The 71,747-nt window shown below is 44.8% G+C and overlaps 4 protein-coding genes across 4 annotated transcripts; 3 read left to right on the top strand and 1 right to left on the bottom strand.

Annotated features, from left to right (window-relative positions):
* Window positions 1-38,633: 38,633 nt before the first annotated feature.
* Window positions 38,634-39,062, top strand: LOC139831676 (tyrosine decarboxylase-like). Its single transcript, XM_071820993.1, has one exon. It carries the CDS (start codon window positions 38,634-38,636, stop codon window positions 39,060-39,062), a length of 429 nt encoding a protein of 142 aa, XP_071677094.1.
* A 14,771-nt stretch (window positions 39,063-53,833) lies between these two features.
* Window positions 53,834-58,418, top strand: LOC139831664 (uncharacterized mitochondrial protein AtMg00810-like). Its single transcript, XM_071820981.1, has 3 exons — window positions 53,834-53,968; window positions 54,251-54,850; window positions 58,392-58,418. Exons 1-3 carry the CDS (start codon window positions 53,834-53,836, stop codon window positions 58,416-58,418), a joined length of 762 nt encoding a protein of 253 aa, XP_071677082.1.
* On the top strand, window positions 57,930-64,547 carry LOC127343764 (kinesin-like protein KIN-5A). The gene is made up of 23 exons (XM_051369948.2): window positions 57,930-58,215; window positions 58,819-59,025; window positions 59,119-59,248; window positions 59,413-59,574; window positions 59,666-60,154; window positions 60,254-60,351; window positions 60,552-60,708; window positions 60,830-60,899; window positions 60,979-61,055; window positions 61,158-61,211; window positions 61,346-61,426; window positions 61,505-61,616; window positions 61,864-61,950; window positions 62,033-62,208; window positions 62,306-62,467; window positions 62,545-62,652; window positions 62,733-62,891; window positions 62,980-63,063; window positions 63,219-63,424; window positions 63,559-63,660; window positions 63,758-63,867; window positions 63,951-64,102; window positions 64,207-64,547. Exons 2-23 carry the CDS (start codon window positions 58,877-58,879, stop codon window positions 64,438-64,440), a joined length of 3,159 nt encoding a protein of 1,052 aa, XP_051225908.1. The 5' UTR covers window positions 57,930-58,215; window positions 58,819-58,876; the 3' UTR covers window positions 64,441-64,547.
* Window positions 64,548-64,892: 345 nt separating this feature from the next.
* LOC127343742 (uncharacterized) lies at window positions 64,893-70,466 on the bottom strand. The gene is made up of 3 exons (XM_051369925.1): window positions 70,177-70,466; window positions 65,966-70,033; window positions 64,893-65,144 (listed from the first exon to the last, which is right to left on the bottom strand). The coding sequence occupies exon 2, from the start codon at window positions 69,999-70,001 to the stop codon at window positions 65,994-65,996; it is 4,008 nt and encodes a 1,335-aa protein (XP_051225885.1). The 5' UTR covers window positions 70,002-70,033; window positions 70,177-70,466; the 3' UTR covers window positions 64,893-65,144; window positions 65,966-65,993.
* Window positions 70,467-71,747: the final 1,281 nt, after the last annotated feature.

The raw sequence follows: 71,747 nt of genomic DNA, 5'->3' as shown, positions 1-71,747 counted from the left end.
TGTAGCATTATAGATAGATGATCTTGATCATGTTAGGCAGCTCACAAGATCCAACAATGATAGCACAATGAGGAGAAGACGACCATCTAGCTACTGCTATGGACCCATAGTACAGGGGTGAACTACTCACACATCAATCCAGAGGCGACCATGGCGGTGAAGAGTCCTCCGGGAGATGATTCCCCTCTCCGGCAGGGTGCCGGAGGCGATCTCCTGAATCCCCCGAGATGGGATTGGCGGCGGCGTCTCTGGAAGGTTTTCCGTATCGTGGCTCTCGGTACTGGAACTATTATCGACGAAGGCTTAAGTAGGCGGAAGGGTAGGTTAGGGGGCGCCACGAGGGGCCCACACAATAGGGCCGCGTGGGCAGGAGGTGGGCCGCGCCACCCTGGCGTGTCGCCGCCTCGTCGCCCCACTTTGTTTCCCTTTCGGTGTTCTGGAAGCTTCGTGGAAAAATAAGATCCTGGGCGTTGATTTCGTACAATTCCAAGAATATTTCCTTACTAGGATTTCTGAAACCAAAAACAGCAGAAAACAGCAACTGCTCTTCGGCATCTCGTTAATAGGTTAGTGCCGAAAAATGCATAATAATGACATATAATGTGTATAAAACATGTGAGTATCATCATAAAAGTAGCATGGAACATAAGAAATTATAGATACGTTTGAGACGTATCAATGTTATACCTTCATGAGCATCTGCTCATGCTTATGCTTTGTGTCATGCTAAGAGATGGATTGGATCCATTGGATCCACTCCAGGTATCAGCTATACCTTGCTCTAGCTTCTAGATGGTCATATTTGGTTGCTATTGAGCTTTTGGTTGATGGTTTTGATCACTTGTCCTTCTCCTCCTAGCTCCTGGATGATCTTGCTTATGTTCCCATGTCTCTGGCTGGTTTTGGTTGGTTGGTTTGGATAACTGGATGATTTCTAGGGTTTGATTTGGTGTTCTTGAGCAAGAACATAGATGAACTTGCTACTGTTCACTGCTGGTTGCTGGTTGATGTCCATCTAGTCGACTGGATTGCTCACTCCAGCTGGTTCTGCATGTGGTTCTCGCTTGTATTGACACACATGCCTGTGCACTTTGGGTGACTATGCCTTGGTGTCTGGCTGTTGAGCATGCACAACAGCTTGTGAGCTGTGTGTGTGCTTGGGATGGAAAGTTGAGCCCATCATTGCTCAAATTTCTGGTCTGCTGGTGCATATCTTGCTTCTGGCATGGTTTTGGACATGGGCAAGTGGCATTGACATTTGTATTTCATCCCCCGACTAGTTTCAATTTTTTTTGCAGGTTTCAAGCTCAATTTGATCCAGAGACAAAGAATTACAGACTAGTAGTTTAGGATTTTTGTATATGAATCAATACTTGTAATCTTATTTTATTTTATTTATTTCATTGTTCATTATTGTATATTGAATATTGTAAAGACAGTGTAATTTGTGTGTATGAACAATAAAGCTCAAGGTTTTACTTATGAGATTTTGTGTAAATTTAATATTCACTTTTGCATTATGTGTATATGTGTGATGTGGTTTTGAATTATGAATTCATAATTCATTTATATGTTGTTTACTTAATACTTCTTTTGTTTTGAAATCAATTTGAAATGCCAAATCAAATATTATCCCAAAACTCTAAGTTTTAAAAGAGGTCACGTCGAAATTCATAACACTCACATTGCTCTAATCTTAATAGCAACGAGAGAGAAACCTCGATCCCTCTTAGGTTTTTATGCAATAAGGCACGGAAATTTCCCGCTTTGCGATGAAATGCACATCCCATTTCTAAATCTACCCTTCGTTAGTCCTATGTTCTGGGATATTACAGTGGAGGTGGAGGTGCGGCAGCCTGGCCGCAGCCGGCGCTGCTCATGGTGGCAAAGGTGGAGGTTGAGCGGAAGCGGCGCTACGGTGGAGGTTCTGTGTGGTGACCCTGCATACCACTGCATGGTGTAGTATGCCTGTCGTTGACATAACATGTGCGAATCCACAAATATTACATCCCTCAGAGTAGTACAACAGAAACATAGTTGGTCTTTATCTCATTCACATAATATTACAAACCATATATATGCATCATCTCAGAGCTCCTCCTGGGTCCATAGAGTTTTACTCCTAGGTTCGAGGTGAACCCTACTTAACTTATACAACATATGTCTTAATAGGTTTAGCATTATTCATCTCGAGCAGTTAAATACTGTAGGGTTCGTACTGCTCGGTTTCAACTACTACTCTCGTGGTCTAACCTTGTTCTCCTTCTGGAACCTCCCCGGTTCCGTAGACGATCAGATAGTCAACCCCTCTACTCCTCCAGAGAGGTCTAGTTCTTCATAGCAGATCCCATCTGCTCCGTCTTGTCCTTCGTTAGCCTCCTCAAGGTGATTCAGGAAATCTAAGCAGGGGATTATAAGATGTATGAGTACGAGCGTACACAACAAGTTCATTGTAAGAAAGAGGTGTTTAATGCACTAGCTACGGCATTAGACCAGAAAGTCTAACACCAATGCAGGTTTTCATAATCATTTCTTCAAAAGGTTGCTTTTATTCAGAAGAACTATGTCTGTAAGCCTTCACCGGGTGTCTCGAACTTCATGGAGTTCCTTTACGGCAGCGTTTGCAGTTCCAAATCCCGGAACAGGGAGTGACAGGTCACGATTCATTACACTCTGCAGAGGTGTGTTGCTTTATCCATAAGAGATCTTAACCTTGGTGCCAATCGGGCAGCTTTCCCGTCCACACTTCCGTGGTGTGAGGCCCGGTATAAGGTCTTAGTCAAAATTGTATTCCTTCGTAATCTCGCACACCCACCCTTTGTTGCAATTCCGACCTTGGGTCCTCGCCGGTCATCGTACCCCTTTGGATACCTTCCGACCTCGACAACTATCAGGTTCTCGACCTGATACCTTCGCCGGTCGTTGCAACCCCGCATAGACCACATTACCGTGGGGAATTAGAATGGGATCCCCACCCTCAAGTTGCTCTCGCAAGACACAACTGCTACGGTAAGTGCATCCGTTGATGTACGAGAGGAAGAAGTACAATTGACTACTCCGTCCCACTCCAGATCTTATGGTTAACACGAGTCTTACGACACAAGAATCACTAGAGGACATTGTTTGTTAATCCTAGATGGATACAAACCCTTGCAATGGAACCTCCACCATACTCATACCATGGTTCCATTGCCCACCACATAGTCATATTCATATTTATGAAATTAGCATCTTTACTTTTCATGCAAGAGTGATAAGTATAATACTTTGCAAGTAATTTGGTAAAAATACTCAAAGTAACATGAGCAAGCGATAAACTTGCCTGGTGACTGCAATGTAGTGCAGTTGGATTGTTTGGACTGACCCTGGTCCTCTCTTTCTGAAAGATAGCATCATTGCCCGATAAGGGCAATGGTTAAAGATTCAAATATGCATGCTTTCGACTTTTAGGGTTTGGTTCCCCCTTCCCGATACTTATTGATTTAGCGTCGGAGGTGTCGAATAAGAAAAATTGGAGGATACTCCTTAAGAGTGAAATTATTCTCTTGGAATGTTTCCAAGTTTTGTTTAAGTCCAAAATAATTTATGGACATATTTAATCATTAAAAATATGAGTTTATTATTAGTGATCTTTTATTAATTCATTTTTCTTTGAACTTAATAATGGTTCAAGTTTATTTGTCTCAAAAGTTTTATCTCATATTTTATTAGGATAGAGAATAAAATTTTAAGTGATTTGCATATTTTTATTTATTTTTTTAGAGTTATATTGAATTTATGGGATTAGTTCGAAATTCAGGTTTTAAATAATTTGGGAAATACCCAAATTGCCCCTTGGGCCCACCTGTCAGGCCGATCGAGCTGGTTAGGTTGAACCATCCCATTGGGATCGGTCCAACCGACCCAGTTGCTCGCGTCGCCCCCTCTCGTCCTAACCTAATCCTCTCCTCGCTCCTGCGACCCGTGATCACCGCCGCCGTCGCCAGCATCTCCAGGCCGCCTTCGTTGGTCCCTGGCGTCGAGATGGTTCGCAATCAAACTGCCTCTCGACGCCGAGCAATCTCCTCCGCGTCGATATGGATTTGGCGTCGACCTCGCTCGTCCTCGACCCCTCCTCTGTGGCTAGGGTTACGGGATCCGCGGCGATCTCGTCGTGCCGACGATCCTGGACGCCATGGTGACTTCCAGAGCGTCATGGTGGTGCGCCGGAGCGGTGTGCTCGGTGTGGTCCATGGCTAGTTTGTGGCCTGGCGCCGCCACGCTCAGGTGTGTGCCGTCGTGCCGCCATGGCACGCTCGCAACTTCAAGCTCCAGGTACGCCACCCTATGCTTCTCTTCCTCCTCCTCTGCCACTTCGTCTAGCTCTAGCTGTTGGATCTGCTTCCCTTCTTGGAGAGGTTAGCCCTGCTTGTAGGATAACGTTGCATAGAAAACAAAAATTTTCCTACCGCGAACACGCAATCCAAGCCAAGATGCAATCTAGAAGACGGTAGCAACGAGGGGGTATCGAGTCTCACCCTTGAAGAGATTCCAAAGCCTACAAGATGAGGCTCTTGTTGCTGCGGTAGATGTACACTTGCCGCTTGCAAAAGCGCATAGAAGATCTTGATCACGATCGCTTTCGGCGCCACGAACGGGCAGCACCTCCGTACTCGGTCACACGTTCGGTTGTTGATGAAGACGACGTCCACCTCCCCATTCCAGCGGGCAGCGGAAGTAGTAGCTCCTCTTGAATCCGACAGCACGACGGCGTGGTGTCGGTGGTGGTGGAGAAGTCCGGCGGAGCTTCGCTAAGCGTGCGGGACGTGGTGGAGGAGAGAGGCCGCTAGGGTTTGGGGAGAGGGGGCGCCGACCACTAAGGGGTGCGGCCACCTTGGTGGTTCTTGGGTGGCAGGCCCCCTCCCCTTGGCCCCTCATTATATAGGTGGATCCCCAAGAGTTGGTCTCCAAGTCTTCGAATAAGACCCGAACCAAAAACCTTCCATATGGTGGGGAAACCTACCCAAGCTAGGACTCCCACTAGAGGTGGGATTTCCACCTCCCATATGGGGGGGGGGGTGGCCGGCCCCCTAAGGGGGAGTCTGATACGTCTCCGACGTATCGATAATTTCTTATGTTCCATGCCACATTATTGAAGTTATCTACATGTTTTATGCACACTTTATGTCATATTCGTGCATTTTCTGGAACTAACCTATTAACAAGATGCCGAAGTGCCAGTTCCTGTTTTCTGCTATTTTTGGTTTCAGAAATCCTAGTAACGAAATATTCTCGGAATCGGACGAAATCAACGCCAAAGATCTTAGAATCCCCGGAAGCATCCAGAACACACGAGAGGGACCAGAGGGGGGGCACAGGCCCACCACACCATACCCTGGCGCGGCCTAGGGGGGGCCCGCGCCCCCCTATGGTTTGGCCAGCCCTTCGACCCTCCTGCGCCGCCTCTTCGCCTATATAAAGCCTCCGTCGCGAAAACCCTGATACGTTCGACGAAAACCACAGAAACCTTCCAGAGCCGCCGCCATCGCGAAGCCAAGATCTGGGGGACAGGAGTCTCTGGTCCGGCACGCTGCCGGAGCGGGGAAGTGCCCCCGGAAGGCTTCTCCATCGACACCGCTGCCATCTCCACTGCCATCTTCATCACCGCTGCTGCTCCCATGAGGAGGGAGTAGTTCTCCATCGAGGCTCGGGGCTGTACCGGTAGCTATGTGGTTCATCTCTCTTCCATGTACCTCAATACAATAATCTCATGAGCTGCTTTACATGATTGAGATTCATATGAGTTTTGTATCACAATTTATCTATGTGCTACTCTAGCAATGTTATTAAAGTAGTTTTACTCCTCCTGCACGTGTGTAAAGGTGACAGTGTGTGCACCGTGTTAGTACTTGGTTTATGCTATGATCATGATCTCTTGTAGATTGCGAAGTTAACTATTGCTATGATAATATTGATGTGATCTATTCCTCCTACATATGCATGAAGGTGACAGTGTGCATGCTATGTTAGTACTTGGTTTAATCTGTTGATCTATCTTACACTATAAGGTTACTTAAATATGAACAAATTGTGGAGCTTGTTAACTCCGGCATTGAGGGTTCGTGTAATCCTACGCAATGCGTTCATCATCCAACAAAAGTGTAGAGTATGCATTTATCTATTCTGTTATGTGATCAATGTTGAGAGTGTCCACTAGTGAAAGTGTAATCCCTAGGCCTTGTTCCTAAATACTGCTATCGCTGCTTGTTTACTGTTTTACTGTGTTACTACTGCTGCAATTCTACCACCACCGACTACACGCCAGCGAGCTATTTTCTGGCACCGTTGCTACTGCTCATACTTATTCATACCACCTGTATTTCACTATCTCTTCGCCGAACTAGTGCACCTATTTGGTGTGTTGGGGACACAAGAGACTTCTTGCTTTGTGGTTGCAGGGTTGCATGAGAGGGATATCTTTGACCTCTTCCTCCCTGAGTTCGATAAACCTTGGGTGATCCACTTAAGGGAAAACTTGCTGCTGTTCTACAAACCTCTGCTCTTGGAGGCCCAACACTGTCTACAGGAAAGGAGGGGGAACGTAGACATCAAGCACTTTTCTGGCGCCGTTGCGGGAGGAAAGGTAAAAGGCACTCATACTTCGGTTCCAGGTAAAGTACTTTTCTGGCGCCATTGTGTTTGTGCTCGAAGCTATTTCCTTTAGATCCTGCAATTGCATCTTTTTGTTTCTTGTTTACACTAGTAAGGCATAATGGAAAACATCTGTGAGCTTTTTATTCTATTTCCTGAGTCAAGACATGAATGGTTTAATGCGAAAATTAAAAAAACCCATGAAACATGTTAGTATGAACACTTTGAATACCATTGTTGCTAATGATATGGAAAATTCTAAGCTTGGGGAAGCTGGCTTTGATGAGCATGATATTTTTAGTCCCCCAAGAATTGAGGAGGAAATTTACTTTGATGATTCTTTACCTCCTATTTATGATGATTATAATAATAGTGGTCTTTTGGTGCCACCTACTATGGAGAGTGAATTTGATTATGATTACAATATGCCTCCTATATTTGATGATGAGAATAATAATGATAGCTACTTTGTTGAATTTGCTCCCACTACAACTAATAAAATTGATTATGCTTATGTGGAGAGTAATAATTTTATGCATGAGACTCATGATAAGAATGCTTTATGTGATAGTTATATTGTTGAGTTTGCTCATGATGCTACTGAAAGTTATTATGAGAGAGGAAAATATGGTTGTAGAAATTTTCATGTTACTAAAACACCTCTCTATGTGCTGAAATTTTTCAAGCTACACTTGTTTTATCTTCCTATGCTTGTTACTTTGCTCTTCATGAACTTGTTTATTTACAAGATTCCTTTGCATAGGAAGCATGTTAGACTTAAATGTGTTTTGAATTTGCCTCTTGATGCTCTCTTTTGCTTCAAATACTATTTCTTGCGAGTGCATCATTAAAACTGCTGAGCCCATCTTAATGGCTATAAAGAAAAGAACTTCTTGGGAGATAACCCATGTGTTATTTTGCTACAGTAATTTGTTTTTATTTTGTATCTTGGAAGTTGTTTACTACTGTAGCAACCTCTCCTTATCTTAGTTTTGTGTTTTGTTGTGCCAAGTGAAGCCTCTAATTGAAGGTTGATACTAGATTTGGATTTCTGCGCAGAAACAGATTTCTATCTGTCACGAATCTGGGCTGTTTTCTCTGTAGAAAAATCATAAAAATATGCCAATTTACGTGCGTGTTCCTCAGATATGTACGCAACTTTCATTAGTTTTGAGTTTTCTGATCTGAGCAACGGAAGTATTTATTAGAAATTCGTCTTTACGGACTGTTCTATTTTGACAGATTCTGCCTTTTATTTCGCATTGCTTCTTTCGCTGTGTTGGGTGGATTTCTTTGTTCCATTACCTTCCAGTAGCTTTGAGCAATATCCAGAAGTGTTAAGAATGATTGTGTCACCTCTGAACATGTGAGTTTTTGATTATGTACTAACCCCTCTAATGAAGTTTATGAGAAGTTTGGTGTGAAGGAAGTTTTCAAGGGTCAAGAGAGGAGGATGATATACTACGATCAAGAAGAATGAAAAGTCTAAGCTTGGGGATGCCTCGGTGGTTCACCCCTGCATATATTAAGAAGACTCAAGTGTCTAAGCTTGGGGATGCCCAAGGCATCCCCTTCTTCATCGACAACATTATCAGGTTCCTCCCCTGAAACTATATTTTTATTCCATCACATCTTATGTGCTTTTCTTGGAGCGTCTGTTTGTTTGTTTCTATTTTTGTTTTTGTTTGAATAAATGCTTGTGTGGGAGAGAGACACGCTCCGCTGGTTCGTATGAACACATGTGTTCTTAGCTTTTTAATTTTCATGGCGAAGTTTCTCCTTCGTTAAATTGTTATATGGTTGGAATGGGAAAATGCTACATGTAGTAATTGGTATGATGTCTTGAATAACTTGATACTTGGCAATTGTTGTGCTCTTGTTTAAGCTCTTGCATCATATACTTTGCACCCATTAGTGAAGAAATACATAGAGCTTGTTAAAATTTGGTTTGCATGAGTGGTTTCTCTAGAGTCTAGATATTTTCTAGTAAGATGTTTGAACAACAAGGAAGACGATGTATAGTTTTATAATGCTTGTAATATGTCTTCTATGTGAGTTTTGCTGTACTAGTTCATGCTTGTGTTTGCTTCAAACAACCTTGCTAGCCTAAACCTTGTATCGAGAGGGAATACTTCTCATGCATCCAAATCCTTGAGCCAAACAACACTATGCCATTTGTGTCCACCATACCTACCTACTACATGGTATTTTCCGCCATTCCAAAGTAAATTGCTTGAGTGCTACCTTTAAAATTCCATCATTCACCTTTGCAATATATAGCTCATGGGACAAATAGCTTAAAAACTATTGTGGTATTGAATATGTAATTATGCACTTTATCTCTTATTAAGTTGCTTGTTGTGCGATAACCATGTTCACTGGGGACGCCATCAACTACTCTTTGTTGAATTTCATGTGAGTTGCTATGCATGTCCGTCTTGTCTGAAGTAAGAGAGATCTACCACCTTATGGTTAAGCATGCATATTGTTAGAGAAGAACATTGGGCCGCTAACTAAAGCCATGATCCATGGTGGAAGTTTCAGTTTTGGACATATATCCTCAATCTCAAATGAGAAAATTATTAATTGTTGTTACATGCTTATGCATAAAAGAGGAGTCCATTATCTGTTGTCTATGTTGTCCCGGTATGGATGTCTAAGTTGAAGAATAATCAATAGCGAGAAATCCAATGCGAGCTTTCTCCTTAGACCTTTGTACAGGCGGCATAGAGGTACCCCTTTGTGACACTTGGTAAAAACATGTGCATTGTGATGATCCGGTAGTCCAAGCTAATTAGGACAAGGTGCGGGCACTATTAGTACACTATGCATGAGGCTTGCAACTTATAAGATATAATTTACATGATACATATGCTTTATTACTACCGTTGACAAAATTGTTTCATGTTTTCAAAATCAAAGCTCTAGCACAAATATAGCAATCGATGCTTTTCCTCTATGGAGGACCATTCTTTTACTTTCAGTGTTGAGTCAGTTCACCTATTTCTCTCCACCTCAAGAAGCAAACACTTGTGTGAACTATGCATTGATTCTTACATACTTGCTTATTGCATTTGTTATATTGCTCTGCATTGACAACTATCCATGAGATATACATGTTACAAGTTGAAAGCAACCGCTGAAACTTAATCTTCCATTGTGTTGCTTCAATGTCTCTACTATGAATTTATTGCTTTATGAGTAACTCTTATGCAAGACTTATTGATGCTTGTCTCGAAAGTACTATTCATGAAAAGTCTTTGCCATATGATTCAGTTGTTTACCCATGTCATTACGATTGTTTTGATGGCTGCATTCACTACATATGCTTTACAAATAGTATGATCAAGTTTATGATGGCATGTCACTCCAGAAATTATCTGTGTTATCGTTTTACCTGCTCGGGACGAGCAGAACTAAGCTTGGGGATGCTGATACGTCTCCGACGTATCGATAATTTCTTATGTTCCATGCCACATTATTGAAGTTATCTACATGTTTTATGCACACTTTATGTCATATTCGTGCATTTTCTGGAACTAACCTATTAACAAGATGCCGAAGTGCCAGTTCCTATTTTCTGCTGTTTTTGGTTTCAGAAATCCTAGTAACGAAATATTCTCGGAATCGGACGAAATCAACGCCAAAGATCTTAGAATCCCCGGAAGCATCCAGAACACACGAGAGGGACCAGAGGGGGGGCACAGGCCCACCACACCATACCCTGGCGCGGCCTAGGGGGGGCCCGCGCCCCCCTATGGTTTGGCCAGCCCTTCGACCCTCCTGCGCCGCCTCTTCGCCTATATAAAGCCTCCGTCGCGAAAACCCTGATACGTTCGACGAAAACCACAGAAACCTTCCAGAGCCGCCGCCATCGCGAAGCCAAGATCTGGGGGACAGGAGTCTCTGTTCCGGCACGCTGCCGGAGCGGGGAAGTGCCCCTGGAAGGCTTCTCCATCGACACCGCTGCCATCTCCACCGCCATCTTCATCACCGCTGCTGCTCCCATGAGGAGGGAGTAGTTCTCCATCGAGGCTCGGGGCTGTACCGGTAGCTATGTGGTTCATCTCTCTTCCATGTACCTCAATACAATAATCTCATGAGCTGCTTTACATGATTGAGATTCATATGAGTTTTGTATCACAATTTATCTATGTGCTACTCTAGCAATGTTATTAAAGTAGTTTTACTCCTCCTGCACGTGTGTAAAGGTGACAGTGTGTGCACCGTGTTAGTACTTGGTTTATGCTATGATCATGATCTCTTGTAGATTGCGAAGTTAACTATTGCTATGATAATATTGATGTGATCTATTCCTCCTACATATGCATGAAGGTGACAGTGTGCATGCTATGTTAGTACTTGGTTTAATCTGTTGATCTATCTTACACTATAAGGTTACTTAAATATGAACAAATTGTGGAGCTTGTTAACTCCGGCATTGAGGGTTCGTGTAATCCTATGCAATGCGTTCATCATCCAACAAAAGTGTAGAGTATGCATTTATCTATTCTGTTATGTGATCAATGTTGAGAGTGTCCACTAGTGAAAGTGTAATCCCTAGGCCTTGTTCCTAAATACTGCTATCACTGCTTGTTTACTGTTTTACTGTGTTACTACTGCTGCAATTCTACCACCACCGACTACACGCCAGCGAGCTATTTTCTGGCACCGTTGCTACTGCTCATACTTATTCATACCACCTGTATTTCACTATCTCTTCGCCGAACTAGTGCACCTATTTGGTGTGTTGGGGACACAAGAGACTTCTTGCTTTGTGGTTGCAGGGTTGCATGAGAGGGATATCTTTGACCTCTTCCTCCCTGAGTTCGATAAACCTTGGGTGATCCACTTAAGGGAAAACTTGCTGCTGTTCTACAAACCTCTGTTCTTGGAGGCCCAACACTGTCTACAGGAAAGGAGGGGGAACGTAGACATCAGAGTCCACTTGGGACTCCTCCCCCACTAGGGTTGGCCGGCCATGGAGGTGGAGTCCCATGTGGACTCCACCTTCCTTGGTGGTTTCTTCCGGACTTTTCTAGAACCTTCTAGAACCTTCCATAGAACCTTCCGTGACATTTTAATTCACATAAAATGACATCCTATATATGAATCTTATTCTCCGGACCATTCCGGAACTCCTCGTGATGTCCGGGATCTCATCCGGGACTCCGAACAAATATTCGAACTCCATTCCATATTCAAGTTCTACCATTTCAACATCCAACTTTAAGTGTGTCACCCTACGGTTCGTGAACTATGCGGACATGGTTGAGTACTCACTCCGACCAATAACCAATAGCGGGATCTGGAGATCCATAATGGCTCCCACATATTCAACGATGACTTTAGTGATCGAATGAACCATTCACATACAATACCAATTCCCTTTGTCACGCGATATTTTACTTGTCCGAGGTTTGATCTTCGGTATCACTCTATACCTTGTTCAACCTCGTCTCCTGACAAGTACTCTTTACTCGTACCGTGGTATGTGGTCTCTTATGAACTTATTCATATGCTTGCAAGACATTAGACGACATTCCACCGAGAGGGCCCAGAGTACATCTATCCGTCATCGGGATGGACAAATCCCACTGTTGATCCATATGCCTCAACTCATACTTTCCGGATACTTAATCCCACCTTTATAGCCACCCATTTACGCAGTGGTGTTTGGTGTAATCAAAGTACCTTTCCGGTATAAGTGATTTACATGATCTCATGGTCATAAGGACTAGGTAACTATGTATCGAAAGCTTATAGCAAATAACTTAATGGCGAGATCTTATGCTACGCTTAATTGGGTGTGTCCATTGTATCATTCATATAATGATATAACCTTGTTATTAATAACATCCAATGTTCATGATTATGAAACTAATCATCCATTAATCAACAAGCTAGTTAAGAGGCATACTAGGGACTCTTTGTTGTTTACATATCACACATGTATCAATGTTTCGGTTAATACAATTATAGCATGGTATATAAACATTCATCATAAACATAAAGATATATAATAACCACTTTTATTATTGCCTCTTGGGCATATCTCCAACAGTCTCCCACTTGCACTAGAGTCAATAATCTAGATTACATTGTAAGGTACCTAACACCCATGGCACTTTGGTGTTGGTCATGCTTTGCCCTAGGGAGAGCTTTAGTCAACGGATCTGCTATATTCAGATCAGTGTGTACTTTGCAAATCTTTACTTCTCCATCTTCGATGTACTCGCGAATCGAATGAAAACGCAGCTTGATATGCTTCAGCCTCTTGTGTGACCTTGGTTCTTGTGCATTGGCGATGGCACCCATGTTGTCACAGTAGATGACTAATGGGTCCAATGCACTAGGAACCACACCGAGCTCTACAATGAACCTCTTCATCCATACCGCTTCTGATGAAGCCTCTGAAGCTACTATGTACTCCGATTCTGTTGAAGACTTCGCCAACGTGCACTGCTTTGAGCTTGCCCAGCTTACTGCAGCACCATTCAATATAAACACGTACCCAGACTGTGACTTAGAGTCATCAGGATCAGTGTTCCAACTTGCATCGGTGTAACTTGTTACAACGAGCTCTTGGTCACCTCCAGAACAAAGAAACATATCCTTGGTTCTTTTCAAGTACTTCAGGATATTCTTGACCGCTGTCCGTTGTTCCATTCCCTGGATCACTTTGATATCTGCTAGTCAAACTGATAGCATGTGCTATATCCGGTCTAGTACATAGCATGGCATACATGATAGAGCCCATCGCCGAGGCATAGGGGATCCGACTCATCCTTTCTCTTTCTTCTGCCGTAGCCGGTCCTTGAGTCTTACTCAAGACCTTGCACAGTAACATAGGTAAAAATCCTTTCTTACTTTCGTCCATTCTAAACTTCTTTAGAATCTTGTCCAGGTATGTACTTTGTGATAGCCCTATTAGGCGTCTTGATCTATCTCTATAAATCTTGATGCCTAATATATACGATGCTTCACCAAGGTCTTTCATTGAAAAACTATTATTCAAATAACCTTTTACACTGCTTAATAGTTCTATATCATTCCCAATCAATAATATGTCATCTACATATAATATCAGGAATGCTACAGAGCTCCCACTCACTTTCTTGTAAATACAGGCCTCTCCATGACACTGTATAAACCCGAAGTCTTTGATCACTTTATCAAAGCGTCGGTTCCAACTTCTCGATGCTTGCTTCAGTCCATAAATTGAATGCTGAAGTTTGCATACTTTGTCGACATTTTTAGGATCGACAAAACCTTTGGGTTGTACCATATACAACTCTTCCTCAATGTCTCCATTAAGGAACGCCGTTTTGACATCCATCTGCCAAATCTCATAATCGAAAAATGCAGCTATTGCTAACAAAATCCTCACAGATTTTAGCTTCGCTACAGGTGAGAAAGTCTCATCGTAGTCAACACCTTGAATTTGTCGGAAACCCTTTGCGACAAGTCGAGCTTTATAGACGATAATATTACCATCAGCATCTGTTTTTCTCTTGAAGATCCATTTATTCTCGACAGCCTTTCGGCTATCAGGTAAGTCTACCAAAGTCCATACTTTGTTATCATACATGGATCCCATTTCGGATTTCATGGCTTCTTGCCATTTGTTGGAATCTGGACTCATCATCGCTTCTTCATATGTCGCAGGGTCCTCATCATTGTTGTCCACAATCATGACATTTAGACAAGGATCATACCAATCAGGAGTGGCACGTTCCCTTGTCGATCTGCGAGGTTCGATAGCTATCTCGTTTGAAGTTTCATGATCATTATCATTAGCTTCCTCTCGTTGTCGGTGTAGGCGGCATAGGAACAACTTCCGGTCAAGCGCTACTCTGATCAACTAGTGAAGATTCATCAATCTCATCAAGTTCTACTTTTCTTCCAAATACTTCTTTAGTGAGAAATTCTTTCTCAAGAAAGGTTCCGTTCTTAGCAACAAAGATTTTCCCTTCGGATCTGTGATAGAAAGTGTACCCTATAGTTTCCTTAGGGTATCCTATGAAGACGCATTTCTCCGCTTTGGGTTCTAGCTTGTCCGGTTGTAACTTCTTTACATAGGCTTCGCAACCCCAAACTTTAAGGAACGACAGCTTAGGTTTCTTGTTAAACCATAATTCGTACGGTGTCGTTTCAACGGATTTTGATGGTGCTCTATTTAAAGTGAATGCGGCTGTCTCTAATGCATAACTCCAAAATGATAACGGCAAATCATGAAGAGACATCATAGAACGAACCATATCTAAGAGAGTTCGATTACGACGTTCGGACACACCGTTACGTTGTGGTGTTCCCGGCGGTGTCAATTGTGAAAGTATTCCGCATTTCTTTAAATGCATGCCAAACTCATAACTCAGATATTCACCTCCGCGATCAGATCGTAGAAATTTGATCTTCTTGTTACGTTGATTTTCTACTTCACTTTGGAATTCCTTAAACTTCTCGAAAGTTTCGGATTTATGTTTCATGAAATAGATATACCCATATCTACTCAGATCATCTGTGAAGGTTAGAACATAACGATAACCACCGCGCGATGCTACGCTCATTGGTCCGCACACATCGGTATGTATGATTTCCAATAAGTCAGTAGCTCGCTCCATCATACCAGAAAATGGAGTCTTAGTCATTTTTCCCATTAGACATGCTTCGCATCTATCAAGTGACTCAAAGTCAAGTGATTCAAGTAATCCATCGGTATGGAGTTTGTTCATGCGTTTCACTCCAATATGACCAAGACGACAGTGCCACATATAAGTAGAATTATCATTTAATTTAATTCGCTTAGCATCAATGTTATGTATATGTGTATCACTACTATCGAGATCTAACAGAAATAAGCCATTCTTTTCAGGTGCTCGACCATAAAAGATATTATTCATAAAAATAGAACAACCATTATTCTCAGACTTGAATGAATAACCGTCTTGCATTAAACAAGATCCAGATATAATGTTCATGCTCAACGCAGGTACAAAATAACAATTATTTAGGCTTAAAACTAATCCCGAAGGTAGATGTAGAGGAAGTGTGCCGACAGCGATCACATCGACTTTGGATCCATTTCCAACGCGCATCGTCACTTCATATTTCAGTAGTCTTCGTTTATTCTTTAGTTCCTGTTTCGAGTTACAAATATGAGCAACCGAACCAGTATCAAATACCCAGGTACTAGTACGAGAACCAGTAAGATAAACATCTATAACATGTATATCAGTATATACCTTCTTTCTTCTTCTTGACAAGGCCGCTTCTTCGTATCCGCCAAATACTTGGAGCAATTACGCTTCCGGTGTCCCTTCTCCTTGCGGTAATAGCACTCAGCATCGGGTTTAGGGCCAGTCTTAGGTTTCACAGAGGCGTAGCAGCTTTCTTGCTACCCTTCTTGAATTTGCCTTTAGACTTGCCCTGTTTCTTGAACCGGTGGTCTTGTTGACCATCAACACTTGGTGCTCTTTCTTGATCTCAATCTCAGCAGCTTTGAGCATGGAGAAGAGTTCGGGTAACTCTTTGTTCATGTTCTCGCATATTGTAGTTCGTCACAAAGTTCTTGTAACTAGGTGGCAAAGTGATTGAAGGATACGATTAATCCCCACTGTTAGGAATAACTATTTCCAAGTCACTGAGTTTCTTCGCATGCCCGGTCATAACGAGCATGTGCTCACTAACGGAGCTACCTTCTTCCATCATGCAACTGAAGAAGTGTTTCGATGCTTCATAGCATTCCACGGCCGCATGAGTTTCAAAAATAGTCTTCAACTCTTCTATCAACTCATGTGGATCGTGGTGCTCAAAACGTTTTTGAAGATCGACTTCCACCGCATAGGATGGCACACCGAACTTGAGAGTACCGAGTTTTCCGAGTCGCGTAAACATTCTTTACTTCATCGGTTTCTGTTTCTGCAGGAGGGTCACCTAGCGGTGCATCAAGCACATATTGCAGATTTCCGCCAGCGAGGAAAATCCTCACATGACGGAACCAGTCGGTGAAGTTGCTACCGTTGCTCTTAAGCTTTTCTTTCTCTAGGAACTAGTTAAAATTGATTGGGGACGCCATATCTACAACATATATTTGCAATAGTTCAGACTAAGTTTATGACAAATTGAGTTCAAATTTTAATTCAACTTAATTAAAAACTAGGTGAACTCCCACTCAAAACAATATCCCTCGCATTGTCTTAGTGATCACACGAACCAAATCCACCGCACCTAAGTCCGATCATCACGAGACAAGGTGTGATTTCAGTGGCGAACATTCAAAGTGTTCATCATATCAACCATATGATTCATGCTCTACCTTTCGGTATCTCGTGTTCCGAGACCATGTCTGTACATGCTAGGCTCGTCAAGGCCACCTTAGTATCCGCATGTGCAAAACTGTCTTGCACCCGTTGTATGCACTTGTTGATTCTATCACACCCGATCATCACGAGATGCTTCGAAACGACAAGTCTTGGCAACGGTGCTACTAAGGATGAACACTTTATTATCTTGAGATTTTAGTGAGGGATCATCTTATAATGCTACCGTCGCGATCTAAGCAAAATAAGATGCATAAAAGGATTAACATCACATGCAGTTCATATGTGATATGATATGGCCCTTTTGTCTTTGCGCCTTTGATCTTCATATCTAAAGCACGGACATGATCTCCATCATCTTCGGGCATGATCTCCATCATCGTCGGCGTAGCGTCAAGGTCAATGGCGCCATCTTCATGATTGTTCTCCCATGTAGCAACTATTACAACTTCTTTGAAATACTACTCAACATGAAATTTAAAGACAACCATAAGGCTCCTGCCGGTTGCAACAATACAATAATGATCATCTCATACATATTCATCATCACATTATGGCCATATCACATCACCAAACCCTGCAAAAACAAGTTAGACGTCTCTAATTTGGTTTGCATATTTTACGTGGTTTAGGGTTTTTCGATATAGATCTAATCTACCTACGAACATGAACCACAACGGTGATACTAGTGTTGTCGATAGAAGAGTAAATTGAATCTTCACTATAGTAGGAGAGACAGACACCCGCAAAGCCACTTATGCAATACAAGTTGCATGTCGAGCGTGGAGCAAATCTCATGAACGCGGTCATGTAAAGTTAGCCCGAGCCGCTGATACGTCCCCGACGTATCCATAATTTCTGTCGTTCCATGCTTGTTTTATGACAATACTTACATGTTTTGCTTGCACTTTATGGTGATTTCATGCATTTTCTGGAACTAACCTATTAACGAGATGCCACAGTGCCAGTTCCTGTTTTCTGCTGTTTTTGGTTCCAGAAAGGCTGTTCGGGCAATATTCTCGGAATTGGACGAAATCAACGCCAAACCTCCTATTTTTCCCGGAAGGCTCCAAAACACCGAAGAAGAGTCGGAGAGGGGCCAGAGGGCCACCAGACCATAAGGCGGCGCGGCCTGGCCTGGGCCCGTGCCACCCTATGGTGTGGAGCCCCAAGGCACCCCCCCTGCGCCGCCTCTTCGCCTATAAAATCCCTTTCGACCTAAAAACGCAGTACCAATTGACGAAACTCCAGAAAGACTCCAGGGGCGCCGCCACCGTCGCAAAACTCCAATTCGGGGGACAGAACTCTGTCCCGGCACCCTGCCGGGACGGGGAAGTGCCCCCGGAAGCCATCTCCATCAACGCCACCGCCTCCGCCATGCTCCGTGAGTAGTTCCCCCATGGACTACGGGTTCTAGCAGTAGCTATGTCGGTATTCTCTCCCCCATGTACTTCAATACAATGATCTCATGAGCTGCCTTACATGATTGAGATTCATCTGATGTAATCGGTGTTGTGTTTGTTGGGATCCGATGGATGATACATTATGATTAGTCTATCTATAAAGTTTGTGAAGTTATTGTTGCTGCAATCTTGTTATTCTTAATGCTTGTCACTAGGGCCCGAGTGGCATGATCTTAGATTTGAGCTCTATATTGTTGCTTAGATTGTATCTACAAGTTGTATGCACATGTCACTGTCCGGAACCAATGGCCCCGAAGTGACAGAAATCGGGACAACCGGAGGGGATGGTAGTGATGTGAGGATCACATGTTTTCACGGTGTGTTAATGCTTTGCTCCGGTACTCTATTAAAAGGAGTACCTTAATATCCAGTAGTTTCCCTTGAGGCCCGGCTGCCACCGGCTGGTAGGACAAAAGATGTTGTGCAAGTTTCTCATTGCGAGCACGTACGACTATATACGGAAAACATGCCTACATAATTAATAAGCCTGATGTTCTTTCTTAATGCTTTGATTCCTATCAATTGCCCAACTGTAATTTGTTCACCCAACACTTGTCACTTATTGGAGAGTTACCACTAGTGTAGATCGCTGGGAACCCCGGTCCATCTCTCATCATAATATACTTGTTCTACATGTCATTGGAAGTAGTATCAACTATTTTCTGGTGCCATCGCTCTCATATTGCTATTACTGCTGTCGTGTTATCACATTACTGCTCTCATATTACTGCTACTTTCACATCACCCCTGTTACTAGTGCTTTTCCAGGTGCAGCTGAATTGACAACTCAGTTGTTAAGGCTTATAAGTATTCTTTACCTCCCCTTGTGTCGAATCAATAAATTTGGGTTTTAATACCCTCGAAGACTGCTGCGATCCCCTATACTTGTGGGTTATCAAGACTGTTTTCTGGCGCCGTTGCCGGGGAGGCATAGCTCTACTCATAAGTTCACCTGGGGAGTACACTCTACCTCTCTCTCTGTTTTTATTTTGCTTTATTTTGTTTTGCTTAGTTTACTTTTGTCTAGTTTATTTGTGCTTAGTTTATTTCTGTCTAGTATTATTTTGCTTAGTTTACTTTTGCTTAGTTTCTTTTTGTCTTGTTTTATTTTCCTCATATACCCAAAAATCCATAGAAATTTGAAAAACCAAAAAATTAAAAACTGCTGTCATGGGAGAACCAACAACCTACTTGGAGCTTATGGAATGTTATAATTGTTATAGAGAATCAAGAACTGGTAAAGTAATGAGTGCTATGATAGAAAAATTGAATACAATTGCTAGAATCTTGCTTAGACGCCATGATATAAACTGTTGCTCTCAACAGGATACTAAACATCTTAAATTTCAATGTGGCTTTAGTGAGGAATATTTTATTAAGAGCTATAATCGGAATTGCTATATTCATTATGGGTTCGAAGAGGTAGAACAATTTTTCTTATTTATGGGAGCCTCCGAGATAGAATCCTTCATGGTTGAGAATTATGAAACTTGTGCTATTTGTAAGGACCTTAAAGATTATGTCTCTACTATCCTTAATTCTTGCATAGAATGCTACAGTATGAATCCTTATATCCTTGATTATAAAGAGAGACACATTAATGCACAAGAATGCACTCACAATTTGCAGGAACCGGTGGAAGAAGAAATTGATGAACCTGAAAGCTCATTGGATGAAAAAGAGGAGGAAATTGATGAACTTGAAAGCTCATTGGATGAAAAGGAAGAGGAGAGCGACGAACAAAAGGAGGAAGAATGGATTAGCTACCCATGCCAACCTTCTAATGAGAGTAACTCTTCATCTCTTACACTATTTGATTGTCCTCCATGCTTACCGAAAGAGGTTGAATGTTATGTTCCTGTGGATTCTCTTGAAATATTACCTATGAGTAAAACTTGTGAGAATAATTATGCTACTGTTATATATGATAATCCATGCTACTTTGATAAATCATATGATAATGCTTTATTTGTGCCTGATGTCGAAATGCATGGTACTGAAGAATTTTGCTTAGCAAATGTTTATGATAAAGCTCTAGATGATGGTCCTATGTTACTTGATAATATTAATTGTACTACTAATGAAAATGGGATTGGAGAGGATTTAACTTTATCTATGTGTCCCATATCTCTTGAGATTGATCAACTACCTTGTTATATTATTAATAAAAGTAAGTTTGAAAGTTTTAATTCCACTATTCTTGAACTTGATAAAAATTATGTGTTTGGAAATCATGGAAAGTATGCTGCATGTGATAGTTATATTGTTGAGTTTATTCATGAAGCTACTGAGAATTATTATGAGAGAGGAAAATATGGTTGTAGAAATTTGCATGGTACTAAAACACCTCTCTATGTGCTTAAAATTTTGAAGCTACACCTGTTTTATCTTCTTATGCTTGTCACTTTGTTCTTCATGAATTTATTTGTGTACAAGACTCCTTTCCATAGGAAGCATGTGAGACTTAAATGTGTTTTGGATTTGCCTTTTGATGCTCTCTTTTGCTTCAAATACTATTTCTTCCGAGTGCATCATTAAAACTGCTGAGCCCATCTTAATGGCTATAAAGAAAGCAACTTCTTGGGAGATAACCCATGTGTTATTTTGCTACAGTACTTTATTTTATATTTGTGTCTTGGAAGTTGTTTACTACTGTAGCAACCTCACCTTATCTTAGTTTTGTATTTTGTTGTGCCAAGTGAAGCCTCTAATCGAAGGTTGATGCTAGATTTGGATTTCTGCGCAGAAACAGATTTCTATCTGTCACGAATCTGGGTCTAATTCTCTGTAGGAAACTCAGAAAAATATGCCAATTTAAGTGCGTGTTCCTCAGATATGTACGTAACTTTCATTAGTTTTGAGTTTTCTGATTTGAGCAACGGAAGTATTTTACTAAAATTCGTCTTTACTGGCTGTTCTGTTTTGGCAGATTCTGTCTCTATTTTTTGCATTGTCTCTTGTGGACTTTAAGCGAGGTTTTCTAGACGTAGAGGGCTGTAGCTAATGTTTTATTGAGTTCTTGCAATGTGCCACTACAGGACCAAGGTGGATTCAAATTTTTTTGAGTACTAACCCCTTTAATGAAGTTTATGAGAAGTTTGATGTGAAGGAAGTTTTCAAGGGTCAAGAGAGGAGGATGATATATGATCAAGAAGAGTGAAAAGTCTAAGCTTGGGGATGCCCCCGTGGTTCATCCCTGCATATTTCGAGGAGACTCAAGCGTCTAAGCTTGGGGATGCCCAAGGCATCCCCTTCTTCATCAACTTATCAGGTTCCTCCCCTGAAACTATATTTTTATTCGGTCACATCATATGTGCATTACTTGGAGCGTCTGTGTGTTTATTTTCGTTTTGTTTTTGTTTGAATAAGATCGGATCCTAGCAATCCTTGTTTGGGAGAGAGACACGCTCCGCTTTTTCATATGAACACTTGTTCTTCGTTTTACCTTTAATGTTCAATGATAAAAGTTGGAAGCTACAATACTTATTTGGTTGGAAACAGAAAATGCCTCATATGTTTTGGATAATTTGACACTTGGCAATTGTTTTGAGCTCTCAAGTAGATCATGATTAAGTTTTTTCATGTAGTTTAAACCTATTAGTGGAGAACTACTGTAGAGCTTGTTAAAATTGGTTTGCATAATTGGTCTCTCTTAAGGTCTAGATATTTTCTGGTAAAAGTGTTTGAGCAACAAGGAAGACAGTGCAGAGTATTATAATGCTTGCAATATGTTCTTATGTAAGTTTTGCTGTACCGGTTCATACTTGTGTTTGCTTCAAACAACCTTGCTAGCCTAAGCCTTTGTACTGAGAGGGAATACTTCTCGTGCATCCAAAATCCTTGAGCCAAAAACTATGCCATTTGTGTCCACCATACCTACCTACTATGTGGTATTTCCTGCCATTCCAAAGTAAATTGCTTGAGTGCTACCTTTAAACAATTCAAATGCTTCTCAATTTGTGTTAATGTTTTATAGCTCATGAGGAAGTATGTGGTGTTTAGCTTTCAATCTTGTCATTTACTTTTGACGGACTCTCATATGGACTAGTGGCACATCCGCTTATCCAATAATTTTGCAAAAAGAGCTGGCAATGGGATTCCCAGTCCCGAATTAATTAACTTAAATAGACACTCCTCCATGGTATGTGATTGTTGGAAGGCACCCGAAGATTCGGTTAGCCATGGCTTGTGTAAGCAAAGGTTGGGGGGAGTGTCATCATCATAATAAAACTAAAATAAAAAGGCACTCCTTCATGGTATGAGATTGTTGGCAGGCACCCGAGGATTCGGTTAGCCATGGTTGTGAAAGAAAGGTTGGAAGGAGTGCCGCATAAACATAAAAATAATTCATGGGAGCCGCTCTTGAAAGTCCGGTTGGCAAGGGGGTTAGAGTGCCCACTACCATTCGTTGACAACAACAAACACCTCTCAAAATTTTACCTTTTATGCTCTCTATATGTTTTCAAAACCAAAGCTCTAGCACAAATATAGCAATCAATGCTTCCCTCTGCGAAGGGCCATTCTTTTACTTTATGTTGAGTCAGTTTACCTACTTCCTTCCATCTTAGAAGCAAACACTTGTGTTAGCTGTGCATTGATTCTTACATACTTGCATATTTGCATTCATCATATTACTTTGTGTTGACAATTATCCATGAGATATGCATGTTGAAAGTTGAAAGCAACCGCTGAAACTTATATCTTCCTTTGTGTTGCTTCGATGCCTTTACTTTGAATCTATTGCTTTATGAGTTAACTCTTGTGCAATCTTTTGATGCTTGTCTTGAAAGTACTATTCATGAAAAGTTTTGCTATATGTTATCTATTTGTTAGCAACTATAGATCATTGCCTTGAGTCACTTCATTCATTTCATATGCTTTGTAATAGTATGATCAAGGTTATGTAAGTAGCATGTCAATACAGAAATTATTCTTTTTATCGTTTACCTGCTCGGGACGAGCAGGAACTAAGCTTGGGGATGCTGATACGTCCCCGACGTATCCATAATTTCTGTCGTTCCATGCTTGTTTTATGACAATACTTACATGTTTTGCTTGCACTTTATGATGATTTCATGCATTTTCCGGAACTAACCTATTAACGAGATGCCACAGTGCCAGTTCCTGTTTTCTGCTGTTTTTGGTTCCAGAAAGGCTGTTCGGGCAATATTCTCGGAATTGGACGAAATCAACGCCAAACCTCCTATTTTCCCCGGAAGGCTCCAGAACACCGAAGAAGAGTCGGAGAGGGGCCAGAGGGCCACCAGACCATAAGGCGGCGCGGCCTGGCCTGGGCCCGCGCCACCCTATGGTGTGGAGCCCCCAGGCACCCCCCTGCGCCGCCTCTTCGCCTATAAAATCCCTTTCGACCTAAAAACGCAGTACCAATTGACGAAACTCCGTAAAGACTCCGGCGCCGCCACCGTCGCGAAACTCCAATTCGGGGGACAGAACTCTGTCCCGGCACCCTGATGGGACGGGGAAGTGCCCCCGGAAGCCATCTCCATCAACGCCACCGCCTCCGCCATGCTCCGTGAGTAGTTCCCCCATGGACTACGGGTTCTAGCAGTAGCTATGTCGGTATTCTCTCCCCCATGTACTTCAATACAATGATCTCATGAGCTGCCTTACATGATTGAGATTCATCTGATGTAATCGGTGTTGTGTTTGTTGGGATCCGATGGATGATACATTATGATTAGTCTATCTATAAAGTTTGTGAAGTTATTGTTGCTGCAATCTTGTTATTCTTAATGCTTGTCACTAGGGCCCGAGTGGCATGATCTTAGATTTGAGCTCTATATTGTTGCTTAGATTGTATCTACAAGTTGTATGCACATGTCACTGTCCGGAACCAATGGCCCCGAAGTGACAGAAATCGGGACAACCGGAGGGGATGGTAGTGATGTGAGGATCACATGTTTTCACGGTGTGTTAATGCTTTGCTCCGGTACTCTATTAAAAGGAGTACCTTAATATCCAGTAGTTTCCCTTGAGGCCCGGCTGCCACCGGCTGGTAGGACAAAAGATGTTGTGCAAGTTTCTCATTGCGAGCACGTACGACTATATACGGAAAACATGCCTACATAATTAATAAGCCTGATGTTCTTTCTTAATGCTTTGATTCCTATCAATTGCCCAACTATAATTTGTTCACCCAACACTTGTCACTTATTGGAGAGTTACCACTAGTGTAGATCGCTGGGAACCCCGGTCCATCTCTCATCATAATATACTTGTTCTACATGTCATTGGAAGTAGTATCAACTATTTTCTGGTGCCATCGCTCTCATATTGCTATTCTTTGCTGTGTTCTTTGTTACTACTGCTCTCATATTACTGCTACTTTCACATCACCCCTGTTACTAGTGCTTTTCCAGGTGCAGCTGAATTGACAACTCAGTTGTTAAGGCTTATAAGTATTCTTTACCTCCCCTTGTGTCGAATCAATAAATTTGGGTTTTACTACCCTCGAAGACTGCTGCGATCCCCTATACTTGTGGGTTATCAGCCGCTTCATCCCACTATGCCACAAAGATGCAAAGTACTCAAACTAAAGATAACATAAGCATCAACGCCCACAAACCATTGTGTTCTACTCGTGCAACCATCTATGCATAGACACGGCTCTGATACCACTGTAGGATAACGTTGCATAGAAAACAAAAAATTTCCTACCGCGAACACGCAATCCAAGCCAAGATGCAATCTAGAAGACGGTAGCAACGAGGGGTATCGAGTCTCACCCTTGAAGAGATTCCAAGGCCTACAAGATGAGGCTCTTGTTGCTGCGGTAGATGTACACTTGCCGCTTGCAAAAGCGCGTAGAAGATCTTGATCACGATCGCTTCCGGCGCCACGAACGGGCAGCACCTCCGTACTCGGTCACACGTTCGGTTGTTGATGAAGACGACGTCCACCTCCCCGTTCCTGCGGGCAGCGGAAGTAGTAGCTCCTCTTGAATCCGACAGCACGACGGCGTGGTGTCGGTGGTGGTGGAGAAGTCCGGCAGAGCTTCGCTAAGCGTGCGGGACGTGGTGGAGGAGAGAGGCCGCTAGGGTTTGGGGAGAGGGGGCGCCGGCCACTAAGGGGTGCGGCCACCTTGGTGGTTCTTGGGTGGCCGGCCCCCTCCCCTTGGCCCCTCATTATATAGGTGGATCCCCAAGAGTTGGTCTCCAAGTCTTCGAATAAGACCCGAACCAAAAACCTTCCATATGGTGGGGAAACCTACCCAAGCTAGGACTCCCACTAGAGGTGGGATTTCCACCGCCCATATGGGGGGGTGGCCGGCCCCCTAAGGGGGAGTCCACTTGGGACTCCTCCCCCACTAGGGTTGGCCGGCCATGGAGGTGGAGTCCCATGTGGACTCCACCTTCCTTGGTGGTTTCTTCCGGACTTTTCTAGAACCTTCTAGAACCTTCCATAGAACCTTCCGCGACATTTTAATTCACATAAAATGACATCCTATATATGAATCTTATTCTCCGGACCATTCCGGAACTCCTCGTGATGTCCGGGATCTCATCCGGGACTCCGAACAAATATTCGAACTCCATTCCATATTCAAGTTCTACCATTTCAACATCCAACTTTAAGTGTGTCACCCTACGGTTCGTGAACTATGCGGACATGGTTGAGTACTCACTCCGACCAATAACCAATAGCGGGATCTGGAGATCCATAATGGCTCCCACATATTCAACGATGACTTTAGTGATCGAATGAACCATTCACATACAATACCAATTCCCTTTGTCACGCGATATTTTACTTGCCCGAGGTTTGATCTTCGGTATCACTCTATACCTTGTTCAACCTCGTCTCCTGACAAGTACTCTTTACTCGTACCGTGGTATGTGGTCTCTTATGAACTTATTCACATGCTTGCAAGACATTAGATGACATTCCACCGAGAGGGCCCAGAGTATATCTATCCGTCATCGGGATGGACAAATCCCACTGTTGATCCATATGCCTCAACTCATACTTTCCGGATACTTAATCCCACCTTTATAGCCACCCATTTACGCAGTGGTGTTTGGTGTAATCAAAGTACCTTTCCGGTATAAGTGATTTACATGATCTCATGGTCATAAGGACTAGGTAACTATGTATCGAAAGCTTATAGCAAATAACTTAATGACGAGATCTTATGCTACGCTTAATTGGGTGTGTCCATTGTATCATTCATATAATGATATAACCTTATTATTAATAACATCCAATGTTCATGATTATGAAACTAATCATCCATTAATCAACAAGCTAGTTAAGAGGCATACTAGGGACTCTTTGTTGTTTACATATCACACATGTATCAATGTTTCGGTTAATACAATTATAGCATGGTATATAAACATTCATCATAAACATAAAGAAATATAATAACCACTTTTATTATTTCCTCTTGGGCATATCTCCAACACTGCTGTGCTGCTACTAGGGTTGTGCCGTGCAGATGTTGTGTCGTGCTCCTAGCTATCTCTGCCCTGGCTAGAGCTGCTACTGCTACTAGCCATGCTTTGCTACTGCTGCTGTGTGTGCTGTGCTAGCTGCTCTTTCTGTGTCATCTGTTGCTGCTCTACTGGTGGTCAATTTACTTCATGTGCTATTCCATGTTATTCCTTCCTTTCTATTGTCCATGCAAATGCTATTCAATTGCTTGCTTGCTGGTGATGGTGGTGGCTATGGCTTGTATATATGTGTATGCTACCTATTTGTGCATCTTTGGCCTACTGTTGTTTGCAGTTCTTGCATATGCAAGTGCGAGTGGTGTCTGTTTATGTTGTTGTGCAGCTTCTGCTCATGCTTATGAGCATGTTGTGATGATCATTGCTTGCCATAGTGCTCCATCTGTTGCTATACTACCGTCAGATCATGTGTATACATAAATATTTTCCCTAGCTTGATTACCTTGAGTAATCCTTGCTTGAGCAATGCCAATAATGTGTGATGTCCTTGTATGACTTGATCCAGTGATACATCCCTTATTAGATGTGCTTCTGGATACAATTATAAATTTATAAATGCAATTTCTGTTTATTCAGTTATGGCCCTAGCTTGATTACCTTGAGTAATCCTTGCTTGAGCAATGCCAATAATGTGTGATGTCCTTGTATGACTTGATCCAGTGATACATCCCTTCTTGGATGTGCTTCTGGATACAATTATAAATTTATATATGCAATTTATGTTTATTCAGTTATGGTATGTGTGTAATTCTTCAGTAACTGGCTAATTCATGATGCTATGATGGTCTCTAGCAGGCGTGAGCAAGTCCTGGTGATCATATGATCATCAGTTGCTTGTTGTTTGCTTGATGTGCTTCTACTTGTGCCTTACTGATGATTATACCTATTCTTGTATAGCTCCATACCATATACTGGTATATGCTAATGCTTGTTAAAGCATACTCTGATGTTTGCAGTGATCCTCTGGATCATTTGCAAGTGCTTTAGTTACTAGTTGCTTATATATCTCATTTATCTGTATAGTTTGTCATGATTTATTAAATAAATGGGATGAACTGCTTAGGCACTAAGGATTCTTATGGTTAATTTGATTGAGCTAGAGGGATGCCAACTACTGTTGGGGACCCTAGCTCCCTTTGAACCCTTCTGGGTGATGATATCTCTCTTTGGCTAAGTATCTAGATGGTTTAGTGTGGTTGAGTGGGCCTTAACAGCATTTGGTTGCTGTTATGGTATCTCCCACCATATTGGCTTGTTGTGCTAGGACAATTGCTTGTTGGGTGTTTCCTTTTTGGATTGCCAGCAGTCTTTGGTGTTGAAAATTTAAATAGAAAGTATTCTGTCTATATCACTGATGGTTTAATAGTCCATTAGTTGCTAGGTGAGTTGGGCTAGGCTAGTGGTGGGTCAAATCCTTGCTTGATTCTTTGGTTTGTTGTAGTGGTGATACACTTGGTTTTAACCAATCCTTCCTGGGATTAAACCGTACTGGCGTTTCCCATATTTTGCCAGCATCAAATGGTTTACACCAAATGATGATGCAAACTGGGTAATCATACCCTCTGGCTATTGTGTGTGTGATGCACATGCTTATTTATGAGCAAAACCAGTGCTTGCTCATGGATTTATGTATACCTCACTCCAGCTCCTAGAAACTGTGTTGTTGTAGAGGTTTTGCTTCCGTTTGATGAGTTGGTCCTTGCCCTGCTCCTCCTAGCTGGTTGGTGCTGGTGCTAGTCCATCTTCTTGTTCAACAGTCACTTCTTCTTTGTGGAAAAAGAAACTGGAACTATGTTGTTCTTGCGTTCTTGGTGTTCTTGAGTGTTCTTGCTATTCTAGCTAGCTCTGTCTGGCTTGGTCGATGAATGGCTAGGGTTTTGCTGATGAAAAGGTTTTATATGAACCTTTCCTGGCCTCCTTGGTCGACAGTGAGGCCTGGTGCCATTTTGGTGACTCCTCTGGCTATGTGTGCTGCTGTGCATGCACACATCCTTGTGAGCTACTTGTGTGGTTCCATGTTGGAACTTGGCAAGTTGTTGGATCAGCTTCGGGTGGTCTGATCTTATCCTGCCTATTTCCATTCTTTCTAATCTTCCAAGTGGCATTGCCAATTGGCATCAATGTGCAATTGTATTTCTATGTTGATTATGCAGGGATTCAAGAAGATAATCAAGAAAGTCTCAATCCTCTTGTTGATCAAGAAATCAAGATGAAGATCGTAGTGTAGTTCAGAAAAGAATTTATTGAATAAATGGGATGAACTGCTTAAGCACTAAGGATTCTTATGGTTTATTTGATTGAGCTAGAGGGATGTCAACTACTGTTGGGGACCCTAGCTCCCTTTGAACCCTTCTGGGTGATGATATATCTCTTTGGCTAAGTATCTGGATGGTTTAGTGTGGTTGAGTGGGCCTTAACAGCATTTGGTTGCTGTTATGGTATCTCCCACCATATTGGCTTGCTATGCTAGGACAATTGCTTGCTGGGTGTTTCCTTTTTGGATTGCCAGCAGTCTTTGGTGTTGAAAATTTAAATAGACATTATTCTATCTATATCACTGATGGTTTAGTAGTCCATTAGTTGCTAGGTGGGTTGGGCTAGGCTAGTGGTGGGTCAAATCCTTGCTTGATTCTTTGGTTTGCTGTAGTGGTGATACACTTGGTTTTAACCAATCTTTCCTGGGGTTAAACCCTATTGGCTTTTCCCATATTTTGCCAGCATCATGAAATGTTCCCCTCTCTTCTCGAAACCCTAAGTTCAGAAAAGATAATGTCCAAGTTGTCGCACTCTCGAAACCCTAACCCTATCTGGTGTCGAGAGAGAAACTTGTCCCCTCTAAGATGTAGTTTACAATAAAGCGCGAAATTTCCCTAGATTTTATGATGCAATACACATCCCTTTCTAAAATCTACCCCGCAATCACCTCGAATCATGGGATATTACATTCTGCGGTGGCTAGGGTTTAGTGTGGGAGGAGATGAGATGCACGCGCCCCTGTTTATATAGGCCGGAGGCAGGCGACGGCCGCGGCATGCGTGGCGTCGCCATTACTTCGTGCGCATAGGTTGGCGACGGCCGCGCGCTACGCGAGGCATCGCCATTTACGCGGCTGCAGACTGCCGAAGCGACGCCTCGGCGCCAGTACTAGCGCCGCTGAGAAGACGCATCGAGCCTGGGTCACTGCCAGGCGGGCCCAACGAAACGTCCGCCAGACGCGAGCGGACACTTTGCGCGTCTGCGCAGCGTCCGCATAGACGCATCCGAGACGCATATTTGGGCCAGGTTTGCGTCGTTGCGGATGGCCCGGTCACTATGCGTCGCCCCGCTGGAGCGTGTACGAGACGCATGTTCGGTCTTCACGGACGCAAACGGTTGCTGAGCATCCGTTTGCATCGCCCCGTTGGAGATGCCCTAAAATTAATTGTTAGTAAGTTCATGTAAAATTATTATGTTTATTAAGTCTCATGTACTACTAGCCCACCAACTTGTCGGAGTATATGAGTATCAACCCGTGGTTGGATGGTTCGAGCATCTCTAACTGATCCTCAATACGGTCATAGAGGAGCAAATTTGTGCCGCTAACGGCCGAAGCCGACTCTAACCGAAATCCAAAAATGGTTAGAGGAGCAAAAACAAGAGAGTGACCCCTAAAAAGAGAGGCGCCTCTCCCATATTTCCTCTCCGCCCAACTCGGCATAAAAACATGAGCTACCGCCGAGCGGCCATCCCTCCACCCAAATTCGTCGCATATTGTCGCCGGCGCCACCGATCTCCCCTCCCTCGGCCGAAATGGCACCGAAGGTCGTTCCCGCTTGCCCGCCGGAATTTTTCGCTGGCGAATCTCCGCCTGATTCGACCTCCGCGGCGCCGCTTATGTCGCGGAAGAGGTTGGGCAATACTAGTATGGTGCAGCCAGCGGCGATTCACACCAATGCCACCGATAAGTCCTCGATCGTGGGCAAGCCGCCTCTAGCATCGGTGTTGAGCGACCCACGGTCGCAGAAGCCAACGGCGGCGATGCAAGCACATTCACAGTCAGTGGAGGAGAAGAAGAAGAGGAAGGCCGCAACAGCATCAATCTCGACGCCTACACGCAAGGCCAAGGCATCGCTGGCGCCCTCAACGACCACGCCTTCTCCCTCAGTCGTGGCCGCCGGCGCAACCCGTCCGCGAGTCACCGCCCGTGACATGGTCTACGAAATGCCCGAGTCTCAAGCAAGTGTGACCGAGAATGGGGTGGCCAAATTCATGTCTCAATTGGATTCTTCACACACTCAAACTTGCCCGATTTGATGTTTTTTTGGACAATATGTATGCATGTTTGAACTTTGTATGTTTGAGATGTTTAAAAAAAAAATAGGCCTTTAAGTTTAGGGGATCGGATCTGGCGGCCACCATTTAGAGGAGCAAAAATTTCTCCTCTATTTTTCTCCACCATTTGCTTCTCTAAATTTTAGGGGATCGGTTAGAGATGCCCTTAGAAGAGCAATGGCAACCCTAGCCCACCAGATTTTAAATCTCAGGTTTTACACTTTGGTGTCTTATAAAGCAAAATATTTTTCAGTGGGACACAACGTTCCCATCAATAGCGAGGTGTCTTTGGCACACTAATTTGTGAGGGTCTGCTTCTGTCACTAGTAGAAAACCTCTCATCCATCTAAGCCTTTAGTACCGGTTCCCTTACGAACCGGTACTAAAGGGGGCATTAATACCGGTTCCGTGCGTGGGACATCAATACCGGTTCGTTATGGACCTTTAATACCGGTTCGTAACCGGAACCGGTATTAAAGGGTTTGGGCCTGATTTCCAGGCGGTGGTGGGGCCAGGGTTGCACCTTTAGTACCGGTTCGTGTAAGGAACCGGTACTAAAGGGTATGTGCCTATATGAGCGCGCAGCGCCAGCTCCTCCTCGCATATCTCATTCTCACTTCTCCTCTCACATTTCCAAATATTCTCCACCTCTCACACTCCAATAATCTTTATTTTTCTCCACCATTTTAACAAGATTAACGGCATACATCTATCCAAGGGTTAGCAATATCATCCTTCCTTCCGGCGTTCCTAATTTAGCTCAGTTCTTTGGTAGTTTTAACTCGTACTATTTTTGTAGTGCAAGCAAGGTGTTCGATGAAATGCCTAAGTTAGTGATTTTATTTTTTTATATGCAATTTGAGCTGAAATTATGGTATGTTTTGTAGGTTTTAATTAGTATCATCCCCGTCCTTACCGCTGTCGATCGCCAGCGTCGTCCCCTAGCCGGCACGGTACCACCTCGGTGAGCCCCTCTTCTTTTATAAAAAACAATTAGTTTTATGTGATGAACTTGAATATTAATTAAGTTGGTCACTCATATATCCATGATGTTGTGATTTTAATGATTTTTGATATACATATAAAATGCAGATGAGTCGACAATGGATGTACGGTGACCGGTGCCATCCCGAGTTCATTACTGGCATGCATTATTTTCTCAACGTGGCTGAGGCAAACAGGCGGTCGAATGGTTTCATGTATTGTCCATGTAGTTCCTGTAAGAATATGAAGGATTACTCTACCTCGAAGACCCTTCACGTCCACCTGCTAGAGAATGGTTTCATGCCCAGCTATAATTGTTGGACCAAGCACGGAGAAAGAGGGGTTATATTGGAAGACAACGAAGAAGAAGAGGATAGTGACAACTATCCCTTATTCACTGAAGACGGTGGTAGTAGAATGGGGGAAGACGAAGCTGAAGAAGAGCTCATTTTCGATGAGCCGATTTTTGATGACCCGGATGACGATTTGGGTCGGGCCATTCTTGATGCGAAGATGAACTGCGGAAATGAAAATGAGAGGTTGAAGTTGGAGAAAATGTTAGAGGATCACAACAAACTGTTGTACCCAAATTGCGAAATGGTCGAAAAAGCTGGGTACCACGCTGGAATTGCTGCAAGTGGAAGGCAGAGAATGGTACTTCTGACAAGGGATTTGAAAAGTTGCTGAAAATAATAAAGAAGATGCTTCCAGGGGAGAACGTGTTGCCCTCTAGCACGTACGAAGCAAAGAAGGTTGTCTGCCATCTAGGATTAGAGGTGCAGAAGATACATGCATGCATCAATGACTGCATCCTCTACCGCGGGGAGTACGAGAATTTGAATGCAGGCCCGGTATGTAGTGCATTGAGGTATAAGATCAGGCGAGATGACCCCGGCGATGTTGAGGGTGAGTCCACCCCCAGGAAGAGGGTTCCTGCGAAGGTGATGTGGTATGCTCCTATAATACCACGGTTGAAACGTTTGTTCCAGAACAAAGAGCATGCCAAGTTGTTGCGATGGCACAAAGAGGACCGTAAGAAAGATGTGATGCTGAGACACCCCGCTGACGGGTCGCAGTGGAGAAAAATCGACAGAGAGTTCAAGTCATTTTCAGATGACGCAAGGAACTTAAGATTTGGTCTAAGTACGAATGGCTTTAATCCTTTCGGGAGCAGAGCTCCGGTCATAGCACCCGGCCGGTGACTCTATGTATCTATAACCTTCCTCCTTGGTTGTGCATGAAGCGGAAGTTCATTATGATGCCGTGCTCATCCAGGGCCCGAAGCAACCCGGCAACGACATTGATGTGTACCCGAGGCCATTGGTTGAAGAACTTTTAGAGTTGTGGCGTGACGAAGGTGTACCCGTGTGGGATGAGCACGAACAAAAGGAATTTAACCTTCGAGCGTTGTTATTTGTAACCATCAATGATTGGCCTGCTCTTGGTATCTTTTCAGGGCAGTCTTCCAAGGGAGACAATGCATGCACACACTGGTTAGGTGAGACTGATAGTAATTATTTGGGAAACAAGAATGTGTACAGGGCATCGTCGATTTCTTCCAAAACAACATCACGTAAGAAAGAGAGGAAAGCATTTTGGAGGTGAGGCAGATAACCGAACGAAGCCTACCCGCCCTAATGGGGAAGTTATATATGATATGGTCAAGGATTTAAAAGTGATCTTTGGAAAGGGTCCCGGCGGACAATCTGTTCCGCATGATGTTGACGGACACGTACCCATGTGGAAGAAGAAGTCGATATTTTGGGAGCTACCCTACTGGAAATTCTTAGAGGTTCACTCTGCAATCGACGTGATGCACGTGACGAAAAATCTTTGCGTGAACCTGCTAAACTTCTTGGGCGTGTATGGGAAGACAAAAGATACACCGGAAGCACGGCAGGACCAGCAAAGTATCCACGAAGGAAACAACCTGAATCCAGAGAAGTATCAAGGTCCTGCCAGCTATGCTCTTACCAAAGAGGAGAAGGAGATCTTTTTTGAAGTCCTGAGTAGCATCAAGGTCCCGTCTGGCTTCTCGTCGAATATAAAGGGAATAATAAACATGTCGGAGAAAAAGTTTCAAAACCTAAAGTGTCATGACTGCCACGTGATTATGACACAATTACTTCCGGTTGCATTGAGGGGGCTTCTGCCGGAAAATGTTCGAGTACCCATTGTGAAGCTATGTGCGTTCCTCAATGCAATTTCTCAGAAGGTGATCAATCCACTTACTCTACAAAATTCTACGTAAGGATGTGGTCCAATGTCTAGTCAGCTTCGAGTTGGTGTTCCCACCATCCTTCTTCAATATTATGACACATCTCCTAGTTCACCTGGTCGAAGAGATTGGCGTTCTCGGTCCTGTATTTCTACACAACATGTTCCACTTTGAGAGATTCATGGGAGTCTTAAAGAAGTACGTTCATAACCGTGCTAGGCCAGAAGGTAGCATCTCCAAGGGCTATGGAACAGAGGAGGTCATTGAGTTTTGTGTTGACTTTATTCCTGACCTTAAGCCGATCGGTGTTCCTGAATCGCGCTATGAGGGGAGACTGCGTGGAAAAGGCACGCTAGGAAAGAAATCAGCAACGTGTATGGACGGACATTCTTTCACTCAAGCACACTACACAGTTCTACATAATTCCATCTTGGTGGCTCCGTACAAAGAGGAACACAAGGAGATCTTACGCTCTAAATACCCGGAGCAACGTGAAGATTGGATTGATGGAGAACACATGAAGACTTTCGGCGGTTGGTTGCAAACACGTCTCATGAATGTCACCGATGACGAGCAGCTGTACTTGTTGGCCAAGCAACCATCTTCTACTATATCGACTTTTCAAGGGTACGAGATTAATGGGAACACATTTTACACTTTCGCCCAAGACAAAAAGAGCACCAACCAAAACAGTGGTGTCCGCTTTGATGCGAGAAGATGGCAATGGGAACAAGGTCACATATTATGGGTACAGAGAGGAGATATGGGAACTTGACTATGGACCTAATTTCAAGGTCCCTTTGTTCCGGTGTAAATGGTTCAACCTGAAAGACGGGGTACAGGTAGACCCGCAGTACGGAATGACTACAGTGGATTTCAATAATCTAGGGTACGACACCGAACCATTCGTCCTAGCCAGTGAAGTGGCTCAGGTTTTTTATGTGAAGGATATGTCTAGCAAACCGAAAAAAAAAGAAAAGAAAGGCAAGAGGACACATCATACGATGAGCCAAAGCGGCACATAGTTCTTTCAGGAAAAAGAAACATCGTGGGAGTAGAGGACAAGACAGACATGTCAGAAGATTATAATAAGTTTGACGATATTCCACCCTTCAAGGTAAAAATTGACCCAAGCATCATCTTAAACAATGAAGATTGTCCATGGTTGCGTCGCATAAGAAGAAGAAAGGGAAACGGGCGAAGAAAACTCAGAAGACTAGGTAGCTACATATAGGGATCATAACTTGTGTATCTCAATATGGAAATCACTTTTGTGTAATGATGTTACTGTATGTAAGATATTAACAATGGAGATGGTTGGCTTGTTTTACTAGTTAAGTCACGGGCTTGCAGGGAAATTTTTCCGAGGTGGAACTTCCGAATATGCCATATATAGGGCATGTGCACCAAGGGCATATTCGAGAAGTTCCGCCACGGGAGATTTCCCAACCCTTTCCGCAACATTGTTAGAGGAGATGGAGTCTTCCACGGGCTAGCAGGGAAATTTTTCCGAGGCGGAACTTCCGAAGATGCCATATGGCGTGTGCACCAAGGGCATCTTCGACAAGTTCCGCCACGGGAGATTTCCCAACCCTTTCCGCAACATTGTTAGAGGAGATGGAGTCTTCCACGGGCTTGCAGGGAAATTTTTCCGAGGCGGAACTTCCGAAGATGCCATATGGCGTGTGCACCAAGGGCATCTTCGACAAGTTCCGCCACGGGAGATTTCCCAACCCTTTCCTCCATCCATGGTGATGAAACTCTCCATCCATGTTGGCTTGTTGAGCTGCTTCCCATGGTGTATCGATGCTCCTTTTATAGGCAGAGCGTCCTTATCCTACCGACAGCTTTAGTACCGGTTGCAGACACGAACCGGTACTAAAGGTTACCCACGCGTCCTTATCCCACCGACAGGGCATCGTGCGCTACATACTTTATCTCATCGAGCAGGGCGTCCTTATCCTGCCGACAGCTTTAGTACCGGTTGCAGACACGAACCGGTACTAAAGGTTACCCACGCGTCCTTATCCCACCGACAGGGCGTCGTGCGCTACATACTTTATCTCATCGAGCAGGGCATCCTTATCCTGCCGACAGCTTTAGTACCGGTTGCAGACACGAACCGGTACTAAAGGTTACCCACGCGTCCTTATCCCACCGACAGGGCGTCGTGCGCTACATACTTTATCTCATCGAGCAGGGCATCCTTATCCTGCCGACAGCTTTAGTACCGGTTGCACCCACCAACCGGTACTAAAGGTTTGCCTCTGTCTTCCCGCCTATTTTCTTCCCACGCTTTCCACCGGTTCCCGCCTTTGTCTTCCCGCCATTTTTTCACTATATATATGTAGGCTTGGCCACCATTTACATATCACATCTAGACTCATATCTGCAAACCTCATCATTCTCTCCCATGGCTTCCATCGCATCTCTAACCCCCCGGGAGGCGGAGGCGCTTTGCGCCTCGAACTACCCCTGCCCGCCGGGCTACCGCGTCCCGACCGGCTGGTTGCTAAGCGTCGGAGGCGTACCGGTCCCTCCAGTCCCTCTAGGTGTGGCGCGCGAGATGGCCATCACGAACCACTACTACTTCGAGCTCACGCCAGAGCAGCGGAGGAATCCCCAGTGGCATCCCGACTACAGCCCGACTTGGGAAAGCTTCTTCATCAATCGGCGTGAGAGGGCGCTTTCCAGGCATGAGGAGGGCGGTCCGCCTCCTTCGAACTTCAACGAGGCCGGCCGTTGGCTGTGGTGGCGCGGCCGGACTCTCCAGGGCGTCATGGCCTACCGTGGCCCCCGCCTGCGCTACCCTCAGTCCCAGCCCACGCGTGCTCAACCGCCGACCGGAGAGTACCGCGACCCCGATGCCAGCGACGATGATGACGGCGACTACGACGACTACAGTGGCGACTACTACAGGGCTAGGCACGAGTATGACTGAATGACTCCAACAGTAGAATTTGGCCATGTATCTTTAATTTTCAGTTACGCTATGTACTTTTAATTCGAGTTCAATCGTAATAAAATTTTATTCCCGCCCTTTCTTTCCCGCCTTTTTCCGTCGTACGTGGCGGGAAAGTTTCCCGCGCGGACGGCGTCGTGGCAAGAGTAAAGAATAGAAATAGATAATATATAGAAAAGAATTAGAAAATATATAGAAAAGAAATATAAAAAAGGATATAGAAAACAAATAGAAAAGAAAACAAACGGAAATAGAAAAAGAAATAGAAAAGAAATAGAAAAGAAAAGAAATAGAAAATAAAAAGAAAAGAAAAGAAACACAAAAGAAAAGAAAAAAAACAGAAAACAAAATAAATAGAAAAGAAATATAAAAGAAATATAAAAAAGGATATAGAAAAGAAATAGAAAAGAAAACAAACGGAAATAGAAAAAGAAATAGAAAAGAAATAGAAAATAAAAAGAAAAGAAAAGAAACACAAAAGAAAAGAAAAAGAAACAGAAAAGAAAGAAAAAACAGAAAATAAAAAAGAAATAGAAAAGAAACAGCAAAAGAAAAGAAAACAGTAAAACAAAAAAGAAAACAAAAAAAAACCCTTTGGTACCGGTTGGTACCACCAACCGGTACGAAAGGTCTTTCGTACCGGTTGGTGGTACCAACCGGTACCAAAGGGTACTCCTCTGTATAACACTTAGGCGTGGCCAAACTTGGCCAAAAAACAACACAGAGAAGACCGCCGCGCGCACACAGGCCCACGCGCCGCCGCCGTCGCCGTAGCCCGCAGCTCCACGCGCCGCCGTCGCCGCCGTAGCCCGCAGCAGCAGTGCAACCGTCGCGCGCAGCAGCAGGCCGGGTCGCCGTCGTCGCCGCGTCGACGCCCGCCGCTCCACCCTTTCCCCGCGCCGGCAACCGAGGTGAGGACCTCCCTCTCCCTCCTCGCCTCGCCTCCCTCACCTCGCCTCCCTCACCTCGCCTCCCTAGCCGCCGCGCGTCTCGCCGGAGGAGCCCGCGCACGCGCGACGATCGCCGCGGTGAGCTCGCCGGCCGGCCTCCTCACGCACGCCTGCGGCGTGTTCGACGAAATGCCGCGCTGCCGTGCGGAGGGTAGGCGCCGGCCAGCCACCCCGCCCCTTCACCTCTACGACCAGCAGCAGCAGCCGGTCGCCAAGCCGCAGCCGGCCGGTGCCGCCGCGACACGGGCGCGGCAGTGAGCTGTCCGCTCTGGTGGCCGCGCTCGGCACGCACGACGATGTGATCCTCAAGGACGCCGCCGCCATGGACGACGGCGTGCCGGTGGTGGACTACAAGGACTGGCAGATCTCACTGACGCGTCGGCGCTCAAGCTCTGGCTCGTGCTCCGCTGCTACGGCACCGACGGCCTGCGCGACGCCGTGCGCGCCCGTGCGCATCGCGGCACCGTTCGAGGACATGGTGTGCGCGGACGCCAGGTTCGAGGTGGTGGCGCCGAGACTGTTCGCGCTCGTGTGCTTCCGGCTCCGGCCATCGTCCATCACGACGTCGCCGCTGGAGGCCAACAACCTCAATGAGAGGCTTCTGGCGGCGGTTAACGCGACGAGGGAGGGGCCGTACATGAGCTGCGCGGTGGCCGGACCGCCGCGACACGCGCTGGACGGCCCTATGCGTAGTTTGGTGCCCGTAGCGACGTGTCGACATACCAGCATGCTCTTCGGCGTCGCCGTGTAGGGCCGAGCGGGGTCTTTGCTGCCGCTCTCGTGCAGGGCGCGCACGTCGTCAGCGTGAGAGACAGAGGGAGGGGAATACTGATTTACTAGGTCGTTCTCTCTTTTTTTCTCCGTTGTTGTCGCCGTCTGTGAGCTCGCGAGAGGAGGAGCTCCAAGTGTTAGGGTTAGGGTCGAGAAAAAGAGAGAAGAGCGAGAGGAGAATAGCGCCGAGTGTTAGGGTTAGGGTCCATAGCGGTGCCGAGTCCGTGGCGGTGCCGCCGCGACATAGAGTTAGGGTCAAGAAATAGGAGCACCAAGTATTAGGGTTAGGGTTTTTTGCTTTCTTCATTTCAATTGTTATCCATCTAGCAATGTGTTATATGATCATTACATGATGAATGAAATACAATTGCTTTCTTAATTTTGTAGTGACATTGAGGTATGGAGGACGGCACCTTCGTCCGAGATGAGGAGGGGGAAGAAGCGGTGCAGAAATTGATCTATGAGAGTGCCCGTGGTCCGGAACCCGACGATGGAGATGACAACGATTTCCAAGACTTTCTGAATGATTTCGGCGAGGGACTTGAGTCTGAACAAATTAGAAGAGACAACGAAGTGTCCATCACAAACTCCGGCGAGGTGTATATCTATGTATCAATTAGTCTATATGTTCATCCCTAGATGCATTCATTTATTTGTATTGCACTTATTAACGAATAATTTTTTCTTTTAGCCTTCTGGATCATCGAGCAAGTCTGTTAGATCAAAACGAGGCCCGACGCGGGTGCTAAAGGGCGAGGCCAGGTTAGCCCTCACAGCATTCAAGGATAATGGTGAACCAGTGCAGCCCAAGGAGTTTTGCCGCAAATTTACAAGTCAATCCGGAGTTATTGTTAGGGACCATGTACCGATCAGCATTCAAGAGTGGCATAAGCCGAAGAACCCGGAGAGTGGTGCTAGTTATGTCAACGACACGATGAAAAAATTTCTTTGGGACACGCTACTGACAAAGTTCAGCCTACCGGAAGACATGACGGAAGGCCAGAAGAATAAAGTCAAGGAATGGACATGGAAGAAGATGGCCATACAATTTCAGACCTTCAAGAAAAATTTATGGGACAAATATAAGAATGAAGATCCAGTATTCGATGATAATCTAGTGAAGATAAAAGATCACTGGGCCGCATTTAAGGATTATAAGAAATCGTCTACTTTTGTGTCCCGATCGAAGAAAAATACCGAAAATGCTGCAAAGAAGAAACTTCCGCATCATTTGGGGTCAGGTGGCTACAAGAGTGCCATTCCGAAGTGGACAGCGTTTGAGAATAAACTGATTGATCATGGAATCACTCCACAGACATGGGACTGGCCCGAACGGTCCAAGTTCTGGTTGTTCGCTCATCGGGCAGGGTTGGACCCAAAGACAGGGCTGATCGTTGCGAAGGGAAAATGGAAGGAAAAAATTGAGGCAATTGTACCGAAGCTTGTAGATGCAATTGAAAAGGTCAGAAAGGGAGAGTACATTCCCGATCGAGAGAATGACGAGCCGACACTCGCTACTGGGGAACCCCTGAACATGTTGGACGGGTGCACGAGCTCGCCCAGGTCTCACCATGAAGGAAGCGTGGCCGGACAAAGGTCGACACTTATAGAAGCCGTTCGCGAAAGAAGAAGAAGGACGCCGACATTGTAACGGAATTGTTAACTAGGGTGGAGGCTCTTGAGAGAAATCGAGAGGGCACCCGATCAGCAGCTGTTTCTACGGGATCCACAAGCCGATGCTGCCCCATCTCAGCGAAGAAGCGGTGTCGGTTCCTCGCATCTTGACGGATGTGGAGGAAGCTACCCCGTGGATTATGTCACGGAGAAGACAAATTGCGAGCTACATATGTTAATCGGGACCGCGTACGTTAAGGTGGCGGTCGGCTATGTGTACCCAAGTGAAGATGGAGCAATGCACCATCATATGCCCATTCCACCTGGTTGTGTTCGTGTCGGGGTGGATGAAGTTGTTTCGGGTTTTGAAAAAGTGGAGCTTGATATTCCTAGAGGTGAAGATGAGAGGACACTGGCCGATGTCAAGCACGGTTTCGCCCTATGGCCGAAGAAGTACGTCGTCCTTTTGCAAAGGCCACCGACTCCTACACATGAGCAGCAAATGCCATCGACTCCTCCTGGTGGCAGTCCTGGTGAGCAGCCAAGTCCACACCTACCTGAGAGGGACCCCAGCGTGAGTCCACCATCTCGAGATCCTCCGCGACGTAAGACAGCGTCCGTTAAGCGGAACGGTACGCCGCCTAGGAAGAAAGCTAGAAAGGAGAAACAACCGCCGCCTGCGAGAAGTTACCTTGGGAAAAAACTCCGAGAGGAAAACGCGGAGGCCGTTCAGGCCGAGTTGAAGAAATGGTTTGCACCGAAAGTGCCGAGATACCTTTCGAGAAGACACTAGATCCGGAGAAAGTTGTGCGTACTGCTGACAATCTATATGACCCTGTACCATCGCCGCCATCTGACTATGCGCGTTCTATTGAAAGGTCGTATGACAAGATGATCGAGGCGACAAAACCCGTTCAATCGGGTATCAGGGAGATAAAAGGGATACACAATGTCTACCAGCTCGGACAACAACCCGTTCAATCGGTTGCCCCTCTCAAGGTGTTTGACGGGAAGACCGTTCAAAATTCTCGACAAGACGCAACTGATTACGCCTTAGCTGAACGAGCATATCAGTTTGTTCAAGGGAAAGATTTGGTCGAGAATCTCAGGAAGGTACCAACATGTATGCGTAACTTGCATTCGTGGTACCTTAAGGCCTCAAAGGAAGGGATCGAGACTATCATGGTGCGAGTTAGGGAAGAGCACTACTTCCAGAGTACTGTGTGAACGTTGACTTCGCCGAACTCTTTCAGTTATACAATCTCCGGGCCCTCGACAAATCAATCATCAGTTGCTATTGTCTGTAAGTGATTTATTTATTTAATTTGAGAAGTCGTTCATTGTCTGCAGATTATAATCTTTTGTGCGCTATATTATGCAGATCGAAGATGCTCGAATGCAAAAGGGACGATATCACAGACATTGGGTTCATTGACCCGAACACAATGCATGTTAAAACCATAGAGAATCCCCTCTATAACAAGGATACACCGCAGACTTTGCTAAGGTTTTTGAAGCGACAACGTGACAAAAAGCTAATACTTTGGCCTTACAACTTCGAGTGAGTCTTACTGTCTTATAACACATTATATTTTGCTCACCGTATGTCAAAATTTTAACTAATGACTTATATATATGACACTACATATTGAAACGTGCATAGGTTTCACTTTATTCTTCTCGTCATCAATTTGGAAATTGGAGAAGTTGAAGTCTTGGACTCACTAAGCAAAAAAAAGGATCTATACGTGTCTTGTTTTTTAATGCTCAGAAGGTAATTTTAATTCTTATCGGTTTGTTTCGTTAATTTCCGGCTTTGAACTAATTGATGACTCTTTTATGCATTTTCTTTTGTCGAGCAGCGTATGGCAAACTTTCATCAAGGAAGATACGTCCCGTGAATGGACACTGAAGCTGCGATGGCATGCGAAAGTAAGTAGTACTACCTAGGTCCACACACCTTTTAATTATCATACTTGACTATTGTTTGATTGAATTATATTCTTGTAAAGAAATGCCCGCAACAACCTCCGGGGACCGATCTCTGTGGATTCTTCGTTTGCGAGTACATCCGCAGAATTGTCAACGAGAGAACGAATAATGAAAGAAATAAAGAGGTACAAAAACAATCTTCACAAATTTGTTTTGTTATCATAAGTTGTGCTGAGTTTCAGTAATAGTTGTTTCATGTATTCATTTGTATCTTATTCTTTTATAGTTGGCAAGAAAGCGGAACAAGCTCTCAATCGATGACCGCTTCATAGCAATAGGCGAGGAATTGGCGGGATTCTTCCTTCGGGACGTCATACCACCAGTCGCAGAGTTCCACTATGAATGAAGATGTACATGCTACATATATAGTTCACTCGAAGAGTACCACTATGCTACATGTAATAGACATATATAGAGTACGCCTCGGAGAGTAACACTATGCATGAAGATCGATCTTCATGCATAGTGCTTCTTAATTTGCGATCTTATGCAATTACATGTGTGTTATATTATATGCACCAACTTGCTATGCATCATCTTGATCTTCATGTACTACCTAAACCCAAACGCGTTTCTGGTGCATCGACGCGATATGAAACAAACCGATATCCCTAAACCCCTCCAAAAACCCTAAAACTTCAATTCTCTGCCGCGGCAGAGATTCGGGCAAATTCCCTGCCGCGGGTGGGAATCTTTGGTACCGGTTCGTATTACCAACCGGTACCAAAGCTCCTTGGCCCTGAGCTCTCCTGGTGGCCCACGTGGAGGGCCTTTTATACCAGTTCGTAAGCAACCGGTACGAAAGGGGGGGGCCTTTAGTGCCGGATAATTAATACCGGTTGCTCAACCGGTACTAAAGCCCCTCTGGAACCGGTACTGATGAGAGATTTTCTACTAGTGTGTACTGTATTTCGTGGACAAAAAACTTGCCACAAATGCATGGCACACTAATTTAGTTAAAAATTCAATATTTTGAAGTTTTACTAAACATATGGAAAGAAATATCAATAACTAAAATATTTAATAAATACACTATGAAAATATATCGTATGGACGATTTTTCAATATTGATTTCATATTACAGATCTTCATATCTTTAGTATATATATGGTCAAACTTAGAAATCATTGAATTTTTCACTAGATTTGTGTGTAATGTACTCCCTTTAGTCCCATTTACTCTGGGTTTTAGTCAAAGCATGCATACCGAGGAGAGTACCAAAAGATTTCTTGTTCACCATTGCTGCACTATTTTTATCTCTATATTAAACGGAAGTGCATGCATATTTTTGGGTTCTTTGTACTCCTGCGGATGATTATCAATAGATTGGCGGAATTTTCGCAAAAGAAACTAATACTCAGTGAAAAGTGAACTGGCATTTTCAGGAACTATCACTACTAGAGTGTTACACACAGAGTAATATGGGGAAACGGTGGAAAAGTTAGACGCAATGTAAAATGGAACATAGGTAGCCTTTGTTGATAGAGAGAGTATGTTAGTAGAGACTAGAATAAGCCCCCCCCCCCCCCCCCCCCCCCCCAAAAAAAATAGGGACTACAAAAGGCCATACTTTTTATGTGCGTTATATTTTCAATCTTTTCTTGTTTTTAGAATCGGTTCCAATATTGGGTATGGCCTTCTACTTTAATTGCCGTACGTTGATAACATGGATACCTCAACCATATAGTTATGGTTCGTGCATGTTTATCAATATACAACATCAAACGGTTGATACAAATGCAAATGACAGCTACACATATTCCTGAGTTTCTTACTAGCATGTTGCTATTTCAAACCTATTAGTTATCTATTATCTATACAGTTAATTACGATTGTTACTACAAAATATGTCACTCTTGATCGAGTAAAACATTTTCATGGTAAAGGAAAAAAATGATATAAGTCCTATCCTCGTTGTAAAGTAAAATGTATTGTATCTTTTGAATCATTGTTTTTTGTTTATCCCATGTCAGACAATATTCTTTTCAAACCATAGAATGATATTAAAGACATTTTAAGTATATTACGTAATTACTAACTGTTGAGATACATATCCTTGTATATCCGGATGTGTATTTTCTGTAGTTATGTATAGCGATACATATCTTTGTATTGATTATTGGGCCCGCCTCCTTCCTTGTATAGTCGAGGACGTGGCCTATATATGTAACGCCATATGCACCCAATCAATACATTGTGAGTTGCATCTCTCTCTACATGGTATCAGACACCTACCGTTCCTAACCTAGCCGCCGCGCCCCTCTCTCCCCGCGCGCGCCGCCCCACCACCCTCCAACCCTAGCGCTGCCGCCCTTGTGCCGCCGCCGCGTGTGCCCCTCCTCACGCCGCGCCGCCGCCGCGCCTCCCTCACCAACCCCGCGCCGTCGCCATCCCCCGCGCGCGCGTCATCATGTCGTCCGTCTCAAACGACAGCAACCCCTTCGCCTACAACCCATGGACGGGGCTCATCCACGCCTACAACATGCCGGTGCCGCGCCCGCCGACTCACCAGGTGCACTTCACCGCGACACCGCCCTACGCCCCGGCCTTCACCGCCACGCCGCCGTCCTACGCCCCGGCCTACCACGCCGCGCCCGCACCTGGCTCTTACGCCGGTGGCGGCAACTGGTTTATGGACACGGGCGCCTCGTCTCACATGGCCGCTCACCCGGGTAACCTTTCCCATTCCTTTCCCACTTCCACCGAGTCTCGCATCATTGTCGGTAACGGCGCCGGTCTTCCTATTTCTCACATTGGTTCTGCTAATTTTCCATCTACTTCTAAACCACTGTCTCTCAATAATGTCCTTGTGTCTCCCCAGCTTATTCAGAATTTAGTCTCTGTTAAGACTCTTTCTCGTGACAACTCTGTGACTGTTGAATTTGATGCTTTTGGTTTTTCTGTTAAAGACGCCCGCACCCGGATGGTCCTCCATCGATGTGAGAGCCCCGGCGATTTGTATCCGGTGATGTCGCCTTCCACCCCCAGCGCCGCACCTCGTGCTCTCTCCGCAGGCGTTGATCTTTGGCATGCTCGTCTCGGACATCCCAGTGCCAACACGCTTCACCAAATAATGAGGGATTTTTCGTTTTCATCTACTAAACAGTCTTCACATAGTTGTGAAGCGTGTCGTCTTGGTAAACACGTTCGTCTTCCTTTTAGTCAGTCTTCCACTGTTGCGTCTTTTCCTTTTGAGTTACTTCATAGTGATGTATGGACCTCTCCAATCCCGAGTAATTCTGGTCTTCTTTATTACCTAGTTATTCTTGATGATTTTTCTTATTTTGTGTGGACGTTTCCCCTCCGTAAAAAGTCCGATGTCGCCACCACTCTCACAGCCTTCTATGCCTATGTTTCCAACCAGTTCGGTCGCCCCATCCACGCCCTACAAACTGACAACGGAAAAGAGTTTGACAATGTCGCCGTCCGCACCCTACTCTCCTCCCACGGCACTATTTTCCGTCTAACCTGTCCATACACGTCCCAACAAAACGGTCGCGCCGAGCGTATCCTCCGCACCCTCAACGACTGCGTCCACACACTCATATTCCACAGCCATGTTCCCCCCACCTTTTGGCCTGACGCCTTAGCCACCGCCACCCTCCTTGTCAACCTTCGTCCGTGTCGTCCCCGTTGGAACTATGCACCTCATCACCTCCTTTACGGTTCCCCTCCATCCTACGATGGTCTTCGGATTTTCGGTTGTCGTTGTTATCCTAGTATCGCCGCCACCACTCCTCATAAACTCGCCCCTCGTTCCGTTCCGTGTGTTTTCCTCGGTTACCCGGCTAACACCAAAGGCTACCGCTGTTATGATCCAGTTTCTCACCGCGTCATCACTTCCCGGCACGTGTACTTTGATGAGCATTGCTTTCCTTTTGCACAGAGACAGGTGGTCGCCACTCCTCCTTCGACTACTGATGGTCCCCGGCGTCGACCCCCTGCAGGTCCGCCGGCTGCAGTGCCCTCGAGCTCGGACTCAGGCACTGCCTCGTCGTTCTCCGCCGCGCCCTTGAGCTCTGATACGTCTCCGACGTATCGATAATTTCTTATGTTCCATGCCACATTATTGATGTTATCTACATGTTTTATGCACACTTTATGTCATATTCGTGCATTTTCTGGAACTAACCTATTAACAAGATGCCGAAGTGCCAGTTCCTGTTTTCTGCTGTTTTTGGTTTCAGAAATCCTAGTAACGAAATATTCTCGGAATCGGACGAAATCAACGCCAAAGATCTTAGAATCCCCGGAAGCATCCGTAACACACCGTAGAGGTCGGAGGGGGCCACAGGCCCACCAAACCACAGTCGGCGCGGCCAGAGGGGGCCGCGCCGCCCTATAGTTTGGCCCCCGTCAGCCCTCCTCTGCGCCGCCTCTTCGCCTATATAAAGCCCCCGACCTAAAAACCTCGGGCGTTCGGCGAAACCACGTAAACCTTCCAGAGCCGCCGCCATCGCGACGCCAAGATCTGGGGGACAGGAGTCTCTGTTCCGGCACGCTGCCGGAACGGGGAAGTGCCCCCGGAAGGCTTCTCCATCGACACCGCTGCCATCTCCACCGCCATCTTCATCACCGCTGCTACTCCCATGAGGAGGGAGTAGTTCTCCATCGAGGCTCGGGGCTGTACCGGTAGCTATGTGGTTAATCTCTCTCCATGTACTTCAATACAATGATCTCATGAGCTGCTTTACATGATTGAGATTCATATGAGTTTTGTATCACAATTCATCTATGTGCTACTCTAGTGATATTATTAAAGTAGTTCTATTCCTCCTGTGCGTGTGTAAAGGTGACTAGTGTGTGCACCGTGTGGTTCTTGTCGTAGGCTATGATCATGATCTCTTGTAGATTGTGGAGTTAATTATCATTATGATGGTATTGATGTGATCTATCTGGTTATGTTGATCTATCTTACACTATAAGGTTACTTAAATATGAACAAATTGTGGAGCTTGTTAACTCCGGCATTGAGGGTTCGTGTAATCCTACGCAATGCGTTCATCATCCAACAAGAGTGTAGAGTATGCATTTATCTATTCTGTTATGTGATCAATGTTGAGAGTGTCCACTAGTGAAAGTATAATCCCTAGGCCTTGTTCCTAAATACTGCTGAGTTACTACTGCTTGTTTACTGTTTTACTGTGTTACTACTGCTACAATACTACCACCATCAACTACACACCATCAAGCTATTTCCTGGCACCGTTGCTACTGCTCATATATATTCATACCACCTGTATTTCACTATCTCTTCGCCGAACTAGTGCACCTATTAGGTGTGTTGGGGACACAACAGACTTCTTGCTTTGTGGTTGCAGGGTTGCATGAGAGGGATATCTTTGACCTCTTCCTCCCTGAGTTCGATAAACCTTGGGTGATCCACTTAAGGGAAAACTTGCTGCTGTTCTACAAACCTCTGCTCTTGGAGGCCCAACACCTGCTTCACAGAAAGGAGGGGGAACGTAGACATCAAGCACTTTTCTGGCGCCGTTGCCGGGGAGGAAAGGTAAAAGGCACTCATACTCCGGTTCCAGGTAAAGTACTTTTCTGACGTCATTGTGTTTGTGCTCGAAGCTATTTCCTTTAGATCGTGCAATTGCATCTTTTTGTTTCTTGTTTACACTAGTAAGGCATAATGGAAAACATCTGTGAGCTTTTTATTCTATTTCCTGAGTCAAGACATGAATGGTTTAATGCGAAAATTAAAAAACCTATGGAATCTTATTTGCATGCTAGTAGCAATGATATTAGTATGAACGCTTTGAACACCATTGTTGCTAATGATATGGAAAATTCTAAGCTTGGGGAAGCTGGCTTTGATGAGCATGATATTTTTAGTCCCCCAAGCATTGAGGAGAAAATTTTCTTTGATGATACTTTGCCTCCTATTTATGATGATTATAATGATAGTGGTCTTTTGGTGCCACCTACTATGGAGAGTAAATTTTGTTGTGATTATACTATGCCTCCTACACTTGATGAGAATAATAATGATAGCTACTTTGTTGAATTTGCTCCCACTATTACTAATAAAATTGATTATGCTTATGTGGAGAGTAATAATTTTATGCATGAGACTCATGATAAGAATGCTTTATGTGATAGTTATATTGTTGAGTTTGCTCATGTTGCTACTGAAAGTTATTATGAGAGAGGAAAATATGGTTGTAGAAATTTTCATGTTACTAAAATACCTCTCTATGTGCTGAAATTTTTGAAACTACACTTGTTTAATCTTTCTATGCTTGTTGCATTATGCTTCTTGAACTTGTTTATTTACAAGATTCCTATGCATAGGAAGCATGTTAGACTTAAATGTGTTTTGAATTTGCCTCTTGATGCTCTCTTTTGCTTCAAATACTATTTCTTACGAGTGCATCATTAAAACTGCTGAGCCCATCTTAATGGCTATAAGGAAAGAACTTCTTGGGAGATAACCCATGTGTTATTTTGCTACAGTACTTTGTTTTAAATTTGTGTCTTGGAAGTTGTTTACTACTGTAGCAACCTCTCCTTATCTTAGTTTTGTGTTTTGTTGTGCCAAGTAAAGCCGTTGATAGAAAAGTAAGTACTAGATTTGGATTACTGCGCAGTTCCAGATTTCTTTGCTGTCACGAATCTGGGTCCACCTCCCTGTAGGTAGCTCAGAAAATTAAGCCAATTTACGTGCATGATCCTCAGATATGTACGCAACTTTCATTCAATTTGAGCATTTTCATTTGAGCAAGTCTGGTGCCATTTTAAAATTCGTCAATACGAACTGTTCTGTTTTGACAGATTCTGCCTTTTATTTCGCATTGCCTCTTTTGCTATGTTGGATGAATTTCTTTGATCCACTAATGTCCAGTAGCATTATGCAATGTCCAGAAGTGTTAAGAATGATTGTGTCACCTCTGAATATGTTAATTTTTATTGTGCACTAACCCTCTAATGAGTTGTTTCGAGTTTGGTGTGGAGGAAGTTTTCAAGGGTCAAGAGAGGAGGATGATATACTATGATCAAGAAGAGTGAAAGCTCTAAGCTTGGGGATGCCCCGGTGGTTCACCCCTGCATATATCAAGAAGACTCAAGCATCTAAGCTTGGGGATGCCCAAGGCATCCCCTTCTTCATCGACAAATTATCAGGTTCCTTCTCTTGAAACTATATTTTTATTCGGTCACATCTTATGTGCTTTGCTTGGAGCGTCTGTTTGTTTGTTTCTATTTTTGTTTTTGTTTGAATAAATTGGATTACATCATGCTTGTGTGGGAGAGAGACACGCTCCGCTGGTTCGTATGAACACATGTGTTCTTAGCTCATAGTATTCATGGCGAAGTTTCTCCTTCGTTAAATTGTTATATGGTTGGAATTGGAAAATGATACATGTAGTAATTGCTATAAATGTCTTGGGTAATGTGATACTTGGCAATTGTTGTGCTCATGTTTAAGCTCTTGCATCATATGCTTTGCACCCATTAATGAAGAAATACATAGAGCATGCTAAAATTTGGTTTGCATATTTGGTTTCTCTAAGGTCTAGATAATTTCTAGTATTGAGTTTGAACAACAAGGAAGACGGTGTAGAGTCTTATAATGTTTTCAATATGTCTTTTATGTGAGTTTTGCTGCACCGGTTCATCCTTGTGTTTGTTTCAAATAACCTTGCTAGCCTAAACCTTGTATCGAGAGGGAATACTTCTCATGCATCCAAAATACTTGAGCCAACCACTATGCCATTTGTGTCCACCATACCTACCTACTACATGGTATTTTCCGCCATTCCAAAGTAAATTGCTTGAGTGCTACCTTTAAAATTCCATCATTCACCTTTGCAATATATAGCTCATGGGACAAATAGCTTAAAAACTATTGTGGTATTGAATATGTAATTATGCACTTTATCTCTTATTAAGTTGCTTGTTGTGCGATAACCATGTTCACTGGGGACGCCATCAACTATTCATTGTTGAATTTCATGTGAGTTGCTATGCATGTTCGTCTTGTCTGAAGCAAGAGAGATCTACCACCATATGGTTAAGCATGCATATGTTAGAGAAGAACATCGGGCCGCTAACTAAAGCCATGCTCCATGGTGGAAGTTTCAGTTTTGGACAACAATCCTCAAATCTCAAATGAGAAAATTATTAATTGTTGGTATATGCTTATGCATAAAAGAGGAGTCCATTATCTCGTTGTCTATGTTGTCCCCGGTATGGATGTCTAAGTTGAAGAATAATCAATAGCGAGAAATCCAATGCGAGCTTTCTCCTTAGACCTTTGTACAAAGCGGCATAGAGGTACCCCTTTGTGACACTTGGTAAAAACAATGCATTGTGATGACCCGGTAGTCCAAGCTAATTAGGACAAGGTGCGGGCACTATTAGTACACTATGCATGAGGCTTGCAACTTATAAGATATAATTTACATGATGCATATGCTTTATTACTACCGTTGACAAAATTGTTTCATGTTTTCAAAATCAAAGCTCTAGCACAAATATAGCAATCGATGCTTTTCCTCTATGGAGGACCATTCTTCTACTTTTCAATGTTGAGTCAGTTCACCTATTTCTCTCCACCTCAAGAAGCAAACACTTGTGTGAACTGTGCATTGATTCCTACATACTTGCTTATTGCACTTATTATGTTACTCTATGTTGACAATATCCATGAGATATACATGTTACAAGTTGAAAGCAACCGCTGAAACTTAATCTTCTTTTGTGTTGCTTCAATGCCTTTACTTTGAATTATTGCTTTATGAGTTAACTCTTATGCAAGACTTATTGATGCTTGTCTTGAAGTGCTATTCATGAAAAGTCTTTGCTTTATGATTCAGTTGTTTACTCATGTCATTACCATTGTTTTGATCGCTGCATTCACTACATATGCTTTACAAATAGTATGATCAAGTTTATGATGGCATGTCACTCCGAAATTATCTCGTGTTATTGTTTTACTGCTCGGGACGAGCAGAACTAAGCTTGGGGATGCTGATACGTCTCCGACGTATCGATAATTTCTTATGTTCCATGCCACATTATTGATGTTATCTACATGTTTTATGCACACTTTATGTCATATTCGTGCATTTTCTGGAACTAACCTATTAACAAGATGCCGAAGTGCCAGTTCCTGTTTTCTGCTGTTTTTGGTTTCAGAAATCCTAGTAACGAAATATTCTCGGAATCGGACGAAATCAACGCCAAAGATCTTAGAATCCCCGGAAGCATCCGTAACACACCGTAGAGGTCGAGGGGGCCACAGCCCACCAAACCACAGCTGGCGCGGCCGCAGGGGGCCGCGCCGCCCTATAGTTTGGCCCCCCTGTCAGCCCTCCTGCGCCGCCTCTTCGCCTATATAAAGCCCCTGACCTAAAAACCTCGGGGCGTTCGGCGAAAACCACAGAAACCTTCCAGAGCCGCCGCCATCGCGACGCCAAGATCTGGGGGACAGGAGTCTCTGTTCCGGCACGCTGCCGGAACGGGGAAGTGCCCCCGAAAGGCTTCTCCATCGACACCGCTGCCATCTCCACCGCCATCTTCATCACCGCTGCTACTCCCATGAGGAGGGAGTAGTTCTCCATCGAGGCTCGGGGCTGTACCGGTAGCTATGTGGTTAATCTCTCTCCATGTACTTCAATACAATGATCTCATGAGCTGCTTTACATGATTGAGATTCATATGAGTTTTGTATCACAATTCATCTATGTGCTACTCTAGTGATGTTATTAAAGTAGTTCTATTCCTCCTGTGCGTGTGTAAAGGTGACTAGTGTGTGCACCGTGTGGTTCTTGTCGTAGGCTATGATCATGATCTCTTGTAGATTGTGGAGTTAATTATCATTATGATGGTATTGATGTGATCTATCTGGTTATGTTGATCTATCTTACACTATAAGGTTACTTAAATATGAACAAATTGTGGAGCTTGTTAACTCCGGCATTGAGGGTTCGTGTAATCCTACGCAATGCGTTCATCATCCAACAAGAGTGTAGAGTATGCATTTATCTATTCTGTTATGTGATCAATGTTGAGAGTGTCCACTAGTGAAAGTATAATCCCTAGGCCTTGTTCCTAAATACTGCTGAGTTACTACTGCTTGTTTACTGTTTTACTGTGTTACTACTGCTACAATACTACCACCATCAACTACACACCATCAAGCTATTTCCTGGCACCGTTGCTACTGCTCATATATATTCATACCACCTGTATTTCACTATCTCTTCGCCGAACTAGTGCACCTATTAGGTGTGTTGGGGACACAAGAGACTTCTTGCTTTGTGGTTGCAGGGTTGCATGAGAGGGATATCTTTGACCTCTTCCTCCCTGAGTTCGATAAACCTTGGGTGATCCACTTAAGGGAAAACTTGCTGCTGTTCTACAAACCTCTGCTCTTGGAGGCCCAACACTGTCTACAGGAAAGGAGGGGGAACGTAGACATCAAGCTCTCTCTCGGGCGCTGCCTCGCCACCCTCTGGGTCACCCTCGAGCCATGTCTCGGGTGACCCCACGACGACACCCGCGCCGACACCTGCGCCGACGCCCGCCTCGACGCCGCCTGCGTCGCCCTCGAGCCTCAGCTCGAGCGCCGCGCCGTCTTCGCGGGCGACGCCTTCGCCGGGTTCATCCGCCTCGACGCCGCTTGCGTCGCCCTCTAGCCTCAGCTCGGGCGCCGCACCGTCCTCGCCGGCGACGCTCGCCTCCGGCTCCGCCGCCGGCCACGGGGCCCTCACGCGCGCCCGTGCAGGGATTCGCGTCCCAAGCACGCGGTACCCCTGACGAGTACGTCGCACCGCGTTGACTTCCGCGCCTTCAGCATCCACGCCATCGCCCCTGCCCGCCTCTGCCCGGGCTGCTCTCCGCGACCCGCAGTGGCTTGCGGCCATGCAGGACGAGTTCGACGCCCTGCAGCGGAACCAGACATGGACGCTTGTTCCCCGACCCCCTCACGCCAACATCATCACCGGGAAGTGGGTCTTCAAGCACAAGTTCCATCCGGACGGTACTCTCGACCGTCACAAGGCGCGGTGGGTGGTTCGTGGCTTTCGCCAGCGTGCCGGCGTCGACTTCACTGACACCTTCGCCCCGGTTGTCAAGCCCGGGACGATCCGCACCGTCCTTCAGCTCGCGGTTTCCCGTGCGTGGCCCGTGCACCAGATGGACGTCTCCAACGCCTTTCTTCACGGCCATCTCGAGGAGCAGGTCTTCTGCCAGCAGCCCACGGGTTTCATCGACAGCACCCACCCCGACCATGTGTACCTGCTCTCGCGCTCGTTATACGGGCTCAAGCAGGCCCCACGCGCCTGGTACCAGCGCATCGCATCGTTTCTTCACCAACTCGACTTCCGCTCCACCCGCTCTGATGCCTCGCTGTTTGTGTACAACAATGGTGCCACCACCGCGTACCTGCTGCTCTACGTCGACGACATCATCTTGACGGCCAGCTCCACGGACCTCCTGCGACAAATCACCGAGCGTCTTCGCGCTGAGTTTGCCCTCAAGGACTTGGGGCACGTGCACTACTTCCTCGGCATCGAGGTCATACGTCGCACCGACGGCTTCTTACTTCATCAGCGCAAGTACGCCCACGAGCTCCTGGACCGCGCCGGTATGCTTAATTGCAAACCCGCGGCCACGCCTGTCGACACGAAGTCCAAGCTCTCCGCCACGGATGATTCGTTGGCCACGGATGCGTCATTTTATCGCTCCATCGCCGGTGCCCTGCAGTACCTCACCTTGACCCGCCCCGAGCTGCAGTATGCTGTCCAGCAGGTGTGCCTTCACATGCATGCTCCGCGGGATCCTCATTGGGCTGCGGCCAAGCGGATCCTCCGCTACATTCGTGGCACCATGGACTTCGGCCTCTCCCTCCACGCCTCCACCGCCACGGACATCATCGCCTACTCGGATGCCGATTGGGCAGGCTGCCCCGACACGCGTCGCTCCACGTCTGGCTACTGCGTCTACTTCGGACCTTCGCTCATCTCCTGGTCGTCTAAGCGACAACCCACGGTCTCTCGCTCCAGCGCCGAAGCAGAGTACCGGGCTGTTGCTAACGCAGTTGCCGAGGTCTCTTGGCTGCGGCAACTCCTCGTTGAGCTTTCATGTCCTGTTGCCAAAGCCACCGTGGTCTATTGCGACAATGTCTCCGCCGTCTACCTCTCCGCCAACCCGGTCCACCATCGCCGCACCAAGCATATTGAGCTGGACATCCACTTTGTTCGGGAACAGGTGGCCCTTGGACACATTCGAGTACTTTATGTGCCCACCTCCCAACAATTTGCGGATATCATGACCAAGGGTCTCCCTACGGCATCATTTGAGGAGTTCCGGTCCAGTCTATGCGTTCGACCAGGCGACGCTTCGACTGCGGGGGGTGTTGAGATACATATCCTTGTATATCCGGATGTGTATCTTCTGTAGTTATGTATAGCGATACATATCTTTGTATTGATTATTGGGTCCGCCTCCTTCCTTGTATAGTCGAGGACGTGGCCTATATATGTAACGCCATATGCACCCAATCAATACATTGTGAGTTGCATCTCTCTCTACACTAACAACACACTTGTACTATATAAGACTTTTTCAAACCGTCGAATACACCCAAAAAAAATAACGCAAGGAACAATGTACATACAGCCAAAATGTTACTACCAGTGGTCCAGCTATAAAAAAAAAAAAAGAGAAACGTTACTGGTGGTAATGGAATTTTCCTTGGCTGGTCAAATACACCAAGCCGGTCAAAAGCGAGGCTGGCTAGGGTCAAGTCAAAAACCAAGCTTGCAACCAATGAACCAATTGTCAGTTTAGTACTCCTACATAATCCACTCCACAATAAATAATCACAGAAGGCATGTGCTCTGTACATTTGGATACTTCTCACCGTGCTGATTAAACGTAGCAATCAAATCCCACCAACACCTACCAAATGAAACAGACTAACAATTGGCAGCAATATAAGATAGCCATTTTAAATAGGTAAACACTCCCTAACGGAGTCCGGCAGCAAGCAAATCGTCGGACCTATCCCATGCCATCCATCTCTATTCGATCCCACGGCCCACGCGCAGAATTGTTTCTCACACAAAAAGATTGGCCCGTTATTCACGCATGTCTCCCACCCAGATTCCCACAAATTTAGGCTCGTGCATCGTGCTCCTCCCCAAGTTGATATGCTGTCCGTCGGCTCTGATCTATCTCCATCGCACTGCGCCGCCATTGCTCTCCCCACCGTGCCGCGCCCTCCCATCCCAGGAGAGACCCGCATGGATCGAGTCTTGCATCGGCGCCCATGTCGTTCCGCCGTGTGAAATAGTCACCAGGGCCTCCATGATTGGCGGCGCTTGCTGCAGCTCACCTTGTGTGCCATCTTCTCGACAGAGACGGCAGAGCGCATCTCCAACATCTGTACATCAACCTTCTTGTGTGCGTTCTTCCCTAAGGTAGCCACATGATCTCCGACCTCTAAATATTCTGTCCTTTTGCATTGGTTGTGTTGTTACGTGATCAAAGTTGGGTGATGGGAAATTATTTTCTCACCTGGTGTTCCTAAACATCTTCTCCTCTCCTAGGTATTTGAATCACGTGAACATGAGAGGCCCAGACCGCTGCAAATATTTCAAGGAGGAAACAATTTACCGACTCATGCATACCTTGTGCTTCCACATACCTTTCTTTATGTTGTGGTACCATCGTATGCATGCTTCATTTTGACCATGCTTCTGAAGCTTTATACATTGTTGATCTAGCATGCAGCACCATCACAGTGTTAGCGGCAAACTTTATCATATTGAATTTTTAAAATTTTCTGCTTCTACAAAATTATCGAATTAATTTGATGCTTCTTCATGTCCATGCTTCCCAGTCAATATACATTTGTTTTAGCGTTATTACAAGTTTGCATATGTGATCCATTATTTGTCAAAGGGGTATAGGCTTATTCAGAGGCAAATATAATTCATACTTTCTTTCTTTAATTTACATCTATGATGCTTACGATTACCTTTGTTCTATACAAGTCATATTTTTGCAGCACACGTCCCTTTATCATGAAGGAGTCTAGATTAATGACTGGTTAAGAGTCGATTTGCGGTTGCCCAACTAAGGGATGTAGTGCAAGGCTTTCTGGGTTGATTTCTCTATGATGCCAAAGGAAAGGAAATTGAGTGTTTTTTAACACATTGTTGGTAAACATTTGATGTACGCAAGAAACATATCATCTTGTGGAAGAAGCAAAACTGTAAAAAGTAGGAAGCTTGTGATATGAAAGGACGAATATGTGTATTTTGACCACTTGAATAAAACAAACATATGATGTGTGAAATATGTCAAGTGACCGTGTGAAGCACTAAAAATTTCTCCGAGTGTAATAATGATGCTTCTTCGGTCTCGGGAAAACAAATGATGCTGGTTTCACAATATCAGTATGCTTCATATACATCTGAACACAAAAAAACACAATAACCATGCTTCTAACGTTAGTGCCCTATGCTTCCGAGGCATATGAATGAAACTCCTGGCAAACTGATCAACTATGTGCTTCCAACATTAGGGCATTTTGTTTAAACCTTTCAATCAGCATTTTCTGAAATTAACATCCTATTGCACAATACACAATTGTGTACGTCGAAGCTATATTTACGGTCCACGGAAGCAGTTTGATACGCTGAAAAAAAAACTAGTTTGAAAAAAAAAAAAATAGATGACAGCAAAATTCAGTTGTAACGTGACGGAAGCAAAAAAAAAAAGGATCCGGAAAAAATTTGGTTCCCACGGAAGCAAATCTGTATGCCTCAAATTTTGCTAAATTTTGTTAGTTTCCGTCCAAACAGAACTTGACTGCGCGTATCCCATTTAATTAGCAGTTTCTATTATTAAGGGATGAGTGAATTACGGGAGTACTTATTAGGAGAAGCATGCAACTGGGTCTACGTTTGGAAAGAGTCCCGCAACGCCTTAAAATCCGATGATCAGCATGCTTCTAATCGTACGGCCAAATTGTGGTCCGATGGAAAGCTAGATATCGGCTCCCGATTCCTAGTAGTTCCCTTTTAAATAAGCACCACTGCTGAAAGTTCAAAAAATATTGAACTGAAAACTTTAAATTGGAAATTTTAATGCACCCATTTAAAGTGGTGGCAAAAGTAACTGAAAATTAAGAAGGAGAACCTTCTAGTATTTTATTTTATTTTCTCCTGGCTACTTCAACATGGCAAGAAAGCTTGAGCGCGTCGGCATCATCTGATCTGATGCAGTGTCTGTCTCCAACCCAAAGGCAGAAAAAAGAGCGAAAAGGAAAAGGTACAGATAGAAGGGGAGGTGGGAGTTGCCATTGATAGAGACCACGAGCTGTTCTCCAAGCCACCACCGCTCTGCAGGCACCTGGCCTGCTGCCCCCTGCTACCTGGATCTCGGCGCTGCCATTGCCGTTGCTGTCGCCACTTGCCCGTCCCCCCTAGCTACCTACCTACTTACTGCTCTTCGTCTCGCCAGGCGCTTTTGATTGGATCGCTTTGGTTCGAGCTCCATCTGCCAGTGTGAGTGATGTTTCTCGATTCGTGTTCGTGGCTTTGCTTCTTGATTTTCATCTCTTGCCGGTGAAAGCCCCTGTTTTCTGCGAGGAAGATCTCATTTTGATGGGTTCTTGGCTCCGCTGTTTGCTCAAGTTCTTGGATTTTTTACCACCTCTTCTGTTTGTTTTTGTGTGATGAAGATCTGGTTCTTGACAGCTAGCAACTGAGTCGCCGCTGATTACGCTTCTCAATAAAAATGTGATTCAAAGCATGCTTTATTTCCATCCATTCATGAAAAAAAAGATCCCGTCTTGATTTTGATTCGTTAGACAGCAGCCAATCCTGCCTTGATTTGCTCCGGTAAATGCACCACCGTGATTCCTCCGAGATTTACGTTGTCTCCATTCCGTTGTCTCTTTCTGCATTTGTGAGCCCCCAGTGGCCGGCAAATTTGGCTCCTCTGATCTGGCCAAACTTGTTTGACACCAGCTGTCACATTCAGATGCTACAATCTTTTTTTACTCTCGTTTCTAATCTGATAGCGGTAGCTAGGCTTCTTATCTTTTACAGTTCAATTGGTCGAGCAATTTGCACCTGCATTTTAAAGGGTTTGGTGCTTGAATGCAGAACCGGCCTTGAGTACTGCCAAAGGGACTAGTGATTGGATTGTTCAGTGCAACTGGAGATGGAGAAGAGGGGTGGCCCTCCATCTCCGTCCCCCAAGTCAATGGAGAAGTCTGGGAAAGACTCGAGGTCGGGAGACGCTAACGGCGGCGCCACCCCGAAAGGCGATAAGGAGAAGGGAGTCAATGTGCAAGTCATCCTCAGATGCAGGTAAGCAGAGAGCTTAGTAGTTCTAGTTGACAAGTTCAGTGTCATGCTGTTTCAGTGCTCACAAGATGTGTATCTGTACTTTGACACATTCAGGCCCCTGAGTGACGAGGAGACAACATCAAAAACTCCCGTGGTAATCTCGTGCAATGAGCGCCGCCGGGAGGTCGCTGCCACACAAGTTATTGCCAATAAGCAGATTGACCGGACCTTCGCCTTCGACAAGGTAATTAGAACATCTTCCACAGTCACTTGACACTTCTGCTAGACCATTGCCTCACCGGTGACCTCCTTCTAGTAAACCTGTTTTGTGTTTGCCGATTGTGTTATTTGATTTCATGTATGCAAGTTTTGACTCAAATTTAGTCTATTTTGATCGATTCTGAGTAGGTATTTGGGCCATCGTCAAAGCAGAAGGACTTGTTTGAACAATCCATCTCACCAATAGTTCATGAGGTCCTTGAGGGCTACAATTGCACAATATTTGCCTATGGGCAGACCGGTACCGGCAAAACCTACACAATGGAGGGAGGTGGAACCAGAAAGGCCAAGGTAAAATGTTTTGTACCTGAAATCAATTAAACACGTAACTTTGCTCTGCATGTTCTTTACTATTTGGCTGGTTCCTGTATGTAACAACCAGAGTGGTGAGCTCCCAACTGATGCTGGAGTTATCCCGAGGTCCGTCAGGCAAATTTTCGACATTCTCGAGTCCCAGTGTGCGGAGTACAGCATGAAAGTCACCTTTCTTGAGCTTTACAATGAGGAGATCACTGATTTGTTGGCTCCTGATGAACCGAGGTTCCCTGTGTTACCTGTCTCTGAGGACAAGACAAAAAAGCCTATTGCCCTTATGGAAGATGGCAAGGGTGGTGTTTTTGTTAGAGGGCTTGAAGAAGAGGTTGTGTACTCGGCAGGCGAAATCTACAAGATTCTTGACAAGGGCTCCGCAAAGAGGCGCACTGCCGAGACATTGCTGAACAAGCAAAGCAGCAGGTCGCACTCCATATTCTCAATCACAATTCACATCAAAGAATTGACTCATGAGAGTGAGGAGATGATCAAAATCGGGAAGCTTAATCTTGTTGATCTAGCCGGTTCAGAAAATATATCACGTTCCGGTGCTAGAGATGTGAGTAAACTTCTAATGTCTAGCCATAGATTAGTTTTTCACACCTAGCTGTTTTTTCAGATGCCAAGTAGTACTTTTGATATTCAACTGTCATTGCAGGGCAGAGCTAGAGAGGCTGGGGAGATTAACAAGAGTTTGCTGACACTTGGACGTGTTATCAATGCTCTAGTTGAGCACTCTGGACATGTCCCATATAGGTAACTCTAAGGGCATTCTTCTGACTGCATTTATCCTAGCAAACAGTTGGTAAAGAGAGCTTAAAATGCTAGAACTTGTAACCTGCCTCTTAGGAGGATTCTAAAACAACTTGTCTCTTTTCAATGAAATGAAACGTAAAGAGTCCTTTGCGTTTTCTCGAAAATAGAGGGCTTAAGGCTATTCTATCTATTTGTTTCAGAGATAGCAAACTGACAAGATTACTGCGAGATTCACTGGGAGGGAAAACAAAGACTTGCATTATTGCTACAATATCGCCTTCTGTATATTGCTTGGAAGAAACATTGAGCACACTTGATTATGCACATCGTGCAAAAAATATCAGGAACAAACCTGAGGTTAGTATCTTTACTTTTGTTTGAATAATCCATTCATATTGATGTTTCACTATTTCAGATAGTAGAAATTTGACAAAGTGTTTTGTATAGCCTAACTTGCTCTTCCTATCGTTGAATCCAGGTGAACCAAAAGATGATGAAATCTGCAGTCATCAAGGACTTGTACTCTGAAATTGACCGCCTTAAATCAGGTCTGTCTGCGTGCAGTTTTGGTAAGCAAATGCTAAATGTCATGCATCTTCTACTCATTGGTCTCCTATATGTCTTCAGAAGTGTTTGCGGCAAGAGAGAAGAATGGTATATACATTCCAAGAGAGCGCTTCCTCCAAGAGGAAGCTGAGAAAAAGGTCTATCTTAATTGTCCGATTAAACCCGTGTTTGATTTGTTCGGATGAACTAAACAAAGCTTTATTCATCATCTGGTGTTTCAAACCTAACTTTTCACTCAGGCCATGACAGAGAAAATTGAAAAACTGGGAGCTGATCTAGAGGCTAGGGATAAGGTTAGTTTTCCTATAAGCATTTAACAGCAAACCTTTTATCTATTGATGATTTGATTCTCTGGAGAATCATTTTTTAATTCATGGAAAACCATTTGTTTTATTCATATTTGATTATCTGCAAATTATATGGGCAGCAATTGGTCGAACTAAAAGAGCTTTATGATGCTGAAAAACTTTTGAGTGCGGAATTGGGTGGAAAACTCGAAAAGACTCAGGTACCTTTAAAGTCAGGTTTTGCAGTCGGCTGGCAAATACATTACATAATTGTCATTTTGTTTGTCTTCTCTCTACAGAAAGACCTGGAGGGCACCAGGAATGCGCTGCATGGTTTAGAAGAAAAATACAACGAAGCAAAGTCTATAATCAAAGAAAAGGAATATGTCATATTAAATCTTCAGAGCTCAGGTTTGTTAAAGTAACTAATTATTGCCTGCAAAAATAAGAATGAACTCATTACTGCAAGACTCTCTTTGGCTTAGCATGGTTTGCTAATTACTTTCTTATAATTACTGGTAAAATGAATTAGCAGTTGTTGTAGATTCTCTTGACGTTGAATTAAAATTCTATGTCCTCATCCATGCTTGATTTCGCTTAGCCAATTGAGTGTCTCTTTACTGATACTCAGTGAGACTTACTGGTATTTTTGCTACAGAAAAGTCACTAGTGGATTGTGCATATAATCTACGCGCGGAATTAGAAAATGCAGAAGCAGATGTGTCTGGGCTATTCTCCAAAATAGGTTTGGCATCTCAACTCTATTACCCCTGCTTTGGGATGGACCCAGTCTCACTAAAATAGCCATTGTTCTTGAATACTTGCAGAGCGTAAAGACAAAATAGAAGATGGAAACAGGTCACTCGTGCAGAGGTTTAGATCTCAACTGACCCATGAGCTCGATGCCTTGCATAAAACCGTTTCTACATCTGTCACACAGCAGGAGGATCACCTGAAACAAATGGAAGATGATATGAAATCCTTCGTATCTTCAAAAGATGAGGCAATTCAGTTTCCCCCTCGATTTTGTACTCAAAAGTTGATCTTGTGTAACTGCTATGTAAGGGTGTATATGACAAGCTTGAGTTACCCATTTTTAGGCTGCACAAGGGCTAAAGGAGAGGATACAAAATTTGAAAGCCCTACATGGTTCAGGTATTACAGTGCTTGATAATTTAGCAGGCGAGATTGACATAAATTCTCAGACAACGTTTGAGAAATTGAACTCACAAGTGCAATCACACACATCAGCTCTTGAGAAAGTAAGTTTTGTTTCTTTTGGTCAACTTATAGTTTCAGCGAGTATAGCAATGTTTCTGATTGTTCTTCCTGTATATAGTGTTTTGGAGTAATTGCTTTGGGAGCAGACAACTTGCTAAATGAGCTTCAGTGTAGCCTTTCGAAACAAGAAGAGCGACTAGCCCACTTCGCCAACAAGCAGAGGGAGGTCTGTAATATTTTGAAGCACAAGACTATTTGATATTTTCTTATGCCATTATTTTCCAACTTTTCTGTTCTTGTGTGCAGGGACACCTGAGAACCGTGGAAGCATCACGGTCCATCTCAACTATTACTGCTGGTTTCTTCCACTCACTAGACATTCATGCATCTAAACTCTCTAGTATTTTGGAAGAAACACAAGGTGTGCAGGATCAACAACTTCTTGATCTTGAGAAGAAATTTGAGGTTATTCCTATGATAATAAGTACATTCAATATGCAGTTAATAAGATACTATACTTACTTAACATAATATGACTATGATTTTTTAACAGGAGTGTGCAGCTAATGAAGAAAAGCAACTTATAGAAAAGGTGGCAGAGATGCTTGCAAATTCCAATGCAAGGAAGAAACAGCTGGTAAGTCTTATCCACGGTGTACTTTAAGCTTGTGGCCATGTCAGTGCTAGTATATGGTGTGATACCAAAAGAAGTTACGTGTTGTTGGTGACTAATCGATGAGTTGAACTATTACACAACCACTACACAGTGCTGACTGTAAGCCAATATTGCAGGTCCAAACAGCTGTAGGTAGCCTTCGAGAGAGTGCTGTAAACAGGACAAGTCAGCTCCAGGAAGAAATTTCAACGGCCCAGGACTTCACCTCATCTGTACGGGAAAAGTGGGGCTTTTACATGGAAGAAACCGAGAATAATTACATTGAAGATACCACCGCAGTCGACAGTGGACGATCGTGCTTGGCAGAAGTTCTTGTCGAATGGTCAGTATGGCTTTTTTGATGTGATACTTTCTGCTATGAAATATGAATGTTTCAATGTTTAAATTTTGCTATCGAAATTTCTGCTATGAAATATGAATGTTTCAGTGTTTAACATTTGCTATCGAAATCTTCAGCAAAACAAAGACGGACATGAGTTCACAACAATGGAAGAACGCCGAGGATTCTCTTTTCAGCCTTGGCAAAGGAAATGTGGAATCAGTAGATAGTATAGTCAGGTACTCGCATAGAAGCTGATGTGGAAATTTTAAATTTCTCTTATCTCAAGCTACCAACAATATATAATAAGTGATAATGGTGTGTGTACTTTACCAGGACGGGGGCAGAAGCTAACCAATTGCTGCGTTCCAAATTGTCGTCTGCAGTATTGAAAACTCTTGAAGATATAGATACTGCAAACAAGGCCATTCTTTTTTCCATTGACAGTAAGATCTTACGATCTGAGTTACTGATACACAGGGCATAGCATAAATTTTATTCATTTTGATGGCTACTTGTGTTATTTCAGGCTCGCTGAAGGTTGACCACGAGGCATGCGTGAACATTGTTTCTGTCCTCACCCCGTGCCACGGGGAGATAACAGAGTTGAAGGGTGCACATCACCACAAGGTTGTGGAAATAACCGAAAATGCAGGGAAATGCCTAGAGGAAGAATATCTGGTGAGCACTACACTCATGAAAAGTAGTGATTCTTGGTAAGATAAACTCTATCTCTGAGAGTAAATGACCAAACCTGCATTGCATATTCTTCTTGAACATAACAGGTGGATGAACCGTCATGTTCGACACCAAGGAGGCGGCAGATCAACCTGCCAAGCGCTGAATCAATTGAGGAGCTGCGAACTCCAGACTACGAGGAGCTCCTCAAATCGTTCCGTGAGTCGAGGACTGGATGGAAGCAGGCAAATGGAGACACGAAACATCTTCCGGAGGCGCAAGAATCAACATCACCATCAGCAGCCAGTGATGCGAGAGTCCCTCTTGTAGCAAGAAACTAGATTCTTCCAAAGAATGTACAAAGGAGTAATTTGTTTAGCTTACGTTTACCCCAGTTGTTTTGCTGTTTATAGTGACATCCATTCGATTAATTGGAATTGCTAGTTGAGGCTGGTCATCAGTAAAGAAATTTACTCAGTGCATTTAATGTAATATATGTATTTACATAGGTAACGCAGTGAAAGAATAATTATAATTTTTAGTTCCATTGGAAGATCCGTTGATGATTTTCCTCCATGAAAAGAAGAATCTACAATTATTGATGACTAATTCCGTCAAAAAATATAATATCCCGATGACTAAATCTCTTTCGAAAAATATAATAATGTGATCACTAAATCTTCTTTTGAGAAGATCACACGCAGATGGATAAATCTATGTTGAGAATATCACAACCTGGTAACTAAATCTTGTCACAGCCGATGAAGTCTCTGTTGCAAACAAAAGCCTGAACTGTCGTTAGGTCAAGTGCCACAGGATCTTGCTGGCTGGGATCCAAATATGAATGTAAACATAGTTACATAAACATGTATTGATGTAACAAATTTAGAAGAGAACTGCACAAAGCCACTAGGAGAAAAACTATAAAAGCCTCTGTTTCTTGACAAGAATGTACAAGTACAAGGGCAAAACAACAAAAACTATTTCCGCTGCAAAATACTCTGTTGAGTGGAAGGCCTGACTTAAGTGGCTGCGGCTTGATACCCTACAAAGCAAAACAATAAGAAATCATCAGCATCAGGATTGTGGATGCAGGAACAGGAGGATTTAGACTAAAAGTTACTCAGAAAGTGCGGGATGTTTCTAAGAGTCTACTGAGACAGTGAAGGAACTAAAAAAAAAAAAGCATTCTATTCAGATCACAATCAGCATAGTTTGGACAGGCTACAATCAGAAAATCAAAATCTAGTTACACAAGATATTTTAATTTTCTGAAACCAGTATATACCTCGGGTATATATACATACTGCAGCATAAGGTGCTTATGAAACTGTTCTAAGCAAAACCCTCCTAATGATGAACTAGAGACATAAGATATTTGGCAATGACTAATAATTGCAAATTAGAATACAACTTTCACAGACAAAGTGACAAACTCAAGCCCAGAATTCCCCACAAGTGACTTGAATACTTGATCAGCCTTAGCAAATAGACCTACATGTCATCTTTTCCTAGGAAGGGAAGCTACAGGCTGATGATCATTGTGGAGTAAGAAACAAATAAGAAAATTACGAGTAAAACACAGCATGTGAGTCATAGATGAAACTATGCTGAAACTATGCTGAAGCAGTACATTACAACTACAGCTGAAACTATGCTCCAGCAGAAGGCAAAGATACACAGTTTTGGGGTAAGACAACTCAAACTTACGTAAATCAGCAGGTTTATACAACAAACTATCAGCTAGCAGTTTTTAATCCATATTATAATAGGATTAAAAACAAAGATGACATAACACTAAGAAATAAAATAATTGCTCATAAAAGTAGCAGAATATAAAAATTATTCAGTTTGTGCAGCAATTACCTAATCTGGTGCTCCAACATATGTCTTGCTAAGCATTATTAAACTCCTTGCTGGTGGAGTCCACAGGGAGTGCCATACTGTAAAACTGTTCTGGGATTCTTGCGGAATTGTCATTAGCTGTGTTGCCTGCTGTTGCACCTATTGAAGGTCTGGAAATACCAATATCTGGCTTGCCTGTTTCTTCGTTATTTGTTGATGACAGAATAACATCAAGATCAAAGTCACCTTCCAACCCACCGTTAGATGGATCCAGAATTACAAGATCCGCACCATCCTTATCTTCTCCTGATGCTGTAGGTTCTGCATCATCTTTCTTTTGCTTTTTCGCATTAGGGGTGCCATCATCCTCAAGGTCATCGTTTCCTGCACCAGCCTCTGAAGGATCTAAAGAATCTTTCCTTGGTCTCTTCCATTTTTTTGTAGATGATGTGCCGTCATCCTCAAAATCTTCCTCCTCTCTACCCCTGTGCAGATAGGTCCACAATTTTTTGTCATTATCATACAGCACACAAGGATCACGCTCATAATGCAAGCGATCAAGAGCACCACTAACAACTTGATTAACAGCAGGCTCTTTATTAGATTCTGCGTGATTTAGGTACTGCGAATCTTTGAGAAGTGTGCAGACATCAGCTCTCGTTCCAGTTCTTCCAGGCAACCTAGAAGCAGCATCTCTTACAAGACAGAGAATAGTGACATGCGGAGGGCGATCAGGTAAGAGCATGGGATGTCCCCTAGCTTTTGCTGTGGGCTTCCCGCCTCCCCTTCTCAAAGGAGCAACTATAGATTTCTCTCCATCAGCAGCAGTATAGCAAAATGCTCTATCAGGAATCGAGTATCTCAAAAATTCCTCACGCTGGAAATATGCTCTTGCTTCGTCAGAGCTTGGGCTAATTGTGTTCAGACTTTTCTGGGCCCTAAGGTCCTTGAATCTTTCCTTCAAATCCAAATTTGCAGGATTTGGTGCTGGAGGTGGTGGCATGGATCCTATTTGCTTGAGGGTTTCCTGACCACTTTTCAGCCAATTAGCAAATGCATCAACCAACTTCACAAGCATCTTGTGTGGTATACCCCATGCTTCAGCAGAAGTTTCTTCGTTAGGGTCACTATATGAAGTACCAGAAGGCAGTGGACCAACCCAGAACCAGCTTTTGTTTGACTTGTCATAGGAAACTAATGATTTCCAGCCCTTTGCACCTAGAGGAGCTGTTCTAGATGACAGTATTTTGAGCACTCCTCTAACTAAATCCTGAAGGGGCTCCTGTGTTTCAAGTATGTTGGGATCTCCAGGATTTGTTTTGATCCGATTAACAAGCTCTTGAACAGTTACTGCCGGCGAATTGCTCGGCGCAGTCTGCTCTGCAGCACTGGTATCTCCAATCTCATTAGCCTGCTGTGCTTGCTCTGTTACAGTTGGCTCTTGAGGCGTTTTGCTAGGTTCTTCACTATTGAACCATTTTCTGCTCTCCTCCCCATCAGGTTGCTTCGCTGCCGCTGGAGAAACCTCAGTAGGAGTGACCATAGCTGCCACTGGAGGAGCCTCAGTAGGAGTGACCATAGCTGCCACTGGAGGAGCCTCAGTAGGAGTGACCGTAGCTGCCACTGGAGGAACCTCAGTAGGTGTGACCATAGGTGCCACTGGAGTATCCTCAGTAGGAGTGACCATAGCCTTCTTAACAGCGGTTAGAAGATGTACTACGGAGAAAGAAAACCCGGTATGGATAGTTGGTGTAATTGGTACATACTTCTTCTTAGGCTTCTCGGGTTCTACTGGCACCACAATAACTTCTGGCACGACCGGAGCTGGTTCCGCTACAATAGTTGCATCTGTAACAGTATCTGTCTTCTTTTTACTTTTCTTCTTCAAGCTGCCACTGATCTCCGCAGCCTTTGGATCAGATGGTGAATAGTCACCATGCTCATCTAGGCTTGTAACCTCAACTCTTCCTTTTTGCCTTTTGGACCCAGAGCTGCAACTTGCTAGAGGCACGTTCACTCTTTCAGAACCATCAAAGTCGCCATTAGAATCTTGGACTTCATAGCCTGCTCTACTGGCCAGCCTCATACTCTCTGGTGACCTGAATGATTCATTGGCTTTTTCGTTGCTATCATGCAATTCAGAGTTGTCATAGCCATGCATGTCCAGATTTGACACGCCTTTGCGCTTTCTCTCGCTCCTTGCTGCTGGAGGTCTCATCACCTCACTAATCTGTTCCGCCACCTCCACATGTACATCGCGCAAGTAATCAGGCTCTGTAATCTTTCCTCTCTGCCCCGCTCTGCCCTGAGTGTGGTAGGGTTCGAATTCTGCAGGAGCAGCGGGATAAATCGTTCTGGCTGTTTTCCCATGTTTGTTTGACTTTTTGGCACCATATGCTGGTCTATGAAGCTCAGAATATCTAAGTTCCGGCTGTTGTTCGGCAGGATTCATGTCCGCCCCATCTTCAAGCTGTTCTGATGAATCGGATTCTGTCTCCTCACTCTGAACATATGCAGCTCTGCTCCTGGAGTCCTTCTGGCCAATCCTACCATGCTGGCTACTACTGGGTTTAACTTTAATCTTCCCCTGTGATACCCTGTCTCTAGGATCAGACCCAGAATGCGCACCATTCATCTGCTGCTCGGTATTTCTATAGGACTTGACCTTCCCACCATGACCAACCTGAGGTACCCTGCTCCTGTAGTCACCCGCAGGCTGCCCTCTCTGCCAGTCATTTAAGCTATCAGCAGGACTGGCAGCTGGCCAATCCATCTCATCTCCCTTGAGAGCTCTATTACTGTGGAAACTATTTCCACCATATATCCGATCTCTCTCCGCGTACTTTGCACTCCTTGCGGCCTCGGAGTACGGAGGCTCAAACGATGCTGCCAAGGTAACTGGCTGGTTACCAGCTGCATTCCTGCCATGGTAGTAAGAACCGGTATGGTTGTCACGGTAGCTCTTTGCGTAAGGGTTGGTATCATAGGCTGAAGCGAACTCCTTCTTCTTCACCGGCTTCACCAGCGGCTTCTGAGACCGGACCCTTGGCAAATCCCTGTCGTATCCCCCCAGGTCCTCTGAATCGAGGCCGTCTACGCTCCTGCGCGGCTTCCCACCTCTATGCATGACTCCGGTATCATACGCGTAGGCGTTATCTTGACGAGAATGATCGGAGAAATCACGGCCAGCCGCTCCGCCGCTGTACTCCTCACCCCCCAAACCTTTTGACCCACCGCCCAGCCGCAGCAGGCCTTTGGACCTCTCCTTCCCAGCCTTCTTCTTATCCGTCTTCGGCCGCGCCAAGAACCGCTCTGTCTCGGAGTCGGTCTCGGACACAGCCCGGGCAGCTTTCTGCTTGCGCTTGGCCCTCATGGCGTCCAGCGCCCTGATCCTCTCGTCGAGCCCGAACCCCTGGCAGCCCTTCCAGCAGTCCCGGGCCTCCCACAACCCGCGCACCATGGAGTTGTGGTACCCCTGCAGGCGGTAGTAATGCTTCCGCCGCTCCGCGAAGCGCGCGCCGCGGCGGTAGAGCGCGACCCGGGGGTCGCAGAGGCCGCCCTTGAGCCGGTCGAGCAGCGCGGCCAGCGGGCTCCCGAAGTGGAAGTTGGCGCCTGATAGGAGCTCGACCAGCGTGCGCGCGAAGGCGTCCCGGTCGAGGTCGGGCAGGAGGGCGGCGAGGCGCAGCCGGTCGTGATCCGAGAGGAGGGTGTTCCAGGCGTCGAGGGAGAGGATGGGCGCGAGGTCGGGGAGGTCGAGGAGGTCGAGCGGGACGGGGAGGCTCTGGTCGTCGACCTGGCTCATCTCCGCCCCCGCGTCGCCGAGCTGAGTCAGCTCCAGCTCGTCGGAACCCATCCCGGAGTCGTCCTCCTCCGCTGGATCGTCATGCGCGCCGTTCTCGTCGGCGGAGAAGGAGTGGCGGGAGTCCGGGTCGGATGAGGCCGTGGCGGGGGATTGCTGTTCCTCCTCGTCCTCCGTGGCGTCCGGGGAGGCGCCGTCCTCCCCCCCGGCGCCGTCCGGCCGATGCACCCTGGCGCCGCTGAAATTGACGATCGCCATGGCCGCCTGGTCGCCGCGCAGCAAGAACGGACCTGGGTAGAGGGGGGAAAGAAAGAAAGATTCGCGGCGGTTAAAACCCTAGCGAAATCCAACTCCACGGCAACTCCAGCGCAGGACAAGCCGGAAGAATCGGAAAGAAAAGAAAAAGAGAGAGGCGGCGGGGCAAGAATCTCACCGGAATCGCGGCGGCGCGGAGGAGGAACCCTAACCCTAGCTTGGGCGGCGATGGGGAGTGGCGCGTGGGTGGGAGGATAAATAGTGGGTGGGGTGGGGTGGGGCGGGGAAGACGACGGGGGCGTGGCGGCCGTCGGATCCGGGGGAGATGGCGTGGTGGTGGCTGGGAATACGGAGGAGGCCAGGGGGCAGGCCGCAAAAGTGTAGTGGAGATGGGATGGGGAATTGGATGGGGAGGGAGGAGGAGACGGAGGCGGAAGAGGGAGAAAGAGAGAGAGGCGAGGACGAAGGCGATGAGAAGGAAGGGGAAAGACAGTGGTGGGCCCGACTACTCTGACGGGTGGGGCTGATGGGTTTCTCGTTTTGCGCGGGAACTTAACCAGGGGATTTGCAGGAAATTCACTACACTAGCAGCACCTGCTGGTGTCCAAAGTCTTTGGAAAACGTCTCGATTTTTCATGGATTCTTCTGTTGTCTGTAGACTGGCAAGTTGTTTTGATAATAACTTTATATAAGAGAAAGGAAAAAAGCTCCAAGTTGTATGGCACGAAGAAACTCAACCTTCTTCTTCCTACCTACAAAGAGATGTCAATCTAGACCCAAGAATGCATGTTCTCAAAATCTGGATAACCAATCCGTTCCCCCTTGCGGATCAACAAAGACCTCCTGGAATTGTTTGAAGAACTACACGCAGGATAATTAGAATTGTTCCGTATTAATTTTGGGGAGATCATCTTGCTCCCTAAGGTTAACGATGCTGAACGAATACAACAATTTAGACCAATTTGTCTCCTTAATGTCAGTTTTAAAATCTTCACTAAAGTAGCTACTATTAGACTAAATTCGGTGGATGATCATGTGGTGCGACCAACTCAGACTGCGTTCATGCAAGGTCGATACATCCTAGATGGTGTGGTTACTCTGCATGAAACAGTACATGGGATGCACCGAAAAAAGTTGAATGAGGTTATCCTCAAGATCAACTTTGAAAAAGCTTACGATAAGGTCAAATGGTCCTTCTTACAACAAATTCTTCGGATGAAAGGCTTTTCTCCTGAATGGCGCGCTGAATGGATCGTAGCGAACAAGAGGGGGGTGAATGGCGCTATGACAAGTTTTAGCCTCTTTCAATTTTTAGTGCAACGGAAGATAAAGGTGAGAGCTTTAGCGATAGCAGTGTTCCTATAATGATCCTAGAACAAGTGCAACAAGCAAAGGAATCAACAAGATAGTAAGAGTAAGGAGCGAGACAACCGGGGGGCGTGGAGACGAGGCGAGGTTTGTTTCCCGCAGTTCCTTCCACAATAGGAAGTATGTCTGCGTTGAGGAGGTGCTAGTCTCACACAAGAGACTAGACGGCCACACCACCAAGGAAGGCATCACCTTCTTCCTCAAGAGAGCTCCACGAAGGTGCTCCCCCTTCTCCACTAAGGCACCGGTCGAGGCGGTGATTCCTTCACAAGGTTGGGGCGAGCTCCACACACAAGGATGCTCCCAACACCCTATGGAGCTAGTACATCACCAAGCTAGCCTCCATAGCTGCACATCTCCAGTGTCCCACCATAGGAACCC

This window comes from Lolium perenne, chromosome 1 (assembly GCF_019359855.2).
Source record: "Lolium perenne isolate Kyuss_39 chromosome 1, Kyuss_2.0, whole genome shotgun sequence".
Lineage (NCBI taxonomy): Eukaryota > Viridiplantae > Streptophyta > Magnoliopsida > Poales > Poaceae > Lolium > Lolium perenne.
Note: the sequence above shows the minus strand (reverse complement) of the source record. Positions and strands in the feature narration are given on the sequence as shown.

What these genes read in the sequence shown, in the direction of transcription:
- LOC127343742 (XM_051369925.1), bottom strand. Translation starts at nt 70,001, where the DNA reads ATGGCGATCGTCAATTTCAGCGGCGCCAGGGTGCATCGGCCGGACGGC.
- LOC139831676 (XM_071820993.1), top strand. Translation starts at nt 38,634, where the DNA reads ATGGACGACGGCGTGCCGGTGGTGGACTACAAGGACTGGCAGATCTCA.
- LOC127343764 (XM_051369948.2), top strand. Translation starts at nt 58,877, where the DNA reads ATGGAGAAGAGGGGTGGCCCTCCATCTCCGTCCCCCAAGTCAATGGAG. An exon ending in CAAGTCATCCTCAGATGCAG is followed by an intron (nt 59,026 to 59,118) that starts GTAAGCAGAGAG and finishes TGACACATTCAG; the next exon opens with GCCCCTGAGTGACGAGGAGA. An exon ending in ATATCAGGAACAAACCTGAG is followed by an intron (nt 60,709 to 60,829) that starts GTTAGTATCTTT and finishes CGTTGAATCCAG; the next exon opens with GTGAACCAAAAGATGATGAA.
- LOC139831664 (XM_071820981.1), top strand. Translation starts at nt 53,834, where the DNA reads ATGGACGTCTCCAACGCCTTTCTTCACGGCCATCTCGAGGAGCAGGTC. An exon ending in CGTTATACGGGCTCAAGCAG is followed by an intron (nt 53,969 to 54,250) that starts GCCCCACGCGCC and finishes TTACTTCATCAG; the next exon opens with CGCAAGTACGCCCACGAGCT. An exon ending in TCTACCTCTCCGCCAACCCG is followed by an intron (nt 54,851 to 58,391) that starts GTCCACCATCGC and finishes TGTGTGATGAAG; the next exon opens with ATCTGGTTCTTGACAGCTAG.